At 38.8% G+C, this 72089-nt stretch overlaps 1 protein-coding gene across 1 annotated transcript; it reads right to left on the bottom strand.

Moving 5' to 3' along the window:
* Positions 1-18804: 18804 nt before the first annotated feature.
* On the bottom strand, positions 18805-68380 carry XRCC5 (X-ray repair cross complementing 5). Its single transcript, XM_057364786.1, has 21 exons — positions 68286-68380; positions 66559-66672; positions 65823-66006; positions 64103-64151; positions 62451-62573; positions 59543-59731; positions 56447-56561; positions 54656-54794; positions 52469-52581; positions 48979-49041; positions 48214-48351; positions 47474-47564; positions 46116-46243; positions 41883-42079; positions 37525-37615; positions 36061-36130; positions 28625-28734; positions 28021-28117; positions 25935-26002; positions 21175-21246; positions 18805-20395 (listed from the first exon to the last, which is right to left on the bottom strand). Exons 1-21 carry the CDS (start codon positions 68301-68303, stop codon positions 20381-20383), a joined length of 2184 nt encoding a protein of 727 aa, XP_057220769.1. The 5' UTR covers positions 68304-68380; the 3' UTR covers positions 18805-20380.
* Positions 68381-72089: the final 3709 nt, after the last annotated feature.

The raw sequence follows: 72089 nt of genomic DNA, 5'->3' as shown, positions 1-72089 counted from the left end.
AACTGGCATCAGCCAAAGGGGAAATAGAGTTAGACACCTGCATCTGCAGGGGAAAAGAGCCTGTTCACAGGCAGTTATGGTAGATAGCTGAAATGTTCTGAGYTCTTACCAAGATCAGTCACATTTTTAAACAAGGCCTCATCTCCTCAAAAAGAGCCAAAAGTATCCTCATGCTTCCAGGCAAGACACAGTSACAGAGTTCCACACTTACAGAGAATAATTAAAATATTCCACTCACTTTCATTTCAGGTTCAGCTGAGAGCAACAAGCACTGATGGCTTAATTAATGGTTAATGGTTATTTAATGCATTAAATGACAACAGACATCCACAAACTCACTTATTTTATATACTTCTTTTTAAATTCTCAAGCCTTCTCTAATTTGTGAATGCTGTGAACTTTATTGCGTCACTAAAGCCTTATCAAACTTTGGAGCAGTCTCAGGTCAGAGCATAATGGATCATTTTCAAGGCTGTAACTGTTGTRCAGGGAGGCAAAATCATTTCACTGGAGTGCCACTTTCACATACAATCCATGTGTTTGTCTTTCCCATTCAGATAAAGTTTCTTGGTGGTGAAAGATGCCAGATYTGGGGCTGTCTGTTCACAGCACATGGAGTGACCCTTGAAGCTCTCTCTGTCCTCACTCTCCAGTAACCACCTCTGAARCTGAGCAATGCTTAAGGCCATCTATTTCAACCTGCCTTTATATGTATTTAATGTAGTCATCTACAGCTACAGCTCACCCAAATTTATACATCTAAAGGCCACTTGTCAAATTCTAAGCTTCCTTAGTAATCATAAGAGAAAAATAGGTGCCTCCTAGGAATTATTCATCCCAATTGTACTCAGCACCAAACTGCCTACACAGTTGTCTTGWGTGATTTGAGATGCTTGACTGGCCTCCACTGTCTCAATTTTAAATTGACACCTCTCTCTAAAGTTAGGAAAAAATCACCCGCCCCTCTTTTGGATCTACTGGGTACCAGCAGTTACATCAGTCATCTTTCCAGTTACATCAGTCATCAACCAGACTTTATTAATCAGAGGGAGCAAGTTGGGCTGCCCTGGCTGAATAAAAGATGTGGTCCCCAAAGCATTTGTTTCTTCACTGAAAAAGGGAGAAGGAACCTAAGCAGCTCTGAGGTTCTCCTTCCATCCACAGTCAGAATGAGACTTCAACTACCAAACCTCTCAGCCCTGCAGTTAATTGTGTTTAGGGTCTGCAGCTCATTACATCTACAGCTTGCAACCTGCCTCCTAGTCTCAGCTTCTGTTCTGAATTTGCAAAAAGCAAAAAGTAAAATGCTGTTCAAGTTTTACTAAAAGAAAAAAAAAATCCCACTTTCTTGGCCAATTTAGGGCCTCAAATTACTGTTGCCTCCTGAAAATTTAGGCCTGAATTTCTAAACTCTCAGGGGAAACYCAGCATTTTTAAACAACAAATTCTTTAAGGCTGGGGATGAATCCTGGCAAAAAGTGGTCCTCTAAACAGCAAGGCAATTAGTCCTATGCCTGTCACCATTTGTGACTCTCATCATTACAGCACATCTTGTAACTGAAGCATCTTTTACAGCTTTGGGGAATTGTTTTTCTTGTTTAAAGCCTGCAGAAAATCCTGAGAAAAGGAAAGGTAGAAAGAGGCTGAGTACYCAGGCAAAATGAGGAGAGTACAGCCACCATGGCCAAAAAGCAGGCCTGATGGAAAGCACAGCCKCATGCTAAAGGATAGCCCTGGATTAGAAATYGTGCCTGAAAATGTTTAACTAAGGCATTTGCCTGACAGCCAAAGCAAACAAGAAGAAGCACATGGAGGTGTGTTAAGGCTTTAAAATACTATTTGCAAGGTTGAAAGAGATCAGAGGCTCAACAAGCCAAAGCTGCTGGTGCCCATTAAATTTTCCAAAGTAACAAATCTGTGAAAGGGAATCACTYATGATCTCACACACCAAGGAACTGATATTTTCAGGGAGAGCTCTGCACCCAGGAGAGATCCCTTGGACTGCTTTTCTCAGCTATCCAAACAGCAAAGCTCCTCTCCCATCGCAGACCTGCAGCCTGTCTCAGCCCCCATTCTGGAAAGCCACGAGGTGCTGTTCTCTTGCAGAGCAGGAGCAGATGGCACTGGCTTCCCATCCCCATGGGCTGAGCTCCCAGGCCCCGGCACTGGTGGGATCAGCCTTGCCCTGCCCATGCACATCATCAAAGGGTACCAGCAGTCCTGTTCCTTGCCATGGGCTTGATTTGAACACATTGTGTTCACTAAAACTACAGCCCAGGAGGCATTTGAAACATTCAGAGTACACTCTCAGAACTCTGTTTATGAACATGTGTAAAAAAATCCCATTACTTTATCTCTCCAGAAAAAAAAAATCCGCTGCTGCTTTGGCATCTGACTCCACACTTCTTCCACACTTTTCTCTGGCTTGTGGTGGTTGGTGGCATTTGCTGCTGTTACTGAGATGCACGAGATTATGCAACTGTCTAGTATTTTGATTTAATCAGCTATGGGAAAAAAACCTGCTCCAAATTCTATTAATAACTACCAGCCAGCTCCCTCCTTCCCTCCCTCCCCAAATTCCCATAGAAGGAGGATCACAGGCAGATCCCTGCAAGCACAAACGAGCAGCCTGACTGGATCAATAACATCCATGGTGCCAAAAACCTGCAATGAATTCTGGGTAATTAATCTGCCAGRGAAAGACAACCTTAATTAAGAACAGCCAAGCTGTTCTTTTCCCAAACCTTTTGCTTAATAAAGTCACAGTATTGGTTTGGCTGAGGATTCTGGTCTAAATTTTAATGGCTTTTTTGTTCCTTACAAATGTTTTGAAAGCAACCATGCAGGCAGCAGTAAAGTCTTCATGCAATAGTCAGAGATACAAATTCTTTACTTTGCCTTCTTGGCACCACATTCAAAGTAAATGATCTCATTATTTAGGAAGCCTCAGTGCTGGGGAGAAGYACTGGCTCCACAGCTGGGATGGACAGCACCATGGAGTGGGCCACAGCTGAGATAAAGCTGCAGCCTTCCCTCCATTTCTCAGGAAAAGTCTCTGCTTTCAAAWCCCTGTCAGGCAATCTGGGAAATAYCATTTGGATATGGGCACTKGCACAGGTCACTCCAAAGTTCTTAAAGCAGCTGCTGTCACAAGACCGCCAAAAATCCTCCCAGGTACCACGTGATGATTTAGRAGAAGCCCTGGTTATATTTCATATACACAGAATTTAAGTTCTTCATTCTTTTTCTTCCAGTTCTACTTCAAACTCTTCATTTCATACATGAGAAGTATATCTATGGCAACACCTATCCCAGTATGCTCAGGACCTTTTTCTGGTGCTGATGTGAATTGGTACAGACTAAACCAAGTCCAAACTCTTATTCCTCAGGGCACAATAGGCCAAAGGGTGGCCACATCCAAACTGTCCATTGCTCCTGACATATTAACTCCTGAACCYTGCTGGGTGCCCCCATGCAGACAGCCTGGGCCAAAAGCATGTCAAAAGCTATGTTAACAGCTTACCAAGATGAGCCTGGGAGTGTTTCTTGGTATCCATTCATGATGAGGATGTGTCTCAAATGACCTTTGTAGGGCATTTTCAGAAAGACCCAAGAAATTTCTCCAAAGTGGCACTATACCCCAGCAAGGACTCGGTCAGCTGCAAGCAAAACCCTCCTGAAGCAATTTGCACATCCAGTTTTGAGGGCCTAAAAAGGTATGGTCAGAGACTTTCAAAGGGATTCCTAATTTCACCAGCCCTGCTCAGCTTTGCAGGTCAAACTTGTCTGAAGCCAAGGAGAACCTCCATATTTATGGGCAATAATCAGCATTTTCCCTAATGGTATCCTGGACACAGGATAATTACAGTAAAGACTGATGAAAATCATTTAACTCCTACTACAGGGACAGCATTGTGACAGCTAGATTAAAGATATCCTTTATAAACCATCACAGAGCAAGAGAACATGATAATGAATGAGTTAATTACCCCAGCATCTGAGGCTGATACTACCCATCTGCCACTTTGATTAATTAAAACTCTGACGGACAACAATGAGSCCCTTCTCAGGTCTGAAAGCAATTAATTGCCAAAGTCCTCAATAAATCTAACAGCATCACTRACTGAACTGGCAGAAGAGTCCACTTTGAGCAGCCCCAGAACAGAGGCAGCAGAGCATATCATGAAGTCAGAAGCGTCCCCAACACGATGAATTTATCTTTTGGTGTCACTGGGAGCTGGGACCTAGTAATTTTAACTTTTTGTTTAATCACCTTCTCTCTCCCCTTTTCTTTCCTCTCAGCATCAGAAAGGGCAGTAAGGGACATGAACTGCTGAAGAAATTAAGGAGCTTTGACCCTTTYTGTCCTTTGTCCAGATTCCCCAAGCTGTAATGAATGGGTTACACTCTTGCCCTTGGGTGTCTGTTCTTTGAAGYCAGTGCAGCTCACACATGTGGTTTGGAGACTTTGCAAAAGATGCTGCTTTTTCAGAGAGAGGGGGACAAAAAGCCTTTCCTTCCATTTTTATCCTACTTACGCATTATTAAGTTCTTGCATTTCACCTTGAACAGTAATAATTGAGGAACTAAAGCTTCTTCATACTACAGATCCAGAACAATGATTAATAACAGTTATCAGCAGTGATTAGTTAATGTGGCCATAATACAACAATCCCACTGCCTGCCAGTCAGTCRGAGGCATCAATGCGTTGGATCATGACAGCTGCTCTCACTAAACACTGCCTTGCTCCTGAGGGCAAGAGGAGAGTCCTCTGCAGCACCAGCTCAGTATGATGCAGCTGCAACTTCCCATAGCTTCCCAGGCTGGAATGGGACAGGACACAGTGAGTTTAGATGTGCTGAAGTAAATGCAGAAACAATTGCTTTGTGATCATAGAATGGTTTGGGTTGGATCATCTTGTCCCTCCYTGCCATGGATAGGGACGCTTTCCAAGCCCCATCCAACCTGGCCTTGAACATTTCCAGTGATGGGACAGCCACAGTTTCTGTAGGCACCCTGTCCCCGTGCCTCACCATCCCCACGTTAGAGAGAGGGTGATCATATCCAGGGTGCACAGCTCTTGCTAATTGCTGGGTCTTTAGTTCAGTAATTGAARAGGAACCAAGAGGTATCAAGAGGTAAAACAGGAGCCAGCAAGCAGAGGACAACAAAAAGGGTTTACTCACAGGGCTCTTGTTTCAAATTATAGTACCTAGTTCTTCCAGTTTCAAGAGCCTTCACTACAGAAAGGAACTTCTAACACACAAAATAACAACAGGCCCCTTTTCCAGTTACAGAAAAAGAGGAAAATAGTCAAGGAAATCAATCTGAAAGGGGAAAGGCACTTTCCAACAGATGCAGTGGCCATTTGCAGATAGTAATAACTCTTTATCTCCATTTAAACAAAGGAGGGTGTGAGACAGCTGCCACATACATACCCTCTATTTCCCAGGAGAAGAATGGAAGAGAAATTAGGACAGACCAGATGTTCAAAGATTAAAATTTTTGAAGAGTAACTGAAACACACAAGGAGTTGTTATTGCTCAGGTGACCCCCAGCTGCCTCAAGGTGTCTGTATCATGCAAAAGAGAAGAATGCAGAAGTGCCCTAGGCATCTCAGAAAAGCCAGCTAGGTCAGAACCATGCAAGTATCTCTTCAGAACACTGCGCTCCCCTGAGCCCAAAGGGCAGGAGGAGGTTAATCTTCCACCGGTGCATTTTAAGCCATCTTCAGGAAGCAGATAATGTGGCATGTCTCTGCAGATCAGCTGATGTGACAGATAGGTACAGACATGTGCATCCACTGTGGAGTGAATCCATTACTCAACCGAAGATTTGGGTCAGATTTTCTRACTCCACCTGCAACTCAACTAAAGACCACTTAAAAAACTAGAGAACAAGGATGGGGTGGGGGTTTGTATTTTTCACATCYTTTTGCTTTCTACCCCTTCCAATTATCACATATTTAATTCATTCTCCAAAAGCCCTTCACTTGTTGTCCAGCTCAGAGTCTGCACATTCAGAAGAGGTACAAGAAACCATGTTCCAAGGGCATTTTAAATTTTTTTTTTTTTAGGCCGAGTTTTAGGTTTAAGTCCATTTCACATTTTGACTCTTAATGTTGAAGTCTTAGCTCCCTCCAAAATATCAGGTTAGAAGAAACACCTTTCATAATAACATTAAAACCTTACAGTGCACTGCAAACAGAAGCACCGTTCCAGGTTCCCTGCAGTATTTGGCCATTACAAGGTAAGATGGGGATAGGGTATAACATCAGCTTCAAATTTCTTTCTTACCACTGTCAGCTCAAGGTAAGCCCCAATGTTATTTTTATCCACTATAYAGACCAGGTGCTACAGAAGAACTTGGTGTAACCTGCCACATTGCAAAACAAGTGTCATATTGAATTAGTGATTCTCTACTACACTTCTGTCCTGTTCTTCTACAAGCAGGCATGTAGTAGAAATGCAATAAAAAATATTAAAAATCACTTTCTAACTCCTGTTCTATAAATCAGTTAATACCTCCAGTTACAAAGCATTGKCATGGACAGTCAAGAGAAGCGCTAATTAGACTGGCACAATAGACACTTGTTAATTACATTCTCAGTGTCAGGAGAATGTCTCATTTGTACCTTTAGAAGCTGTGTGAGAGGGAAGAGGGGAAAACAAAACCAACTCTTCTCTGATGAAGTATAGCTTTTGACAAACCAGTTACTGCGRTGTAGCTGCCTTATTTTTGTCACAGATCCGTGTATGCACCCGGATATGCAGAGGGACTTATTTTACCCACAAGAATATAGAAAATAAGCATTTCTCTGATGAAGTCAATGAAACTGTATTGGTATGCAAACCAGCAAAAATAAAAKCAAAATGCAACACATCACTTCCAGCATTTTAATCTTGATCTGARATCTACAGTCACAGATGATGTCTCACACCATTCACATATGGCTGGAGTTGAGCAGTTTGGTCTGGTGCAGCTGATAAGAACTCAGTTCAATAGATAAAAACACCATTTAAGTTTGAAGCAATTAGAGAGAATAATTTTTGATTCAAGCTCAACTCTAACTGATCTTCCCCTCACTCATGTATATATCTTTAGTACCTTCCTCTCCGACAAAATTGCACTTTTCTCATGGCTTTCTATCTCATGTACTTAACACTACATTTTCACAGTTCCTTCACAGGTGATCTCTGAGCCAGTTATTCCTTCTGAGGCACAGAAAGGAGAAGGAGAGCTGTCCAAGAAACTCTAAAAAATGTGTTGAATCTACCAAAGACTTCAAGAACTGCCCCATAAATTGSTCTCAAACAAAGGTGCACTGAAAGTGCATTTTCCCTCTAGCACAAAAACTGAGCAAAGCAAWGGGTATACCAGCAGTGAAGGACAGGTTTATGTGATGAAAACTGCTGTTAAAGTTCTGCTCAAAGCATTGACCTAAACTACCACCCCTGAGGGTAGAACTCACAACAAAATTAAAAGTAKATCCCATAAGACCTAATCGCAAGTATCACCAATCAGCTACCAGCACATAAAATATGTTTGCTAGCATGGAAGATTYCTGAAATGCCTTCCTGTGCTTTGTTTAGCCAAGCAGAGAGCAACACCAGCTCCAATGACACATTTCTGCATTGTCTGCTCCATCAGCCAAGACGCAGCAGACAGCAAAGAGTGCAAGAAGCAACTGTGTCTGGAGCCCTCTTGCAAGCTCATACGGRATTAAGCATAAACAGATTATTAGATTCCTTTGAGACTTTTAAAAATGTTCTTTAAAATATTTTAGAAAGCAATCAAGGGAGTGAAGGCCTAGTTGAAAGAGATTATGTTCCCTTTGGAGTGAGGATCCCAGGCAGCTGCATGAGACACCAAACACCTACACACTGGGCTACAGCAGCATCCTGGTTTTGGCTGGGAGAGAGTTAATTTTCTTCTTAGTAGCTGGTACATGGCTGTGTTTTGGATTTAATRTAAGAATAATGTTTATAACATACTGATGCCTTTGTTGTTGCTAAGTAGCACTTGCCCTAAATCAAGGACTTTTCAGTTTCCRATGCTCTGCCAGGGAGCAGGTGCACAGAAAGCCAGGAGAAAGCATGGCCAGAATAGCTGACCCAAACTGCCAGAAGGGATATGCCATACCATGGAAACCCATGCTCAYTATACAAACTGGAGGAATTGGCCARAAGGCRCTGATCACTGCTCAGGAACCACGGGGCACTGAGTAGTGCACAAGCCAACTTGGTGCCAATGAAGAAGAAARTCCTATAATGAGTTTTCTTAGGATCCCAGACCACTGCTAGATCAACCAAGTGCAGCTGCTCTCTTAGCTGCACTACACAAAATCAGACACAGCTCCTCCCAGGCAACAGTGACCCCAAACACTCCATGGCATGGACTCTGCTCAAGGCCATCTCGTTTACAGAGTAGCTGGAGCAGTATGATACAAGCTGGTTGAAGCTTTTGCTTTAGAATCAGCATTCTATGTCGACTTCTCTGCAGCCTGCACCAGCTTTTGGTCTTGAAAGYATATATGGGTGATGCTCTTTCCTTCCTCATGCCGATCTACAGATCAATATGAACYTCTTTATTCATTTAATTATAGCTGCGGGGGGCTCTTTGCAGCTCAAGTTCATTTGTCTCCCRGTGATGTTAATACAATCAGGCACAAAGATCACTTCATTAAAAGATCATCTATGCTTGATCTTATTTGAGCTATAAAAACCACTCCTTTGCATACAAACTGTACGGTGAAAATTGCCGAGCTGGATGACTCGCTGTAACCCAGGGAGCAGAGTTCAGCTCCAAAYAGCAGCTGGAAGAGGAGCTGTCACTAAGTAAACAGCACTTCCACCACGATTCAGATGGAGGATCTATCCACTGCATGGATAAATGGGCACTCTATATCAGGCACAGGGAGAAAATGAAGAGTACATTGAATGTAAGGTGCAGAGTTTCTGTGGCAGAACCTAGAGCAGAGCTCTGCTGTACTGTAAAATGATGTCCTGTTTTATTTAGTCCACCTCCCTCCACCTTTCTACTACATGTCCCTCCTGAAGTGCAAAACACAGGGTTTGTTTATTTATAGTGTGGTCAGGCAGACACTGTCTGACCATACCATAGGGGCTCTTTTCTAAGCAGCTGGTGGCCCAGAGGGGATGGGGCCTGCAAAGGAGGCTGAGAGTGTCCCAGAAAATGCAGCTTTAGATTGGTACTTCAGAGTCACCTGAMAGATGCAGCTTCCAGCTGGTCACCCTGTGAATACACTCTTACACAAGAGCACATCTTCAGTGGCAAAGACTGCGATTAGGGATTCACAGCCAAAAGGAAACAGGTAGAGGAAGAAATTTAATTTGAAACTCTGTTTTTGCTAGAAAATGCTTTAGCCTCTTGGGTAGGACAGACAATAAGAGGGTAAGGGAACAGCACAACCAGCTGGTCTCCACTGGATTTTTTTCAGGTCTAACCTATTTTTGCARACATCATCTGAGGACACCTACCCTCGAGGCCTGTGGGTAAAGAACAGTTTCTTTGTTAATTTTGCAAGGAAATCAATGCAGCCTTGGGACACCATAACATGAACACAGAACAGGCAGGCAGAGCACAGCCTTTGYCACTGACTGTGCCCCAGCCCAAAAGGGGCATCTCCAAGGAACAATCTTGCCCTGCCTACATCTACATTTCTACCAATACTGACCTATCTGGTGCATATTGCCTCTCTACATTATAAAACACTCAGCTGAAAAACAGGAGCAGCACTTAAATGTTCTTTTGAAAACCTCAGGATGAAACTAAGCAGTTACAGCACTCTCTGTGCCACTAAGTTATTAATAAACACACAAWGTCCTGAAATCTTTTTAGCAGATTCTCAGTGAAAAAACTCTACCACCTGAACATGCTAGAAATTCAGCAGCASGGAAACCTGAATCCTTGGTTCATTACTCATAGAAGTTTCTGGACATGAATTAAATACATGTGCTTAACACCATAACTGCTCATACAGCAGCACCATAAAGCAAATTCTCTCCTTATCATCCAGAATGACTTTCAGAACTAGTAATCACAGGAAAACTCAGGGAGAGATGACTATAGGYCACCAGGTTGACACTAGACTCAGAAGGCAGAGATTAGCAGGAACAAGGTGAAAAACTGTAATGCAKCAGACTAGGACAAATTGGCAAGAGGTCTACCATGCAGCATTGGAGAAATAGCTGTGTCCCCAAAGAATAGTGCCTTGAAGCCTCATTGGTACCCTTTTGGAGGGGTGAATTTTGAAAAGCTTTATTAAGACAGAAGGATTTGAGGGGTCTCATTCCAGTCCCCAAGAGTCAGAATCAGATGGCAATTTCCTGCAACCAGTGATTATGACTTCCAAACCTGGAAATGCAGYACACATTGTTGATTTTATCTGAAGGTAAGAGCTGGAGATGAAGCACAGCAGCAAAACAGGCTGGAGAGGGAATCATATGGCTGGAGCTGCACCTGACTGAGAGAGCAAAGCTGGACAGGCATTGTARCCAAATTCAGGAGTGCTTTGTGTGCAGTGCACATGGTATGTGAAAAGGGCAGGGGAAYACACTGAGGAGATGCCATGATTGGTCAGAGATAGAAAAAATTTACATGTGGGATTCCCTCCCCAGAAACCATCACATCTTCACTTTCTGCTGACCAGAGAGGTGATAATCTATGGCCTAAGTTTGTAAATCACTCCTTGCTTTTTGCCTGCTAACTGTAATTTGGGATCCCTGCATTCTCAAACACATATGCAGAAGCCATGGGATGGCAGGTGTACAAGGGATCTAATGTGCTGATGGTAGAGATCCACAGCAGAGCCATGGCAAGGCTAAGGGAGAACAGGGAAGACATTGGTGTATTAGAGAAATTCTGTAGCTCTGTTGTGACTTGTTTTTGCAAAATGCCCTCAGTAAGCAACATGAGTCCATGTAATCATTGGTAAAAGCATCCCATTAAGGGACTGTAGCTCAAGGACATGTGGGTGTTACAAACAGTTAATGTGCATTAATATAGACTGCTTTATACATTGTCAGTATGAGCAAGCTCCATGCACAGCAGCTACAAGAACTCTCTAACACCACATAGCATTTTGAGCTGATGACAMAAGGCTAAATCTCAAAAGTCATTCAAAGTCCATGAAAGAACTTTTTTTTCCCTTTCCACAGTAATGTGCTCCTTAGGACCTACATGTGTCCATTGAAAAGAATCCTAAGGGAATGTGCTTGTTGATATGACTTGCTCATTTCTCATAGGAAATGTATCTCAAGCTGTATATGTTTTTTGAGTTGCCTTTCCCTTCTCTTCCTCTCTCAGTTCCCTTTAATTCATGCAGGGAACAATTTGTGCTCACAGACATGACTGCCCTATTGGGTACCAAACAGATTCCCAGACGAGAGTAGAGGAAGAGCACTCCCAGCAGTCGTGCAAGCCTCCCTGCACCCTGCCACCAGAGCATTTAGAACCTGAGCAACCAGGCTGCCAGTTCTAGGCACCTGGGGATTYCTCCTCCTCTGTACAGTCACTGCTACCCAGAGGAAAACTGTAGTACAATGAAGACATAAACTTCTGCCCCATTGGCTGGCTTCATGCTGCCTCTGAGAGCACGTAAGAAACCCTCAGAGACTTTAGGAAATCTCTGTACAACAAAGACTACAGCCAAGWGTACATTATCTTCAGATGCATCTGCTCTTCTAGGATCTGGAAAGCAGGGTTGACTGTTTCTTTAAAAAARCATTGCARAGGGGCTGGACTAGATGACTTTTCAAGGCCCCTTCCAACCCAAACTATTCTATGACTTAAAGCCTAACAAAATCTAGAATTACATCCCAACAATTCTTGCCATTCTGCAGCTAGYGAGTGAATCATAGAACCATATTTTCTTCAGTTTCCATAGGATGAGTTTTTGTACCAGTCACAAATCACTTGCAGCCTCTCCTGGAGTAATTTTTCAAGACCAGATACTGGCAGCCTGAAGACCAGATTTCATCACAATGAAATTCCTGCACAAAAACTCCAGCAGTTAAGAGAAGGAAACAATTTGCTTTAGATACCTAACATATGTTTCATTATGGAGTTGCAACTTGGTGTTTCAATGCTCTTTACCCCACAGTAAATCTCTGAAACTGCCCACAGCTTTCACGTGAGGAACTATATTCTGAAGAAAAATCTTCCCTTCAGGAATATACAGCTGTCCTGAAGGTGAAGCTGCTCCTGCCTTCCAGCACACACTCAATCTGTAACATCAATCCATATTTTGGTTCCCTTGATTTCCAATGGTCCCCTTGGGTATGTGTCATTCTTGTACTTTAAGTTATAGTGACCTGTCAGTAGCAAAAGGTCATTCCTGCATGTTTTTCTCTCAACATGTTTGTTCTTTTTCACATGTCCTCTGTCTCATCACAGTTCTTACTTCTGAATCATCATGAGCTTTAGGTTAACAGGGATTATACACAATCTCATGTGTAAACCTTGAGCTGTGAGTCATTGGMATGCTAAAGCCTATATTGCTCCCATTTCCTGAGGACTGCAGAGGAATCTCTTGCAGACAAGCTACAGCCCAATTACGTATTGTCTTGCTGGACTARCCCTATTCCTTCTACATTGATTTTGTCACTGTTGCCCGAAGGGAACTTTGCGACCATTTGCATTTTTAAATAGGTCAATGTGTGTGTGTCTGGGAGAACTGTAAGTAAATGTTCATTATGTAAAACAGATCATTCTTTCTGCAATGTGAAAAGAGATATAGAAAGGCTGTTCTTTWCAATAATAAGCTTTGAAACCTCATCTGTTTCCTCTCCTTGCCTTTCGAAGTCATTAAGTGGAATAACTGCTTCTCCATTTCTCCAGAATACCTCTGTCTTTGTCTGTTTAATGTCGGCCTCTCACATATTCCTGGTGCCTGTGGGACACTTAATGGAATTCCCACTGTTCCATTTCTCCTCAAGACTAATGATCCTGTTCTCTTTATGCCCAGGGAACATCACAATAACTTGCTTTTTTCCTTCATTTATTCCCATCCTCCCAAGTCTTTGGTCATAAAACTTCTGTACTTTTGCACTTTTTTGACATACCTTCTGTATACAAAGCCTCATCCAACCAAAGTCCATCAAAAGTCAACTGCCTTCCCTGGGAGATGSCRTAAGTAAACAAYTTTMCCGAGTTGCACAGGGAGAATAATCAAGAGGRAGAGAGATTTTTGGTCAGAGCAYGGTGCTAATAACACCAAGYTTCTGGGTTCAATCCCTGTAWGGGCCATTCACTTAAAGGTTGGACTCAATCATCCTTGTGGGTCCCTTCCAACTCAGAATATTCTGTGAAACTGTCAATAAATGGCCCTTAAYGAGCCTTCAACAGAGCTAGGAATAAAACCCCACTGCTGCTGTCCTCTGCTAGCAAACTATATTAACTCTCTTACATTCTTAGGAAATAAGACAATGAAAAAATTTTAATATRGCTATGGAGGACACAGCCTGTTTGTCTGTTTAATTTACATGTTGATTTAGATGGAATCATTGAGGATTCAACTGTTACAGAACACACCTCATCTWGAGTACCTCCTTTATCTCCCAAGAGGCCTGACCACCAGATCTCACAGAGTTTTGAACCACCCCTTGTGACAAAGCCATAGACCCCTTACAAATAGCATGCAATGAATCCAACCAGCTTAGCTATGCATATGGTCCCTGTATGTGCAGGTGCTCTCAAGTTTTCTTCGTTTGTTAGCCAGCAAAAGTGCTAAAGACAGAAGCCTTCCCTATCTTAATCTCTTCAAGGCATTTCTGCAGTAAGTGCATTATCCAAAGATAATGGTTCTGTCTGCAAAGAACAACCCATACCAGATAAGCAATGGCTTAATAGAAACAAAACACACTGATAGTCCTGGTACTTTAAGTGATAGCACATAAAACAAAAGCAAGTTCATTAAACATATGCAATTTGCCTATCACTGAAACCAYTTCCCTTCCCAAAATCTTTATTCCTCTTACTCAGGGAGAAAAMGGATATACTTGCTGGCTGATGTTATCTTTGATAAATTCCCCACAGCCCACACAAAAAAATGAAGTGAATCAGCAAATTGAGCTGCTAGAAGATCAGATGTTAGCTAAAGGTGGGATTCAGATGATATGTACAGTCCCCAGCAGAGTTTTGTGAAAGGTGGATTTCTATCATTTATGCTATGTCCTTCTTGGAGAGCATTCAGCCTTCTAAACCTTGATGTCAAACTGAAATGTGGAGATCCTAYAGGTGGCAACTACTGAAAGTTCCCAAGGAGTAATAGGGAGGAATCTGTAACGTAATTACTAGACAAATATAGTATGATTTCTGAACTCACCTTTGCTGAGCCATTTTTTATCTTTTGCAGKCAGAGAAGTGACACTTCTTCAACATTCAGGACATCTGATTGAAGAATTGGACTAGGAGATCCAATTCACATGTGACCCACATGCACMATGTTGAGGCATCACAGGAAAATGCTCTTGGCTGGCTCACACCCGTTCAGATCAGGACTTTCAATGCTTGGCCTGCTGGCCAAGGAAAAAAATTCTCTCCTTCCCACTCCCTCCTTTTTCAGTAAGTAAAGCGTCCTTAAGCATTCTGATAAAGCTCCTGTAACTCTTTGAAAAGTCAGCATTGAACAGGGGGACATTTCTTCCCATTGAGGATGTACTCACTSCATGGGGAGAGAACCTTTGTCATCTGACTACTTGCATTAGCAGGCTGGAGAAGGCATTCTCATACATCCAAGTCATACAAAAMTCCAACAATCAGGTACTAACAGCTATTTTACCTTTCTTTACCTAGCATTATGTCTGATCCACATGCTTCAGGCAAAAATAYCTGCACCACAGTTGGTCTCCTCAGGGGCTTGTGCTCCCTTTATGCATTGTCTCAGACAGCAGATAGAAAATGTTTCTAGTTATACCCTACATTGGAGGTATTTCTGTTTTCTGTTAATATCTTGAAAGCTGAAAGATTCACTCCCTTCTGGAGAAAAAGAAAATGACAGTTAATACTGTCTATTATTGCACATTAAAATAGGAAGAAAGCATAAGATAGAGCTGGAACTCAGTAAGATCATGAAGAAAAACAATCCTTTGGTTTTATATATTTAAAGCAACAGTGAATATATTTCTATGGTCAACCTACTAATTCCATTATAGACTCGCCAAGCTTTCAGAGCAGTCCATACAGCTGACTTGGTGCATATAGRGAGGTCCTGAGAATTAATAYACCAGTAAATATATAGGTGACCAAATCTGAGAATTAATACACCAGTAAATATRTATGTGATCAAATATGAGTACTTTTTAGTACTGTGGAATAATTATTATTTGGTAACAGCAAAAAGTACTGTGAGTATTTCAGATAGCTGGCAAAAAAGGTGCTTTTGATGGTCACCTGTTGAGACTTGTAGTGAAGAGGCATTGGAAGGAACAGAATTAATTTCACTATGTCTTAGTCATGCTGTCTTCACAAAGTTTATTGGGAAGAAGCAGATTAATTTCTATCCAGCTTAAGTCACTAAAGTACAGTATGTGCAGAGTCAGATGAGTAAAGAACCTATTTTAAGGCACTCATCTCACACATGCACTCAAGTTAGGTCTGGTCTGTAAAAACTAGAATGGAGAGGTTTTCTAGTTCCTGTCCAGTTATTTTCATAAATGCAAGTACTATTCTAAAACAGTAAAAGGGGGAAGATAGAGAGACACTAATCTTTTCACTTAACAAAACTTGTGCATAGAAAAATATGATCAAACCTTTATGCTAAGCTTTATTCAAATGTTTTTCAAGTAATTTTCTTGTAAAGAGTATCACTGCCTCTATGCCAAATTTTTATGCAGAGTTCAATGTGGTTTTTGATCCTTTGGGAAAGGTAAGAGAGGCTAAAAATCACAGCCTTCCCTTTTTTAATATATCTATTTTAGTTCTTCATATCAGATTATGACAGTGTAACAAAAGAAAACTTCACCTATTCTGGTTTCTTTTATTTTCTTTAATACGTGGTATTCTATTCCTCTAAAATTTTCAGGCTCAGTAACCACAAGGAAAGTCCAAACTGGTGCAGAACTACTTCTACAGCTGCCTTCAAAACAGTGCACAGAAATGCTATGCACATAAACTCTACTTGCCAGAAAAGCAAGCCACCTTTTGAAGGAGTCAATGCTGCCTTCCTTCACTAGCACCTTTAAGTGGTGAGGACTTACTCAAAGAACTGCTTTTTCTATGTGGTAGTTCATTTCAAAGCATTTAGAAACACAGGCCTGGGTGGGCCTCCAGTCCCCTGCTAGTCCCCTGCTAGGGATTATTTTGGGTTTTAAAAAAAATTTTCCTAAGTCACATCTCAAGAGACATGAGAAAACTCAAGAGGTTTCCTACACCTRACATTCTTAAGAGCTGCACCCTCCATTATCAAGAGAACAATGAAGATGGAAGGAAGCAAAGCTGAAAGTKGAGTGGAAATGAGTTTTCCACTGTYACAAACCAASAGCTTAAATTAACTGTTTATTTCACACTGATGGTGGCGAGGTTGAACAAATCCAAACCCACCCTATTGCTCACAGGCACATCAACAACATCTACCAATGTATTTGCCAGCTTAGCAACATGCAAGTCAAAAACTCTTCCTTCCAGAACATCCCCAACCCCACTGAGATCCCAAGGGAATTCCTCCCTTGCTTTTTATTTTGTGCAAATGCAGAATATAAAAATGGCTCCTGTCTGTAGAATTCACAACTGAGATAACTGGTTTTCTGTCCTCATTTTTGAATTCCAAAGACCCTGCTCCAACATCAAACAGACAATTCTGTCAAAACCCAAATGCCAGGAAAGTCAGCAAGACGAAAATCCATCCTGGCAACTAAGGCACCACAGTACAGCAGAACAGGTCTCTTCCCATTAGCGGTGTTTTGATGGTATGTGTAATACTTCTGTGCCACATTCTCAGGACACAGATGAAGCTTTGCTTTCAGAACTCTCCAAATATGTTGACACAATACTGTTGACCTGACATTTATTTCAACCCAATTAGCACCACACGAATCATGAGTCTTCAACTATGTACTGTGGCATATTTACAACTGTCCACGAGGACAAATTTGGTTTCTGAGTACGAAAAGGGATGAGACTAAACTTGAGAACTGCCTAAGAGTTAGCAGACCCCACTGCCCAGTGACAAAAGAACCAACTTTGTGTGCAGAGGAGATACAGCCTAGACACCTTCAGATTCACAGTCTATTGTCACCAGAAGAGTCCTGCTCTTCCTCTATGACTCCCAAACTCAGTATTTCGTCATTTTCTGTGGAGTACACACCGTTCCATGCTGTGACCCCAGCTCCCTCACGTATTACTTACACTTCTTGGTATAACACCTTTGGATGCTCTCCACCTCCCAAAGTAGACACTGCAAAAAAAAAATTTTTTTTTACTCCACTCCCCTCTTCTAATTAAGGAAGAGAAGAAAGAAGAGGACCTGCAGACTAGGCTGAAGTGACACAATAATTGAGCTGTTGGCTGGAACTCTCAGCTGCTGGGCCAGACCAAGAGRGGAGAAACTCTCCTGAGGCTGAACTCATCATTCCTTTTCCTTTCACATCCTCCCACATCAACTTTCACAAAAAAACTTTTAAAACATAACGCAGAAATCACTGCCCCTTCCATCAAAGCTGATTCTGCCCAAGGAGCAGCAGATTAACAAAAACACACAGACAGCAATCATAAGATTTGAYCTCTTGGCAAACAAAGCTAACTGAGGTTACTGCCCCATATCATTAGCATTTAAAGAGCTTCCCACAGAGGCATTATTTCCAGTGGAAAAGAGAAAAAAACCCAGTAATATAGAACAAAATCACAGTCTTTTTTTTTGGAAGACATTTTGATTATTTTTCTCTGGCTATAAAGTACATGACAAGGGATGTTCTGCTGCTTACAAGAAAACAAATGCACATGGTGACTCTTCTATAGTTGTTTTTGAAGGGGACAGCTAACTGCTCTAGAGCTTCTAAAGACTGGTCASTGTTGCAACTGAAATCGAGAATTCTCAAAGTAAACAGTGAGTCAGCCCTACTAAACAAACAATAGGTCAGACTTGTAACTGAAAACGAGAGCTTGAACTAAATGCAAGATCTCCCTCAGTCATTGAGTAAGAACATGAAATCTGGCTGTTTTCCAAGGAACAAATGCAAAATCAGGCTGCTGATGTGACAGACCCTCACTAAGACAGATCAGAAGCTTCTAAAGACTGATACTCAGAAGGCTGGACAGAATGATAGATGCTTTTCTTGCATTCTAAGAATTCACTTTTCTTTGTTTTGAGTCATAAATTTTTATTGCTCTTTTAAGTATTACAATTCAGTACTGCTGCTCTTTTCAACAATACAATTACTACACTGAGCCTACCTGTACATCCTGTGCTGTGCAGGTAGCAAAAAGATCTGTGTAAAAATTCTCCATGAACTAAACGTCTGTTCCTTGACAGAGCAATACACTCTAGAAATATGGTCAACTAAATCAAAAGAAACACAGTAATTCTATATTCTGGTCACCAGGTTCTATATTCTGTGTGGTCTTGACCCAGATTCCCTCCTCATCTCTGCAATATAGTAAAAGCTACTTTCCTAGGGCGTTGTGAAGTTTAGAGTTTGTAAAGAATAGAATAAGTAATTACACCCTGCAGATGTAGAGGGATTTTGATATTCAATGTTTGCACTGTAGGCCTAGAAAATAGGTTTTCCATAGGTACTGCATAGGTAGTCACCTCATTTTGGCAAACATAGCTCTGAAGACAACCCAACTGTTCAAATACTTTTATTAAACAAAAAAAACCCCAAAAAAGAAAACAAAGCAAGAAAGTGTTAAAAAACACCCCATCCAGTATACTCCATAAATTTGCCTTAAAAGACATTGAAAACACTTATCAAGTAATTCTTATTTACAGCTGAGAAAAATATCTTCTGGTAACACAAAACTATAAAGATCTTCAAAGATCACATGCTCCCTGCCATCTGCACTTGAGAAATGCTTTCAACTCAGTCAGGATAGGATGCAAGAGAGAAGAGATTAGGTTGCTGTTAGGGAAGTAGGGGCARAAAGCAATTGCTGTTTCCCACAGTGGAGCTGTTGGCCAGTATAAAGTGCAAATATTCCATAACATTTTGCAACTACAGGTGATTTTTTCTTTTTTTTTTTGTGATCTTAATACCATTTTGCACAGTATGTKTATACATTTATAATAACGAAAGAACAGCGTTTAAAGGAATTAATCTGGTTGTAACAGACAGGCATGTATGAAGGTGTCAGTACTGTCTCTCCAGCCCTGCAGTCAGATTTGAATGTCTTTTTCTAAGCAGTATTTCACTGCTCTGGATTGCTCTGTGTAGACATTACTCCATGCTGGTTACCAGTATTAACTATTATCACTTATCTATCACAGCTGTCAGTGTACAGCTTTCAGGGATTCCTCTGCTCTGGGTCAGCACCTCTCAGCAGTGTATGAAATGGAGATAGAAGTGATTCATTCTTCCTTTTAGCACTAGGAATGTCTAYGGTAACTGTACTAGTTAAAAGCCTAAAAAAAAAATCAAAAATCTCAGCACATGAAACAGGAAAATGTGTAACAGAAGGGTACAGAGACCCTGAGGTACTGCTGAGCTGACAGGATAGAGAACCTACAGCACAGAAATGACCATTATTACTGATCTGGGGACAGTGTGGCAAAATCAGCACACTTGGCTCTGCTGCATGCTTTAGATTCTGTTGAGTATTTCACACTATTAACTTGTGAGTCCCTGGCCTAGAATTTTTTCCCACAAGCCTCTGTGGCAATTTTTGTGGTGTGTTGTTGGGTTTGGAGTTTTTTGCTCTATTTTGTTTTTTATTTGAATTGGCTGGCTGTTTTTTTAAAAGCATGATAATAGAGACATTTTCCTTTCTGTAACAATAAAGCTACAGGGTTACCTCCTCTAAAGATTCAGTATTACCTGGTAACCGCACTGTGACATTTCTGTCTTTGTTCCCAGTCAATRTAACAAGAATTTCAGGCACCAGAGCAGATTCTCATTAAATTTACTAATGTTTAGCTGAAAGCAATACAAAGGACAAGCTAAATCCAGTGTTCTAAAGAAAAAAAAATGCCTTAAAGATACCGTTACTTCCCAAATATTTCAGACCATTTCAATCTTCTATTCTATTTTTGGAAAGTCAGATGACATCTATACCAGCTGAAAATGTTTCTGGGATTTCTGTTSTCACTTGAGAAAATAAAGATGGATGTACTGTCTTCTCATCAGCATCTTTTTGTGCCCCATGAAGATCTCCCATGAAGATCTCTTCCAAAACTTTGCTTGTATAGTCACCATATATCACCAGTCACATCATGTCCAGCTGCAAACAGAACAAATCCATTTCAAAAAAGGAGAATTAAAGTTATTACTTAAATGTGTTTAGTGCTGAAAAAAAAATTAATTTGGAAATCCTTATCGTGTAACATAAATGGATTGCACAGAATATATTACTAATCTGCTACAAAGTACAAAAACAAACGTAAAAATTTCATCTTCACATAATCATATGTCTAATTTATAGACTTTAAAAAGTACAGTCCAAAAGTAGAAATATGTTATGAARCTTCTTTAAACCATCTACACCATCACCTTAAGCCTTGGAGACATTTTTRTAATGAGTCAGCCTGTAAAAGATGGGTAAAATATTTATTAAAAACCCAATATCCTTGAATTTCAGCAAACCCATAGAGAAAAGTTTAATTCAAAATATTAAAAAACCTTTTTTTTTAATGTTTTTCAGTTTTCAACCCACATAACTAGCTGTTTAAGATCTACAAACTTTGTAATRTGCTATTATAGTAAATTATACCAATCCACTATAAATGAGTAGTCTCACTRGCTCTTTTGAAACACACTAGAGGACACATTTCACCTATATAAACACCTACATTACTACATAACATAGTATTTGCCATCATGAAATAACACACCTGGCTACATTTTACAATAGTAAGTGATTTCACATGGCTCTTTTGATTCAATTCCTTAGGTGCTTTCTAAGCAATGCACTCAACTGCTTTAAGAGTCACTTGGCTCTCTTACTGCACCTTTCACTTACAGCTTAATTGTAAAGCCACACCATATCTTTATGGTACTCACCAGATCATCAACATCACCACCTTCATCTGTAGGAGGCAGAGTTTCATTTTTCGGTTCTTTTGGAGCCAAGAACTAAAAAAAGAAATGTATTTATGTGATACTGACAAAACTGAGAGACTTTAATGTTAAATTAACAGAATGTCTCCTCCGTGTATCAAAACAAACCCATCCATAATTAAAAATCATGAAGAAAGTTTTTTTCTGGTTTCCACCCTCCAAAACCATTGTAAACTATAAAAATTTCATGAGACTTGCTTTTACAGGATTTTATGGTGAAGTGTGTCACAAACCAGACAAAAGGATATGGTTCTTCAGACAACACATGGTTAGGCCGTAGTATACCCTGTGATAAGGACCCTGCAAATATTATTCCCTAGTCTCAGGGGGAGATAAGGAAGGTGCATAGCAGAGAAATCATGTGAAGTCCACTAAGTCAACAGAAACAACCTCAAGCACAAAAGGTTTTTGATATATCAAYGGCTGAGCCTGAGACTGTACATTTTTCTCTACCCATCCCTTTCTGTCCACTGTCAGATAAAGGATTCTGGRTTAGATGGAAATTTTATCCATTACAGTTTGACCATGTTTATGTTCTTAAAAAATATTGTGTRTAGCTACAAAATGCTCAAGGATAACAAACTGCCCCCCACTGATATGAATACATACATRAACTGACCAATGGCTTCTTCAAGACATTTCCTACACACAACATTCTAGTTCTGTGTTGAGCTTATAAGCTTCCCCATTTAATTCAATTAACATTTACCAAATGAACAAAGACATGAATTTTCAAAAAAAAAACCAAACCTCTAACATGTAAGATGGTTAGAATGCCAGTCTTAATAATAGAAAATTCATTATGTAAAATTACATTGTTATGGCTGCTGATACAATTCACCATATGCCCTTCACTTAAAGCATGACATTCATAAACAGAAGAGAAAGGTAAGTTGCTCAGATAGGATAACAACTGAAATCAAACACACAGACAACATCCAGAGTACAACCTCCTTGAAATTATTTCACAGATTTTTCTCTTAGTCTAAAAAAATTAACTAGAATGGTAGGGAAAATAAGCAATACTTGACTCTTACTTTAAAAAGCATGCAGTTGCCTCAAACTCTTAGTTATTACCTTTTTACCAATATCCTTAACAGAGAATCATATTCTTCTTTCTTATTAAAATACACCAAAACAAGTACACAGAGCCAGAAACAACCCTGACCCCCCAAAAAACACAGATATGAAGCTAAGGAGGAAAAGACATATTCCAAGACTTTAAGTATTGTCATCCTTAAGTCAGAAACAACTTCACCATAACTCCAGATGATAAAAGAGAACAGCTAAGTAGAGAATAGCCACATTACACAGGCTGTAAATACCTGCTTAGACAACTTTTGTGCTCCTGAAAGGGAGCTGCTGCTCAGCTGGGGACTTCAASTGTGTCAGCCAGAGAGGTTGTATAAGAGGCCATGGGATCCCTATCAACACCAGCAATCTCTGAGACAATACACTTGTAGTGTGAAAAACTTAAACATTCTTTTAAATAATAAAACATTCTGATCTTTCTCTAGAACCCTAGTGACAGCTTTAGACATGGGATAAAACTCTGTGATGTTTTCCTGTTGTATCCTCAGGGATGAAAAGCAAACACATTGTGTTTAGGTAACACAGAAGATAGAGGATATAGACAACCTCTGCTCTGTTGTCTCAGCACCCCAAGGTCAAACCCTTCCTACATCCTAAACAGCAACATCCAAGAGGAATGCAGAAATCTCATTCCACAGACTACACTCATGTTTTAACATGCTGAGTTTAACTTATCATAGAGATTTTGTAGCTAGGGGAAAAAAAAAAGGCAGGAAATGTGACAGGGCCAGAAGRAATTAGAATTTCAAGATGCCGTATGTCTGCATATCTTTTTTGTTGGAAGAGTTCTTAATCTAGTAGTAACATAAAGCACATACTATGAAACTAAAAGCTAATGACATTTGTCAGCTCTGAACGACTTTCTGTGCCAGATCAAATTTCATTTTTTCACATTTAATTAAGAATCAAATGGTATTTCTGAAAGTAGCACTTGTTCAAAATTTTTACAATCAGCTTTCTCATGCTAAATTACGCAAAGGAAGCGAAAAGCTAGRGAAATGTACAATGAGGATGTGCAGTAAATTGAAATCTGAAGTTTCCATCAAATGCTGAACATTGAAAGTTTTTTTTTTTTCTGAAAACTTGTTTTACATTTATGCAAAAGCAAATTACATATAATAGCTGTGCTGAAATCCATTATCTTCCCCAAAGCAACCAGAAAAAGCACTTGACATTCCTGCTCTTTTAACCTACCATCCTCATGCTCTAAAAAAAGTATCTTTACTATTATGGGAAAAAACCCAAYATTTTTATCAGTGATAGGAAAATATACATGGACAACTTACCTCAAGCAAAAACAAAAAGGAAATTTTTACATGTTATCTGTCTAATAAGAAGCCTGGTAAGTCTTCCTTTCTCCTGCAGACATCAACCCTATAAAACCTGAAATCTAACAGACAAAACAGCTCCTGGAACTACTGTCAGCTAGCAAACAGCACATAAGAGGTTTTTGTGTCACATAGGACCACACTGATAGACAACCCTGTGACCTACAGGTTTGCACATAACCTATTACAGAGGTGAAGAAAACTTMCATCTTAGTCTGCTGGGGAATATTTGAAAAAATCCAATATAACCCCTTAGTGAAGAGTATTGACTTCAGTACAGAAAACAAATGAACCATTTCTGCAATACRCTGTAGACCTAGGGAAATACTGGCTTTGTATCACACAGGAAACCTTGGCAGGGTTTAATTGCACCAAAGAGGACTAGATTTTATACCAACCACACAACATCAAGACAAAATATTCTACCCCTGCAGATCTTATTCCAAGCATATACAGTTTCTTCCAGTTTCTTAATGAAAAGRTCATATGAGCCCTTAACAGACCATRGCAAATTAGGGTTCTGGGTTTGGATTTCGACAGTGGGTGGGGAGATGGTTATCTAGTGAATAAATGGAATTGCCAACTGTTTAGTTAGCAAAGAGATACAACCCAATTACTCGGGAAGTTAAGGTAACTGCCATGTTAGAGAACTCTGCTGCAGAACTGATTTCACACAATCTCTCTAATTCCCCCAATTTAATGGGAAGACGTAACTATTTGTATGACTTTCAATCAATCACAAAATAGTCTCCTGTGTTGCAATATGTGGCTGATTGTAGGATGATGGTAAACAGAAATGTAAATTTGCAGTCAGTCTACAAATGCTTTGCTCCAGCTTCTCCTGGCAGCTGTGAATCCAGTCCTTGGTACTCTATAATTTCTGCTGCATTCCTATGCAGGCACAGTGGATTTTAGCCTCCAGAAGCTTACAGTGAAGACAACAGAATGCTCAAAAGTCTTTGTGGTTAGTAGAGATTTCCTCAAGGAACAGTGGCTATTTCAATTTTTTTGGGTATCGTGATAGTTTCAGACTAGAAAGTAAAATTCTCAAGAACAATATTGTGTTAGGAAGTTTCCAAGTAAATTCAAAGTGCTTGAAGTAGATAAAGACTGATACTCTTTAAAACCAYCACTGGGGGAAAAGTTGCCCTACATATATATGTGTAATGAGAAAYAGCCAGAAGGTTCATCATGTCTGGAAAAATCACCATACTCTTGTCAGTTATATCCTGCACATGTGCTCAGCTTTCTGGACTCCTAGCTTGTTAGCTTTTCATTTTCAGGACATTTCTGTGCCTTCTTCACCTTGAGGTAAATTGTTACAGATGAAAAATGCAGTTTCTAAAATACAACATTTTTCTGCTCATTAACTAACTCACAGAGAGCCTACTTCTACCCACTTCTGCCTATTGCTAATGGAAGGCCTGGAAGTTGCAAAAATCAATGTGGCATCTTTTATAAAAGCTATTTCTCTGCAAAATAGTGATTTCAGTCATGGGTTTATCTTCAGAGGTCTGTGACACAAGGACCTTTCTCTCAACTAGCAGCCTGATACAAAAACACCCATCTTACCCTCTCCACACAAACAATTTTTGAGAGCAGCTCTGGATCCTCAGAGAAGAACTCTGCTTCTCACAGAAGGCACCATTCTGCCAGTTAGAATTCAGTCCTTTTTAACTGRGACRTGCTTCATTCATCATTGTAGTTACYGAAGTGCTACATATCTKTAGAAATTATATCTGAAAACASTCCAAAACTTCTATTTCCAAAAGAATCTGCGATGGTTACCAATAATACCACCAGCACCACATATGATGTCCACCATCCCACAAGAGCTACATAAAGTGGAAAATATTGGTATCAGTGCATGTAATGTGAAAACTAGCCAGAACAACTTGAATTGCTAGAGTTCACAAAACCTTTTAAAAAAACTATCAGATTTTTGAATTCATTTCTTTGTATGAAGTTAAAATAGTGATCTTACATACGTAAATAGTATTCTGCTGTTCCACTACACTGAGTTGCTGAAGTTCCTATTCTTCGTAGAGGATATTTTCAGATAATTTCAATACATGCTACTTATTAAAGTAAAACATTGTAGTACATGCATGTGGTATTATCTTTGCTCTGACATGCAGAYACTTCAATCATGTGGCAAAAGAACATTCTTATTCCTTCATATGGATCTTATTTCATTCAGCTGAAGATTTATCCATGTAAGAAAGTCTTTTTGCTCCACAGCAAGGGCGCTATACAAAGAGATGCTCATTAAAAAAACGATACCTTTTCAGCCTCTTCACCAGTCACTGAACTTTCCTCTGMTTCATCTTTAGTGATCAAAGAAATTCTGTCTGAAAAAAAAGATATAAAAATATCATTAGAAGGTTTCCCAAAAACTCACCTCATGTTAGAAATGAAAAAAGTGTTGCACATTCCAACTTCTGGATGTGTCATCATCATCAGCAAAAAAAAAAGTATCGCTCAAGGGAAAATGTGACTTGCATAAATGAGTCAACTATGATATAAAATATGATRTAAAAATAAATTAATGAGCATATTCATAAGCTTGTGGAAGTATCCATTTAGGAAACTGCTAATATTATGACAATCAAACTAATGAGACACTGAAATCATAGCTCACAGATGAAACACTGAAAATCTACTAGAAATTACACTTTTAGTCATTCAYATCATGCTCTTAGGTCCTCAGAAAAAATTAACTCCAAGCATTCAGACAKTTGTGCTGTGATTACCAAGTCTGACTACCAAAGTGCTGGTCCTGTCCCACTTTGCTCCTTGGTTGTGCCAACAGCACCAATCCCTTCCCCACCCCCCAAATATTTTTTAAAATCTCCATTTCTTTTGACCCAAACAGTTTTTCCATCTAGCTCATCACTTGGCCACACAAATGCTTGTGCCTGAATAAGCAGCTGTGGGGTAAGAGCAAAGAAGAAATATCAATATTTTTATATAAATATTTATAAAAATTTCAGCAGCAGCATATCACCTTCACAGGCCCATAGAACTACATGGCATGATTTCATGAAACAAAGGAACAAAGATCTGCCTTTCTTCTGAGCCACTAACTCATTAGCTTACATCCACCTTCTTTTGGTGACTGCAGTCACTCATGACAAGGCCCAGTGCACACCACATTTGGTAGCAAAGAAGGGATGGGTCATGTGGCAAGGAGAGAAAACAGGACTTCTGCTCTTGGTAGCAGCAAGCAAAAAGCAATTTCAACTGCCTACTGAGAACAKCCAGATTATGCATAAAGCATCACGATTTCATTTCACCATGTTCTCAAAGGAAGATAATCTATGTTGTATGAAAATATCATCTTTCTTTGTATTTGTTTGGTTGGTTGATTTTTTCCTCAAAAATGTACTCTAGTTTGTCAAAAACTCTGATTTATACTAACTAAAAATTATTCATGGCTTYGAAAGGTCCAAGTTTGCTACTTTCAAAGTTTATTGTTTTCTTTTTCCAAATTTATACARAGAAGGTCCCCTACAGCACAATTGAATATAATAATCTTATCAGTGTTGCTCTGTGCTGTTTTTTTTTGGGTTGCTAAACTAATGCTAAATTCCCATCCTTTATTTCAAAGAAGTTGRACAAAGGATTCATTACAGCATGTCTGGAGTTCATCACTTTGAATGCTACACAAAAGCACATAATTGCATTTTATAGCATGCATCTTTAAAAGATACAGCTGAGAATTTAACAGATTTTCTTAGCATTGGTTCCAATTAAAAAACGAGAGTATGATATAAAAGGTTTTTTTTTTTTAGTCCACTACATTTTGTATTTGTGAAAATGTTCCTTTATTTATCACTTGCGTAGTCTCTGAATGTCTTTCAGAATGGCACTGCCTTGTATCTCCCAGTTTAATCATAGGTAGATGTCATATTAACACACATTCTGTCCTTCAGGTTACTTAAATACAAAATGATCAGTGACACATTTCAATGCTATCTATGACTTTTTGGAAGCTTAAACTGGAAGAATCTTTTTATAGCTTTACTGCATGAGTTTTTTCCATTTATTCTGAAATTCAGCTGAAATTGTGTCTTCTCCTTACCCCGTAACATTTAATTTGTCTCTTCTTCCACAACTAATTTACCATTTCGACGAGACTTGGCAAGGCATTATGAATAATGCTGATATGAAATTACTAGTGCAGAAAAGGAAGCTGCAACGTGAAAGTTGTTGGTTTTTTTTTTCCAGTAGGCTGCAGGAATGAAGCATATCAAAATGCTGCAGTGGTGTTAGCTTAAGTGCCCCATTGCTAATAGAGTTCTCTTACTTAATGGATAAATGCATAATACAACTAGAAATTGTCAATTTTCTTTAAATGGCATCCTACCTTGTATCATGATCTCCCAGAAATCAGCTAAGGCTTTATCTTCCAACTTTGATTTCAGGGCCTGCAGAAAGTCATTAAAGCACTGCACCTTGGACATCTGAAAAAGAAATAACTGTAAGCAAGAAATACTAAAACTACTAAAGAGCATTGCAAACTTAATTCTTCATGAAGTCACTTAACATGGTGAACACGAAGAGAATTTGGGTTTTTATTTCCATTAAAAACATGAGTTCTAAGGAAAGGTGAGCAACAAAAAGTGCCTTTCAGAAAGGCAGAAAGACTTTCYTGTAATTAGCTTTGTCGAAGAAAATTGCAGGATTGCATTTTTTACTTATACAAGCATCAGGTCACAATGCCTCCTGTTTTATGTTTAAAAGAAAAMAAAMCCAGTAAATAATATCAGAGGGGCTAGTCCCCATTCCAGCARGAATAAAAACCCTCATAAAATAAAACTCTATTTCTAAAATTTGAAACATTCTTAAATTTAAAATTAAATTCTTCTTGCTGCAGCAATAAATTTCCAAGTTTCCAATACAGCAAATAGGCCCATCATGCCTTTAATTTGAAAGAGATAAGAGTAATAATAGTCACACAATAACATTACCTTCATGGCTTCCTCTCTAAAAGCTCTGATACAATCGATCCCTTTCATGTAGTACTGTGAACCTTTATTTTCCAGGAACTGATCAATGCGGTTTATCAACTGCTGACTCACTGGAAGACAAGGAGAAACAAATAAATAAATCAGTTAAAGAATGCACACTTTCAAGGAAAAAAAAAAAACAAACCTTTTTCTTTTACATCTCTCTTTTTCTACTCCACAGACATCTAAACAGTTAATCATACCCACATTGCCTCAAGCTACACAAGTTGATAATTGTTAYCTAAGCTAAGTGACAATTATTTCAGCCTCTCTGGAAAAGCCAGATATACTARGAAGAACCTCAAGCATGTCCAAGGCATGCTTTTCCCTGAAAACCAAGGAAACAAGCAGTGGCCAAAATTGTTTGATAAAAATTTGGGATACCAAAGCTTAGGGAGGTTAATGTTCTACAACACAAGCATATCCCCTAAACATCCTTTGCAATAGATGCGTATTTCAATAAAAACATTAAATTTATGAGAAAGGTGCAATAATGTCAAAACAACATGTGTAGGGTAGGGTGATTGCAGTTGAAAGACCTTGCTGTTATTGACATCAGAGTATGACTTGYCTCTTGTACAGGTAGTTTGATAATTTTTCATCAGGGCAAGAATGTTTATGATTATAGATTATAAAATGTGCATGCYTGGCAGAAAGCGGCAGGGGTAAACAGTGAGACCTATACCAACAAGAAGGGGAACACCAGTTTTACCCTTACTGTTAAGCTCCTAAAAGGCAGCTGTAAAACCACTGCAAATAGACAAGAGAAAATGTCACCAATAAGCTCTGCACACCCAGCTAATTTCTGCAGCATTGTAGTCATTTACTTCCTCTTCATGTTAATTACAGATGAGGAACTACCCAGTTTTACTCTCTGGCAGACATCTCAGCCAGGGAAAAGACAAGTGTGGGGAGGAWACAACAGTGATCTATAAACTCAGAAGCATTGAGAAAAGAATGAATAGGGAGTTGATAGTCCCCCGCCTCTCTCAAAACAAGAGCCAAGAGCTGGGTTAAGAACAAACAACAACAAAAAAGCACCTCTTGAAACATAAACCAGTTAACCCCCYTACCACAGGCTGCTTTAAGTTTAACAGTTAAAAAAATGTTTGAACAAACTCTTAGAATTTTTAAAAGAGGATGTCTATCAAGGGAGATTAACAGTGTTGCCATTGAGGAAAAAATAAAACAGGAAAGCTTTCTGAACAAGTCACAGCATCTGCCTGTCCTGTTCTTGTACTGTTAAAGATCAGTTAGTGGATTAGCAGAACTTTCCCCTGACCTACAGCACTTCCCAGGTCTAGATATTATGGGCACAGATGTCACTTCAAGAATCTCACCTATGGAAGCATCAACAAAGAAAATCATCTGCCAGAGCCATGGAAGAAACAAGAAATAAACACACCAAGAAGGAGACATCGTTCAAGTACTGTGTTCCACTCTGCTCACTGTGAGTATGCACAGCACTGGCTGTTATAGTATTTTCTATAAAATGCCTAATTGAACTGAATSTGAAGGACAACATCTCTGAATAGAGTGAAACAAGGCATGTTTGATACTCTCCCACTAGCTTCTGACAGTTTCTAGAAAAGGAGGCAGATAATGGTTGTGCCCAACAGCAGCTACAGCCCAAGAAAGTGTGCTAAAGTGCCTACTGTGCCAGAGGTAATCAGCTTGCTCTGTATTTCACCAGTAGCTGACAAACTAAATTGAAGTCTCACTACTTAAACTTCCCAAGTTAAGTCAGTCAATTCTTTTCATGGTTAATGATTTTCTCATTAAATGTTGTAATTTCTTATGAATTGCACTAATAAAAGCAAGTCCTGCTGGTGTTTTCAGTGGTGGTGGTGTTTTTTTAAACATTGCCTTCTCATTGATGTGTTAAATTAAAACCCCAGGCACTATGAGGGTGCAGTAAAAGTCTTTATTGTCAGAATGATTCCAGCATACTGTTTGAAATTATCAGACACTCTACTACTTCTTTTGCATTTAATTTTTTTTTAAATCCCTTTCCATTTGATTGCCCTGGCATCCATTGGAAGAAAAGACTTCCTTGCTACTGACTGTGAGGTGCCTCCTTTTGAAATCTGTTGTAAGGARCCAAAGGAAACCTGCAATATTTTACCAGGCACTGAGAGTCCATAATACATGCAGCAAACAGGTTACATGGCAACAGTAAAAAAAGTCAGATTCCTCTAACATCCTCAAACAGCCTGGCTGAAAAGTTTGTACTGTCCACTGGGTTTCCCCAGTGGAAAAGTACATCACAGGCCAAGTATTGATGAATCTAAAATAGGCAAAAATTCCTATGTTCTGATCAGACTACCAAATTACTTTAGGGGGCCAAAGGTAATACTAAGGACAGTAGATAAGGACTATTAATGGAAATTCTGGAAATGATTGCTTTTTCCTTTACACTTCTAATCTGAGAACTTTGYTGATTTCCTGTTCCCTTTTCATTAGTCTGAATCTTTGGGTCTGGATGCTGCAAAAAATAGATGTCCCTGTTTTCAGAGCAAGGCATGTTCTRCATAAAGATGTCTTTTTAACTCAGCTGTGATAAGTATTAACTCTGATGTGTCCCAGACAACTCTCAGGCATTGAGGTTTTGAAGAGTACGCCCTTGAATTACAAACTGACAGCCTATTCAGGCCACTTCTGTGCAATAAACTTTTTTTTCTTCTCCCCCAACTTCCCTCATTCCACACACATTYAAGCAAGTGAACTAACAGAATTCCACATTTTGCATTAACTGGWATTTCCAGCACTCCTAATAATTACCACATTCTGCAGAACATCCCAAGAAATTTTAATCTCCTCTTTCCTTCTTCTACTGTACCTGACTGGTTAGATAACAAATATAGTTATTAAGGGTTGGAGAAATGCAGGGGAAAAGACGCATAGAATAGAAGATCTTTTAGTTCTAGCAGAATTTAATCTCTTCCCCTCCGGCATTCAGATACATTTGCTACTCTAAAATACATTCACCAGTGCTGTCATTTTTTGTGAAATATGCCATGAACAATTATATTCACTTGTTATCTCTGAACAGCTTCAGTACAAAAGTGCAGTTATATTTTCATGTTTGTTCAGTTCAGCCTTTAGTCTTGATTACTATACCAATCAGATTATGCAATAATAATAGACAAAACTGTCTATTATTAAAGTCCAAGTTCAGTTCCTTGGGGATTTTTTCCCCCCTTTAAAAAAATAAACGAGGTTAAGAAAATAATTCTTCCTTTCRCCAAATGCTCCTGTTGTCAATCTTCTGATTTACATGCTGGTGGTGGTAATGATYTGTATTCATGGACAGTGCTTAAAGTACAATTCACTGACAAATCAGGTAAACTCCTGATAATTAATTTTAAAATATTGCTCTGTATCATCTTTCTAGAACTGAAAAGAAGAAAGAAATTCTGAACTGAGAATTACTAATTTTTAAGAACCTCATTCATCTTTGAGCCAAGAAATAAGAATTTTATGATCAAGATCCGTTGAACTACTCCAGTATCCTGTGAGGKGCTGCTCAGTTTTGAAATGGTGTCTCTAAATGGCCTGTGGGTATGGATCCGAATTATTTAGGCTGGATGTCTRAAGGATGTATGACCCAAATCCCTGCTAAAGGCAGGGTTCACTGTGGCACAGATGGCTCAATGCTCCATAGACTTCAATGCCATGTAAGTCCAAAGATGGAGAGTCTCCAAGTTCTCTGGGCTCCTCTTTCTGTGTTTAAGTCTCATCATTGTGATCTTTATTAACTTTTCCTCCATAACATCTAATTAAAATTCCGTTTGTTGCAACTCAGAGCTTTRAGTCTCCCCCAATCACTATGCCCTTCAAAGACAAACCTGGCTTCATCTTCCCTGTGAAGCAGATATAGAGAAAACTTCAAAGTGATTCTAYATACTCAAGTATTTGGTTTGCAAATACTCTTGTAATGACTGAATCATTTTCATCAAACCAGTCACTGCRTTTAGTCTACCTAGCAGTAGAGCCTGAATAGTCTCTGAAATATACAAAAACATTCAGTAAAATAAAAATGCAGACAAACTGCAAAAACATGACAACAAAAAAATGAAATTAAGTATTGGCTTTCTTAAAAACTATTTTAGGTCCAGAAAGGTAACTAACTATACTTATTTCTCCAGAAAATTTTGCAATAAAATACCATGTTATTCACATGCACTTACTGACTCCTTTAACTATATTTTTCTAGAAATGCCTAGGAATAAAAATACTAACAAACTTCCTGTAAATATAACAATGAAAGCTTAGTGCAACTTGTCTCTGGACATTTTTTCTTATGTCCATAAACTGTTGAGTTGTCACTGCAGATTTCTCTCCCCGCTGACAATTAGTAAAATAAAAAAAGCTCTTTCAACTACAGGATTTTGGACATCATGTTCTCAGACAGGAGTCCTGTAAGATGCAATGAAATGTGGCCTATAAACTCACACAGAAAATTTGCACATCAAATACTATGCATATGTCAATATCTTTTTCTACCCCCCTGATTCTATCTTCTACAGAAGCCTATGAAAATACAGAACACAGACATGATCAGCTCTCCAGAGATGCAGACATGGATGGCAACCTCCAAATAGAAGGATGAACTGGTAGTCACGTTACCAAAGGCTACTCCTTTGGCATTACAAAGATGGCAAGCACTGACTGCATTTGAGAGTCTTCTCTGAAGCCACAGCTTGMTGAAGAAACTCATTGTACACCCTTGGGAGCAACGATTAGATTCTGCTCAGGTAAACTAATCTATTTTATGTGCAGTCATTGAAAAAACGTCAGAAGCTGTTATCAGAAGACATCTCTTTGTGATGACTGTGCACTTGTGACCGGCTCAAAACAAAACCTGCTTAAAATGACACCTCTCTGGCCATGAATGCAAACAAGAAAGTAAGGATGTCTAGAGGGGAACACAATTCTAGTTACACAAGCATCAACGTTAACCAGCAAGCTGTTACCATCAAACATAACTCACCAGYAACCCTAAAGCAGTTCCCTACTGTAATAAATAACACAGTTGACAGTTAAAACCAAAGTTGATTATTGTTTCACAAATTGAGCTGCCAGTCCAGAAAATCTAAGACCCTTTGCAATTTGAAAACCTTTGATTTTCTAGGAACATATATTTAGCCATTAGTAGTCCAGCTCTCACACAGAATCAAACATGGACTAGCTTATGCTTAAGASTTCTGCTGTGAAAGTTACAAACCCTGATTAACAAATCCCAGTGAGGGCACTGCAGGAAATGTAGAGGTCCCTGTTTTCAATGATAAATACAGCATCAGGACTTCCTACAAGCTGTTTAAGAAGAAAAAGAAAAATAATCCCCTTGACATTCTCTGCTAACTTTATAATTTTGGTGTGGGTGTACCATTAACCTGCAGCTTAATTAAAAAGGAACTGTAGTGTCATTATTTAAAATACAACTCTTCCTACTGCTACAACTTCTCTATCCACTAAAAAAACAGCCCACCTCCACTCAAACAGCTGAAAGGTCTTTCTCTTCCCTACGAAAGGACTGTTGTTATTTTAAAAGGTGAACGTAAGCTCTATTCAGTTTGGAAGACTMTACTACTTTTTTTTTTTTAATACAAGAAAGAAAAACAGAATGCAACTTGGCAGTTCTCCTGTCTGCATCCTGACACATAAAATGCTACCTTTTTTAGAATGAAGTATTTGAATGCCACAGATTATCCTTTTCTGCAAATAAATTTTACATTTCTTATGTTCCGAAAGAAAAAGTTTCATCATTAAATGACATAAAATTATACTAAAAAAAAMCCCTTAGAACCACTGAACAGTTTTAAGGCAGAATTTACTATTTACATAATGAGAGTGCAATACAGYAACTCATTAAAAACATGCCTGCAATGTTTAATGTATTAGCTACCTAAAAGGCTCAAAAGCACAAAAAGGATTATCCAGAAGAAAGAGATAATATGCAAAGCATGTTTTTATTTATAGTGCCTTCTATCTCTCCTTTAAATGGGTGACTGCACTACATTCTGTTTAACTACACCTTATCATTACAGAGCAGATCACATAGAATAAAAGCAAATTGCTCAGAATTTTAGAACCTTCCAAACATGGAACTGCAGTTATCTCCAGCACAGCTACCAAGTGGACATATTTAAGCACTGTTTCTAGTTAAACCATCTTCAAGGGTAATCACCATTCTTATTTCTGCCTTAAAGCTTTCCTACATGGTAAAATTAATCACTGTAACAAAGAAGTCAACTGTTTCACAGTTTCTGTATTCCAATATATTGTACAATGCTTTTTTACTGCATCTTAATATATCTGTGATTAATGAACACAACTCCAAATATTTTTTCAATACATAATTTCTTCTGGATMTAATGAAAAATCTGTGTAAATAGCTAGTTAGCTGGCTTAGAGGTCTGGAAATTCTGGAGAGAAATAGCTATGCAGGCTTTAACAGACCATATCACAACTCAATATACTGCTCAACACACTCCTCAAACTACATCCAAAATGGCCAAAGACCTTGTTGAAATACCCAGCAGCTCACTTAAAACACCTCTGCAAATCTTTCTTTGAAAAGGAATGTGACATTAGTGGCTATTTGGCAGATCAGGTTTACCCTGCCACAACCTTCAAATCRCCCTTTATGAGATTAAAGGCCCCATCCAACTTGTGCATTCTTTTTAAGACACCTTTGGATTACATATAGGTCTGTATAACTACTCCTCTAGGGAAGTACCATACAAACAAATGATAATTCCATTGCATTTTCACACTTAGGCCATGTAAGACAGTGCTTGACTTGTGCTTTGTGTTCTTCCTAATCTCTGAGAAGAGCCAGTGCACACAGCCTCCTCTCATCTTTCAGATGCACAAACTACATGCTTATTCCACTCTGAATTCACCTGTGCCTTCTTTTGCTCACAAGTAGTAAAAAATTATCTTTGCATGTAAACATTTAAGTCGCAGGCATGAGAGTCTCTATTTTGCTCATGGAACACAAGACAGGTTTTTCACACTGTGGTAGCAAACAGCCCTTCACCTCAGGCCACAAAGGTCACAAGAGTGAGAAGCTGAAATTCATTTTGAATGAGGCATTTGTGAATACTAAGGGATCCTCTGTTAGAAACACCTGAGGGCTTGCTCAGGTGCCTCAATGTAGCTGTCTGGTGCCTTCTTACCCAAACACAGTACCTGAGACTTGTAATTGGGGAACGCARGAATTGGCATGGGAATTACAAATGACACCTTCCTTGGCTGAGTGGCACTACAAACTAACCTGTAAATTTCAGAGCAACTCACATGGCACTAGAAATGTATGTTTAGGCAAACGGATTTGCATTTGCACCCTGAAGGTGCTACTAATATCATTAAGATAGACAAAAATCACTTACCATCTTTGAAGTCAGCATTTTTCTTCCGCACCAGAATTCGGAAATCTTCTGCTGGGTTAACACTGCCCACCTACAAAAGGTACAAAACTCAATTCAATTGTCTGTCGATATGCATCTCTTCATTCTTGTGAGGTAACAAGAATCTTTACATTTCTTTTTACTTTAATATGAAGACAGAAGCTCTACACATCTCTGCATTCAGACTCAAAAAATGCAATGTGTGTTAATACACAGTAYTCCTGGCAAAGGCTGGTTATGACATGAGCAAGATGAACTCACTCTGCTGCACTGTTACAAGYTGACCACATTCTCTGGTGCTGAGAGAACAGAAGCAAGAATTCAGGTTACCTGCTAGTTCAGACTTGAGACCTCCTGAAGCACAGACCTCTTAGACCTTCCTAATCTCATCACATGCTTAGGGAGGAGTGGGAGCTCCCAGGCACGTGGGTACAGTGGTTTGCCACTCCAATAGGAACTTCAAAATTAAGAGCTTGCACTTATGTCATCTACTCCTTTCTGGCACAGTCTGATATCTTAAAGCCAAAGCTTTAAATAGGTATACACGTGCAGCAACCTTTCAAAGGAACTAAACCCAGGTCAACTATAAACAAACACTGAAAAATGGATACATTAACTCTACGGCAAAAGCCCCACAACCCTACATTGTTTGAATTTTCCTGGAATCAAAATTCTCTTTTTTTTTTTTAATTTTTATGCTTTGCAGTCGAAATAATTTATGACCTTGCAATACGTTTGCTTAGTCTCATTGTGTTTCTTGTAAATCTGGCAATGCCACTTTTCAGGAAATACCAAAAATTTCTATTAGGTGTGCAGAACATTGAAATCTTTCTAGATGTTAAGACTTTTTATAAATATCTATAACCATGTTTCAAAACAAACCTTAAAGAATAGCATATCTGAAAACAAGTGAAGTCACCTCAACATTATTTTTTTTAATARGAAAACATTAAATAAAGAAAGGTGGAGTTTTGATACAGGTTTCATCTACCCATAAAATTAAGTTAGATCTAGTGGCAAGATGAAGCCAAATTTCTGATTTAGACACCAGTTAATGCATACAACTGTGTCTAAAATCACAGCAATACCTTTAATCAAATACACAGAGGCAACTTCTATGTTGCAGAAGATATGAAAGACAGCAAGAACAAAATTCACTGAAAAAACCACTGAACTCCAATTCTGTTTTCTTTAGATCCTCAGGCTTTCCATTTAGAGATCTAAACACTGGGAGAAAATTTTGTCCTAAAATATCCAAGACTGATAGAAACTTGTGTTAGCATATGCCTAGGGCAGAAAAAGTTGTGTCTACRATCTCTAGCAGAGTCTCAAATGTACAAGTAGACAGTATTTCAGTCATGTTTCAGGAATTCTGTAYAATCACTATAATAGACTCAGAGAATTAATCTTCCCCTTTAATAATAAGATTTGTAAAAATAYGCTTACAGAGGTGATATTGCCTTCAGCAAGTTTCAGGATGCTAAAGCTCCCTTCCTCRTCTTCAATTTTTGGTTTCTTAAGGCTGGGTTCATCTTCGCTGAAAATGAGAAGGACAAAAATGAATATAAACACTTGAAGTAAATTGCCCTGACTGCTAACTAGGGAGTCAGTAAATTAATGAAATATACACTGAACTAAACTTCATTACTGTTCCAAAGTCAACACTTAACCATGCCTCACCTCAATTTCCCCCAGGCTGCACAAACCAGACAACAGAAACAGAGATCAAACTTCATATTAGCACAAAGCAAAGGCATCAYTTGTTGAAGGTAGGAGATTATTCGTGCTTATTTCAGGTGTGGATTTACTCATACAGACCCTCTTCACYTTTCTAAATACAGAATATCTCCACTTCATCTGGAACCTCTATGTTGAATTAACCTTGATAATTTACAGTATGTAACATGACATTTGATATTCTCACCAGATTTTTTCTAAACATGAAATGTCAATGAAAATTTAACATTTAAGTGAGATATTAATTTACTCTTCAATCACTTCCTGCCAGTTCCTGGAATTTATAGCTAATACAAACCTGTTTACACAGTGGCTTTTGAGTCTAATGACCCCTTTTCTCCATCAGCACGTGAGAGCTCCGTAAACCTCCACTTACAGTCACTAAAACCTGCCAGACAAACCCCAATTAAGCAGATCAGAACTGTCTTCAGACATTATAAACTACACCTCAAAATTATTTCAAAATTCTACTTGTTATTTTTAAGAAGGTAATTGTGATTTCGGGCTACTTTCTCACTTTGTCCTTACTGGTAACAAATAGCAAGACCTACATTAAAACTAGGAACTTAATTCTAGCATGTAACATGCTACACTATACAGCACATCCCAGCAAGAGAAGAAAATCCAGATAATCACAAAAGGGGAAGAAAATCAGGTGCGGTCAGGCTACTGACACAKAAGAATTGATTTCAGTTTAAAAATGACTGAAAGTTACTCAGCAACCCAAAGGGCAGGATTTGTGTTCAAGCAATCCCAAAACAGAGTAACAAGYTTTTCTGAAAAATTCTGCTACTGCAGTGAAAAGAAGAAACTACTTGGTGATGTAGGAACAGAGCCAGAGATCCTGGACTAGGAGCCACTTTTCATTTTACAGGATTAGAACTGATTGCAAAAATTGCATTGCACGTTACAGAAGCAATCAACTTGTAGAAAGAACTTGTAGTCTTCTTCCTTTTTGCTTTCTACAGYACACTCCTCCCCAACTTTACAATCACTGTCTATCTCACTTTGTTTCCATAGTCTTCTCCATCCTTTACTTAATTTTGTCACTACTGAAATGAAATCCCTTCTCCTCAGCAACTCCTGTCATTCAGCATAACCTTACTTATCGCTCTAGGAGAAATGATGACTTTAGTTATGCCTAAGGACAAGGATACGATACCTTTGCTTCATTCCCAACTCTGSTGACTTTCTGACTAACCTTGAACAAGTTGCTTGATTGTTTTGAACAGCCAGTGTATTTCTCTGTGAAATGGAAAAACTGGKATTTATCAACACCAGAGAGTAGAACCTCTACTGGAACCAAAAATCTTGTATATTGAYGTGGTTTGATGAAAGGTGTAAAGAACAATGAAGATTCTCTTTTAGAATATTTTCCTCCAAAAGTATATGGAAATCAATTTTCATTTTTTTCTTCCTGMATTATTTTTACTGATTCAAAATGCTTTGGGATTGGAGGAAGGAGAAAATAAATGATGATGCTGCATTTAACAGCCTAGGACCAAATCTACAGTTGTCATTAATCAGTGCAGCACAGCAGAAACTAATGAATCCATAGCCATTTATACCAGCCAAGGATCTGACATTTAGAATATGCACTGATTAGCAGTATTTTTAAACTGCAAAACGTGCAATTACTATTTGAGAAAAATTAATAAAATACAAGATTAATTTAAAACACCCACTTCTACCTTAATATAGAAGCCTCTCTCATCCTACAAAGCTGGCTGAGGTAAAAGCCTCCCCACAGCCAACCTAAGAAGGAAARGGTAAAATGTTTTCTATTTTACTGGAWTTTTTTTTAAACTAAAAAGATCTTAGCAAAAGCWATACAAATAAATACTGGAATCTCTWTTAAAATAGCATGCCTACACAATTATGCTGCTTTAGTCCCATCAGACCTTCAAAATTAACGAGCAGAATCTGCTCAATATAATGACAGGAGACATAAATCGGTTTTAGAAAACAAAAATAATAGTTAAGACATCTTCTAAACAACTTTTTCCAAGTACTTCMGTACAAACTATATCTTAATTTTAATATGCTGAATGTYATAGAACCATAGMATTTAGAATCAYAGAATGGTTTGGGTTGGAAGTGAMCTTAAAGAAMACACCTACTTCCAATGGCCCTGCTGTGGGCAGAGACACCTTCCACTAAACCAGGCTGCTGAAAGCCCCRTMKAGCCTGGCCTTGAACSCTGCCAGGAATGGGGCATCCACAGCTTCCCTGGGCAATCTCTGCCAGTGCCTCTGTTGTTTAATATTTTCCTTAATCATTGTTGCAGATTGAYGTACTTTTCTTTATCTAGGGAACAAATTATATAATTCAGCTTTTCCCCAAACACAGAACAAAACCATACAGTCAAGACTGCTGTCGTAACAATGATAAACTAGTCCATTCATTACCACAGCAATACCATTTTTCTGCAATTTTTAAAAAATCTTACTATCATTCATTCTTTTTGCATAGTTGAATTTGTATACTTTCAGTTCCTTTACAGATTTTTTTTTAAAAATCATTTTTAAAATTCCTTACATCAATTTCTATCTAAATTACTTTTACAGCTGCTTTTATCACCCCTCTAAAGGAAACCAGTTTATAAACAAAATAGATTTTGTTCTTGCTTGTCAAATAGATGCTTTTGGGAAGATACATTTTAAAGCAACTACCAGTAATGGGTCACTGCTTTTTGTTAAAATTATTTTTCTAGCTTGTTTGAGGCCAAATTTTTTGCCTTTTATTTCTAAAGTGGTTCTATCACTTTTTAAAATATACATATAAATGTACGTATGAACACAAACCCAGAGAAACTGGGGCATASAGTAAGGAAAAGAGAATTTAATCAGTATGAATTCACAGACACACCAAGGCAACAGGAACACAGTGAAATCAACAACAGCAACAAAAAAGGCCAGGTGTTTCCCAGGCTGCAGAGAGAAATGTGGTCATTAGTCTTCAGCAGCAAAGCAAAGAGTCCTGTGTCAYGTCTTCCCAAAGACAACATGCTGAGGAGGCTCTACCCAACCCTAAGTAAAGGATATATGACAGCTAAGCAYGAGCTCAAAACACCTCAAAGACTTTATTCCTAGTGCTGAAAGGACTGAACCACAAATGACAAAACGAAGGGAGAAGGAGCCAACTGAGAACACTCCAGCATCCCAGCAACGCACTAGTTATATTATAGATTTCAATAAATTAATTTCTAAGAATCAGGTTTTGTTTGAGCAAATTGATTTGGCTGGGGTGAGAGTACAACTGCAGGAGCAATTTAGTATTTGATCTTCCTATTTGCAGCRAAAATAAACTAAACACAGTATATTCAATAACAACAAAAATACTGTTGTCYTAAAACTTGCTCAAACAATAGCTGTTCCAGAACAGTCTGTAACAGCTTGATTTTTTTGAGACAGTCACCTTAACTGTGCAGTAGATAATAAAAAAGCTGGTTTTCTTTTGATATTCAAAATGAAAGCTAGAGAATTACCTAAAATCGAGCACGCTGAGAARGAAGGCTCAACTTTATGGCTAACTTAAAGCTCCATGGTATTTATTCTACAYTAAATTAGACCCTCTGTTAGTGTTATTTGACCTGTTTTATAACCACCTCTAGGACAAACTGTTTGACCAGGAGGCAGCAAGCCATGCAACAGGTTGCCCAGAGAGGATGTACAGTCTGCATCCCTGAGGGTTTTCAAGGCCAGACTGAACAAAGCCCTGCTTAGACCTCACAGGTGACCCTGCTTTAGCAACAGGTTGACCAAGAAGCCTCCTGTGGCCCATTCCAGCCTGATGGATTYTGTGATTCTRCGAYRGCAAATACAGACATGAGGAATTTACACACTGRTTCCTAGTGCATCCTGTACTGCAACACTATGACCACCACTATTCACTAAATACTCCAGACATTCTGTGGCACCACAATATTCTCTATCCATCAGTATTTTTTCCAGTATGTAACTCATTGATTTTCTGTTCAAAAGACTCTGAGCCTGCTTCATYCAGCAAAAACAACTTGAAGTGTTAAAAAAGTTTCAAAAATAATCCATAATACATCTYCAACTTACTTGTCTTTGAAGATATCTTGTGCAGTCTTCTCTTCTTTTTTCTTGCCAACTTCCTTTAGGGGGAAAAGTGCTTTCACTCTTTCAAGAGGAGCCTGACACCTTTCTCTCACCACATGAGGCACATCCAGCATTTCTAAAAGGTGCTGCTCAATTGGTGGCAGTGGCTTATCAGGGTGAAAAGCCTTGTGCTGCAAACACTGTGAGAAACAAAACAGTTTGAGCAAATTAAAACTTTCAATTACATTAAAAACTTTTAATATAATGCCTGTACACCTGATACCACATGGTATGTGCAAAATATCTTCCATATTAAACATGCTACCTTTGTATTGCTGAAAAATATTCTGYCTCACAGTGGATTGAAAGTGTACGATCAACTGTTTAAGGAGATTATCAATGATATTAAACAAGAATACTGATATAGATGAGTGTTCCCACTCACCGGAATGAGTTCTAGGAAAATTATTAGAAAAATCCCTGGAATGAAATATTCATCTGCAACAGTTCTTATTTTTAGCTTCACTCCACCTTCAAAAAGCAGTTCTATTATAAAACAGTCACATGGGAGAGGTTTCTATACATTTCAAAATCAGGTAATGAGATCTATCCCAACCACATATTCCAGTTATTGTAACAGTTTAATGTCTCTCAAAGAAACTATTTCTTCTCGGTCAATAAAACTCAGTATGCAGACAGGAGGAATATTCATCAGTTTAAGAGCAAATGGAAAGAGAGAATTCTAAAAGTGCACAGGTGGCACACAGAATATAGGTATGTTTGGAACTCAGCTTTGAAAGGAGTAGGGAATGCAGGGGCCTGATAGATGCACAAAGTTGGAACATGTGGTGAAAGCTATGGAGAGGGATTTTTCATCCTGTGTGTAGAGTCAGTGCACTCAGTCAAGGAGCCAAACAGAGAGGGAGAGATGAGGTTAATGATGAAGGCTACAGAAATTCCATGGAGGGTTTTGATAACAAAGTAAATATCTTTACAATCTTGTGACGTGTGGGATAGCAGTAGAGAGGTATGTGCATTTACAAGTATACAGACAAGATACCAGTGCATGCACACAAACACATCAAAACATGTGATGTACATGGGAGACAAATTTTTTCCACGCCCTCTGTACTGGGTGCATTAGACACCAGTGAAGRTAACGACTCAGTAAACTAGGAATACAGCAGAGATTTGTTCCCCTGTTGGCTGTCAGACATGACATTAATTTTAAAAAGAAAATCARAGCAAATAAAAGCCCCTGTTCATGCTGGAAAGATGCCAATAAAGAAAATCCAGACAATATGTGACACATCAATACTGATGTGTTTTCAGGCTGCCATTAAGATTCCAGTCCATATCAGAACATACTGTCAAAAAGAGGAAGTTGTACAAGGCTAGTGATTTGGAAACACTTGTAATGATTTAAGGCACAATTATTTTGAAAGAGAGTAAAAACATTGCTGGAAGCTGCAGTAGTGGCTGCTATGATATAAAAAAAAAATAGGTAATTGAACACAACTCACAAAGCAAAAACCTGAGTCCCCCCTGTTATGCATGTTTCAGGCTGAATCTTCACATGTGCAGCTGCAGGAGCTGAGCAGACTGAGTGGTCACAGCCTCCACTTGCACCTGTTTTTAAAGTAGATGACTACCTCTGAAACCTGAGATGGCAGGAACTGTCAAAACTCAGGTGCTAAATGGAGACTAAGTTAAACAGACAACTTGGAGTTTCTAAACCAGCACARTTCCTCCTAACCTTACTTCCCCTTCCTTCTGCGTCCAGAAGAACCATTCCTACCTTCACACTCRGTAACCCACACTCGTCACATCTTTCCAGACTCACTGCTCTATTCATGMATGTTGTCACCCATGCACCAGCTCCTCACTGCTCTTCCTAATTTCCTTACTTTTCCACTTTTAGAGCCATAGACAACTTTCAGGAAAAGGGGTCATACCAAGATACTGGTTAAGGGACAYRATTAAKKKGRKWWMYCMMMTTAATTCTGTGATAAGCAATGACAAATATGCACCAACAGACCAACAAGTCCATCTCTGYAGAGAACCACCATCGCTGAACAATTTGATTATTTAGCTAGCAAATAAAATGCACTGCATTCTGCAAATGTCTTAGGTGTTTCAAATCTTTGTACTTAAGAGGGACAACTTAAAAAATAATGTTGGAARTCTGCCATTACAAAAGCTATGGAAGTTCACTTAGGCTTTTCTGGAAGCTAGGAATAAAAGTTGAAAGTCTGGATATAGGATATTACTCATTTTCCACTCCAGAAAGCATTAACAACTAGTTTTCATCCACTCTGTCATTTCCTGATGCATACCACTACTTCCAGAGATATAATTTAGYTTGATGTTTTTGTTTAAATTCTGGCTCTTGTCACTTATCATTCCAAATATCTTCATGAGGCAACAAAGCAAGGAAAYGAAGTAGGAGTTCATCCTTTTCTTCAGAGTTATTTTTCAAAACCATTTATAGGTTCTGTTCAGCCCAATCTACTTACTGGCTACAGTCAAAAAAATATGCAGAATTTTTCTTCAGAGTTCTCAAGGAACCAGCAGTGTCACTTGGCCTAAGAGTAAAAGACTCTCTTTTGCACATTTTTGCAGCAAAGAAGAGCTTACACAGAGTAATAGCAGTTTTGTAATAAGACAAACAAATGGGGCTGTGCRTGGCCAAAAGAAAGCACGAAGACGACCGGTAGGTCAGGGCTTTCTAAACAGCAAAGACAGAAACCGCCTCCTACATTCAAACAATCAATAAATACTTTTCCTACCACTAGCATTCACCCTTACAAAATCCTATTATCCACTAAGGAAAACTGGCAAGTTATTCAGTTATTCTCTCCCAGCAGCAATTGACTCAAGTGCTGGAACAATGCCATCACACTATTTCAGAAGACCAATAGCACACCTAAAAAAACCCCATCTTTCATGGATAGGTGACATCTACTAAACCAAAAGAATGCAAAACTGTATCTAGCAACATAACAGAGRAAATTGAAAATCCCTGTGTGTTTCATTTACAAGTGAAGCCAAACTTTTTTGCAATATCCAAGCTTAACAATCCTTCCTAAAATAAGCGTTGTGCAGAGGTCAGTTCATTTTAAGTTCTTGCCCTGCAATAGCCTCCAACTGATCCAATCCCGCATTCACACACTGTCTTGTCAATGTAACTGGCAGAACTTGAAGAGAACGYTGAGTTCTTCAGGTGTCAATCAGAGTAGGATTTGAAGACAGTGGGCTTACATGTGTTCCTGAAACATACACTGACCTTCAGATCCTTGGGATCTTCTGACAACACTGAGGAAGCAAGGCTTTGGGAAGCTAGGGTAAGTTTTCTTAATTTAAAAAAGCATCTTCTTCCTACTTGTAAACTGAAATAAATCCTGAGGAATTGCTGAGATATGATGAACATGATTGCTGTAATACCATTTTTGGTCAATTTTCAGAGCAGAGTTACATACTCAATATATATCCATGGTTCTGTATACATAACAATTCTGCAGTTGCTTAAATTGCAACATAATTTTTCTTATTTTTGAATTTGCTGTGTCATTTTTTGAACACTTGAATTCCAATGTATAATTAAGTCTCTCATCCTCACAGTTGCAATGAAAGTCTTCGTGATATGAAAGGAATGTAAATCAAAATGGAGACAGCTTGATATCATAACTGCGGGAAGTGTGAACTGTTCTGCTTCTTGTAAAATGCATCAGCTTAGACACCCCAACAGAACATTTCAAATGTCAACAATGTTAACCATTCATTACTGATCCCATTCACCTTAGACGGACCTGGCTTGGAACCTCTGCAAGATGCAACAATGCACAGAAAAATGTGAATGACACAGAATGAGAAGCTGAAGATGTTCCTGATTCAGCCAATTTTTCTCTTCGACCAAAAGACTGAATCTATGCTCACAATACACTGCTAAGATGCAAGTTTTTACTTGCCTAGAATATGTGCCTGTGAATATCACTGATGCTATTGCAGACACCTCTCCACAGGTATAATTATCCCTTGCTTCCTGGAAACTGGAAATTTTAAAAATAAATCTGTTAGGGACAACACAGAAATCACTGGTTACCCCATACTTTAATGCCAGACATTAATATCTGCATTTTCACTGGAAGGCATATCCTTCCAATGTCAGAGAAAGACAGAAAGGTGAAAAGTTTTAACAAAAGAAGTTTTTTAAAAATACCRTATAGTTCATCTCACCTGATATAATCTCTGAAAATGAGGGTTTGGGATTTTGCTGGGCTTAAATAGGTCTTCAAAASTTTCTCCATCTTCATGAACCAAATTCATAGAATCAATCAGTGAGTCAACAGCWGATAACTGATCCGCTAAGGCAGCAATTACATACAAAGAAAAATTAAATACACTTGAAGATGGATGCATTTCTTGAAACAATTTATAAATGAAGATTCGCTTCACAATGTGAGATTCTCACCAAGTCATTACGTGCCACAGAATACACTGCAGCTATAGATGTACCAATAAAGAATATGGATAATGGACACRTAATAAACCCCTGCTTTATTTAAGGACTACAGTGCAAAGTCGTAAAGCCTTTTKCTTTTCCCCAAGACCTCAATTATTGCTGTCTTTCTGCTTTTACTTTTCTTCCTTTTCAAGATGTTTTCATTTGCAACAGAAGGTTTATRGGCCACTTGGAAAATAAGGAGAACAGTTGGTTTGCAAAACTAAATGGCACAATATATAAATTTTTAAAGTTATGATTGCAAATTAACACAGTTCACAATAGCCAACTACTGCTTTGGTAGGACAGGTTTTAGATTTGTTATCAAACTGCTGTTACAGSCAAGAAAATAGAAACTGTTTTAGAAACAAACCAGCATGCTATATATACCCTGACGTGCAGGTGCCCATTCAGTGCATCTCAYAACTAATGAAAGAAGTGGGAGTGGATTTTGAGCTACATCCATTTAAGGCTCATTGCTGTGCAAAACTCTCAGAACAGCAAGTCAAGCTTTATGTGGCTGCATGCTCTCCAAAGATGGCATCCATCTCAATCTGGGCAAGTGCACAGTTTAGTAACACCCCACAGAAAATACTGTCTTTGCCTTTGTACATTATTAACAGGCCATACTGCAAATGGCCACAGGACCAGCTTTGCACCAACAGAGCAGCTGCCTCTGTTCTAATTCTAGCTAGCTAATCGTACACTGGGGATCCCACACAGTTTGGCCATTTACTCCCGCAAATGAGTTCAAAGAGCAAAGGATACAGAGGACTAATCTCAGCTCTTTATCACAGGATCCTATGAGATTAAAAATGCCATAATCTGAGCCAGCAGTCATTTAATAGGACAGTTGAAATACTGCCTGCAAACTTAGGTCTGCTCAGCCTGCAACTGAAGTGGCAAAGCTTTGATACACATTAACACTTCAAGAAGACATCATCATGGATGCCCAAATGTCTAGTTTTTTCCCTAAGCCAGAGTAACAACAAAACTTAAGTTTTCATTGGAGAGTCAAATATTCTAATTCTTTTAGAGCATCTTAGAAGACAACAATCAGGTTACTTTTCCAGTTGACCAGCAAATGTCTTACCTGTAGGAAGGCATTTTTTATTGTTTTTCAAGGATGAAAATACATATTGTCTTAGGTCTTCCATGTAGGGTAGTTGCACATAGATGAGACACTGTGCAAGAGGAAAGAGAAAAACAACTGACCTGAAGGAAAAAAAAATCCGTATCCCAAGAGTGCCATTTCAGGACAATATAAACATAAGAAAAATCTGAAGATCTAATGCCTCTATGCGTCAAAACATTTAAATATTTACAGAGCCACACAATTTTAATCAGAATAAAATACAGCATTGTATTTTATAATATAGTGATGGCTACATGCATTTTTCTGCTGGTAGGATAAAGACCTCCCTGACCATCTGATCCCTTTTCGTGTGCAGAGTTCCAATTATCCATGCTTTAAACATCCCATATATTGGTAAAACTTTGGGAAGTTTWAWCACATATCACTGTATTTCAAAGTCAAAAGTTGGGTTTGGTYTTTTTAACATTTCTCTGCCTCATTTTTTCTTTATTCAAATACCTCCTCCAGTTCATACCACCCTAAATAATTCCTTTCCATGCTTTATGTTTATACCCTTCAGAAGTCTGAAGATTGTTGTGTCCGCCCCCACCTCCGTCACTGCTCAGCCATGCTGTACATATTTAGCTCTTTCAATAGTCTCTCGTAAGAAAGATCAGGGGAAACATATGCTGCAAAAGTTCTGACATACTGTGTTGCTTCTGGGTCTCTCTGCTGAAGGGTAAGAGTGAAAAAATTACCTCATATGCATCCTTAATATATGGAAAAGCTACTCCAATTTGTGGGTTGCATCTTCTATCATAAGCATAGCGCACTATAGCCACCACTTTCAACTCATCCAGTGCACGAACAAGTGCAGAAAAAGCAACTGCTGCATTCTGGAGGGAAAAAAAGAAGTCTACAAAATCATGCAAATTCTTAATCATGAAATATATCTTTCACAGGGAATGCAACAGCATTGATTCAGCCAAGACTAGTTTCCATTTCAGCTGTAACTTTAACACAAGCATTTTTTTCATGTTCATAAATCAAAGACACAGAAAGGTCAAATCTCATCATGATACTGGATCCATACAAAGCTGAGCCAACTTTAGATTCAGCACGTTCCTCCTTTTTCACCACGTGGGAAGAATTCTCAGAAGTTTTGCAAGGGAGAAAGGAAGTCAGACTCTTAAAGGAACTTATCAGAGTACCACAGTGAGCTTTTTACCTCCAGTGCTTTGGAGGTCTGTTCTAAATAACACGGCAACAGGGCACATTGTTGCTGTGCATGAAAATGGACTTAAGCACCAATTTCAGGTTCCTCATGCCCTTGCACAAACATAGTATCTACCAGTTTTTCRTTTTTCATGAAATACTGTATTTATTTGGGGTTTAATATAACTTCTTTTTACCCTACTGGACAATGAAACAAGACAAAACTATTATCACAGAAAGGTGTCGCTACCATTTTTTTTTATTCCGCAGCAAAATACCTTCAGCATCAAAACTTTGGCTCATCTTACCTCATCATCTTTTGCTGCAAAGACCTTCAGAGCCTGGTTGCCCATGTAGTAATGCCTCTGGATCTACAGATTCAAAGAGACAAGAATTAGCCTGACCTAAAGAAAAGGTCACTGATGCAACTGAATCAATTAAATTAYAAAACAAATAACATTGCTCAAGTGAGAAGCCACCCAATTTAATGACAGTCCACAGAGGCTAAAGTCCTGTATATGTCTCATAGCTCCATTTATCACTTAATATGGCTATTCAGTCATATTAGGCAGGATATTCTCAYAGCTTCCTACTCACAAGCAGGAATGAATGACAGTGGTACTTGTATTGTTACCAATCTGAATTATACTTCAGCAATTCAAAAGTCAGTGCAAAAAACTACAGTAGTTAATAAAGGACCTAAATCTAACTGACATTACATCTACGCTATTAATTTTTTCTAGCAAAGATGCATCAAAAAGGAGCTGAAAAAAGTCACATCCTTTATAAGGCTCCTTCAACAGCAACCCAGCGTATATACAGCTGTGCTGGCAAAGAAGCACTTCTACTAACAGAGTTTATTCTGTTCATGAACATGGCTGAATCAAAACCAAACAAACAAAAAATTGTTTTATCAAGGGGCATCACTCAAATAGTTGGAGCTACAGAGGCTGACACACACACATAGCTGGCACAAAGATCACACACTACTATGGACACTGGTTAAAATAATCTCTCTTTGCTAAAGCAAAAACTCTTCAAATTACAGCCTCAAAACAAACTTCACTATATCTTTGATTTTTTAAAAAAATTAATTTCATATTTTTATTTTATCTTCTTKATTTAGCAAATTACCATAAGGCTGTTGAAGTCAGTGACAACCTGCACCAGAGCCTGCACTCATCTGCACCAGAGCAGATCTGTTTATTGTACTAGAGCACAATTCTTCGGCTCTGATTATTCCACCKGCAATCATTCTTTGCTGTTCTGTCTTTAAATGCTCAAGAAATTTTATGTTCAGTACAGTATAAATAACTAGATGCGCGTATCACTATACCTTCTTTTGTTTGGAAAAGAAATTGTCCCTTTGTAATGTTTTCAAGTATTATTTCTCRATTTACATCGCATGGCTTATAAATTAAAAATCAAAGTTTATGCAGCCTCTGATCTTCTTTCCTGAGGGATGTGAACAAGTCAGGAAAATAATATAAGGTGGTTCTATTCCTTATTTAATTATGTATTTGGAGCTGTTCCAGTTTTTCTAGTCAATAATGAATTATCTTTCCACCAAAGTTTTTAAAATAAATGACTTAATATAAAACATACGTTTGAATAGTGTCAGTTCAATTATTCCATACAATAAAATTTAGGAGGCAAAATTTAATATAATGCATGGGTTTGAAAATTCCAGCTGTAGTTAAAACCTTCCTGATATCATTATCTACACACTGCAATTTTAACCCTGCAAGCACACCTGAATAATTTTATTCCACTAAGGATATGTGCAGCTACTACTGGACATGACTACTCACACTCCTGGCCACAGAACAAGAGCACATTTTAAGATATAATTTCTACTTGTTATGAAATCCAAAAACAAGAGAAGTAATTCATAAAAATTAATCAAAAACAATCAATATTTAGTGAAAAATTTTAAAACCAATTTGTTATTTTTTATGCATATTTGTGACTCAAAAAATAYTCCTACCATTAACTGTAGGAATTACAGTTACAGTTATTAATTATATATTTGAAGRTATTACTACACTGCCTGATCAATGATGGGAAAATAAAAATTGATGTGAAATAACAGTTTGCTCACAGGAGCACAATACTCCTCATCTGTTTTCCTCTTAGTTTCTATTCTCAAATAGTCACACTTTAACTCAAAAGAGGAAGCAAACATCCTTCATAAGAAAAATCTGCACACAGTGAAATACATCCTACAGAACTACATGACAACAGTAAGATTCAGCTGGAGGCTAATAATGTATGAAGAGATCCAAGAAACTGTCTCATTGAAATATGGATTCAGACACATTTCACTTATTAGATCCGTTTCTGGTACAGGAGGTAGCACTCCCTAACACCTCTCTGGTCCTGGCCAATTCAGGGCACGTAAGCTCAAGCATGAGAAGTTTCCCTGATCAATCACTTGCAGTGCACAAGCTCCCATGTAACTCAACAACTAAGTACTGAAAGTCCTCAAGGAACAACCAAGTTACAGTTTCCAGCTAGACTGGCTTCTCATTTCAGTAAATCAACCTAACTTCTTGGCTCTTCAGTTTATACGTTGTGGAATACTGCAGCAGTAGTCTAATGACGTCTCTAGCAACATGCATGAGTTTCTATGCCACCTGTAATGTAAGAAGTTTAGTTACATTAATTCGGGAGTAAGCTCCCACAAATGCTTTCTACTTCATTARCATCTTTCCTTCATGGTAAAGGTAATGATTCCTTAGCCTGCATCAAGGGTTCTACTCAGTTCAGGAAGTGAGAGATTTCACAGAGCAGGAGGGCTGGAAGCTGTCAGAACAGAGTGTAGAACTGCTCCACGATTTCATTTCAGGTTTTACTGGTGAAGAGGACTGAGTGCGGGTAACTCCAAGATGAGCAAAGTTTCAGTCACCCTGTGCAATATCCTGGAGAAAACAAGATGGGGAGCACCCTAACATTCACACTGGGCACTCGCATCTCTGTACTCTCWCATGTATCCTGCTTCAAGAACAGTTTTGTTAAGCCTTTGCCTAAGGCTTTGCTAATGCTTAAGTCCTGGATTTCCTGCAGGAAACACCTTGTGCTGGGTAGCTTTTATTAAGGTACTTGCTTAAARTAAGTTTCCTACAACTGTCAGGGACAATGAATAGCTAAGTCAATACCACAAACAGAGATTAGTGCATTACAAAGATCAAGCATCTCATRGAAATACAGAGAGTTTTTGAATGATGCTACCTTTGTCTAAGTTCTAAGATGTCTTCACTACCTTTAGTTTTTGTCATAATAGAAACAAGAAGCCAATCATGGTTAACAAACTAATCCTTATGGAGAATGAATAGAGTCAGTTTTCAGGCTTGCTTTAACATCACCTCAGTGTTGAGAGAGAAGCTTCTATTAAGGAAGAGCCATACTCTTGGCTGGACAAAGCCCAGAAAGGCTGCTGTGTGAGCTGAACAAAAGACAGACATCTTCTGTTGCAGATCTAGCATCACTATCTAAATTTGTGAGATGAAATAAGACCACGATACCTCTCTTTTCACTTTGCAGAGACCTAAGTCCACTGGCTCTGGCTTCACTTGAGGGTCCAATGACCACATTTACAAGCTTTTCTCCTTCACAAGACTATATACAGCTTACACGTACTAGAATCAAGCAAGTAAGTCATCCCTGCATAACTGACTGCAGATGCTGCATTCCCAATTCTGAAACCCAATACAGCACCATGACTTTAGTGAATTCAAACAAAAATCAATTGTCTTGAGTAACCCAGGAAGTTGAATAGGAAGACATTTAGTATCGCACCTGAGAGGATCTAGTGAATCCCAAAACAGAAAAACACTTTCCTTCTGTTTTGTATTTCATATGCTCCTCATCTTCCTTGGAAAAAGGAATTATATCACTCCCATACCGAAAACCTGGAGAACAAGAGAAGAGCATCTGGTAAGCATATGGGCCTACAATTCTAACACCAAAATTAGCTCTCTGAATATTTTAACAATGCATTCGTGCCCCACAGCTACGTTCCACACATGCTCATCAAATTACTTTCCCTGTTAGCAAAAAAAATCACACACCCATAGACACATTTTGTACTTTGCGAACAGCAGTTGCATTCCTTGTACATCATTTTATGTAACATAAGTACCCTCAGAGAGCAGGAAAGAAAATAAGGGAACATCTTGCCCAACAAAGTTACGCTCACAGAATAGATTTAAGCAAATCAGAATAGATTTCAGCAAACAGATTGCAACATTCTCTGCAAACATAATACAAGCAACATCAAACATACCACAAATCATACCACAGGAGATGACACCAGACGAAATTCAGAGAATAAAATGTGCTAACAGTGGAAGCAAGGTACACAATGGAAAACCAAAACACTCTCGTATGCAGAACTGGTCTTTCTATATATTTCTGTGTTTTACTTCCTATGCCATACATTACAGGTGTATCTCCACAAAACAGGAAGCTGTAATTTCTCAGAGGTATCATCTGTTCCAACTGCTTATTCCCCTATCTCAGGCTCCAATATCCTCCCTGTAACATCATCACTTTATTATATTGCCACAGACTCAGGATGATATTCCTCAGGTGTGAAGAAAGCAGAAGGAACAGAGATAAATCCCTGGATGAAAAGCCTACAAGCAGATACATTTTCCCGAAAACTGAAAAGCAAACACACAGGCAGAAAGAATGAAAGAAAYTTCAGTATGGGTGCTGCAAACATAAAATATTGCCTAATTATGACATTTCTCAAAAGACTCACAAAAGTCCAGGAGGCATAATAGCTCTTCAAGCGTAAGAAATATCGCACAACTGACAGGGAAATCTTTTATCTCTTTTGTTCACGTTGAACAATGCTCACCACTTCTTTTCACTAGTATCCTACAACTACTTACTACCTTAAGCAGTCAGAAGATTAGCTGAGAATGGCCACAAATCCTTCAAAATGCATTCACTGTAAGAAGTGGTTTTTTYAACACATAGTTTTGAAGTTATAAAACATAACTAGACCATCTTTAAACCATCATTTCTGCTTAAAGAMGGTCMMATTGTTGTTAGGATTTTATATTATATTGCTATGAAACACCTTTGAATGCTAAAATTGAAACCAATTAAATAAAAAAATACAGTATCTTAATTTTCAATTTATGTTATTCATTTGACAGTACTCTATATACTGTTATCTGAATAGTTCCACTCTTTATGGTTAATATACTTGCCCTACTTTCGTGGGCTTGAAACAGCAAAGAAAAGGAAAAAAAAACTAGTAACAAAATATATCTATACAATCACAAAAAAATGAAAGAGATTTACTTAACTTCTATTAAATAACCCCTATTTCCTGCTGTTTCTGGGGCTTGAAGTCTTCCAAGGAAATTAATCTGCTCAGAAATAAGCTGGAGATCATAAAAGGTATTCTGCATTACCACTACTTCAGATTGATCCTGTTACAGTATAGCAAAGCTAGYATCTTGAACACTAAACCTTCCTTTGATGGCTTCATCTTTCCAGYTGCAGAATAACTAGAGCAGTTGCTCATCTACAAAAAAGCAGTGCTATGAAAGCATTCATGTTGTCAGTACAACTAAAGATCTAAGACCAGAATAGAGGTAGCAGCACTACTCATTACAGAACTGAGGTATGGCCCTCCAAAGAGTATAGTTCAGGAAGCTGCAGTGCCTTCCAAGTTCCATCTGGTATTATTATTATYGTTGTTGTCAGTCCTATTATTATTCCTATTTTCATTATTATYCCTATTATTATTATTCCTACTACAAAGGAAAGGGCAAAGTAAGATTTTTTTTTTAAGTATGTGAAGACAAAGAGTCTCGTGTAACAGTCTCTGTGTTCCATCAGCCTACAGCGCTTCCATTCTAAGAACAAAGGTAGGCTTCAAGGTAAAAAACTAAATGGCACTTAGGTCACGTWAGAATCCAAGCCATTATCTTCCCATTGTCTTCAGGGTGCACAGAAAGGACATACCTTGGATAGTATCATCTTTCTGAATCTCTGTTTCATCATCATCATTCAAGCAGTATACAGTTTCTTTTTGCACATCCTCTTTTTTGAGGGTTTTAGCATCCACAGTCATCCAAAGTTTTTTCACCCTCTCTTCTGTGACCTTGATATCAGAATTCAAAGAAAGGAATGTTTAACATTTCATGGGATCCAGAGTACTTACTAGAACACACAAAAAGTTCTTAGCCTGCTGCATTGTTTTGCCAATAAAGGACWAACAGTGACAAATAATGCATCTCTGGCTGCTACCACAGTGCTTTCAGCACACTGCTTCATCTGTAGGAGACCTAACATGAACTGCAGCATATTGACAGCATACTTATCTTGRGTATTCATTAAACCCGTAGGTTAAGTCATTTGTGCAAGTCTTTTAGTCACAGGACAYCATGTAACTTGCTGTTATGCAATTTACTACCTCCACCTATATAAATAATTTTGACAAAGCAATAAGAAATATGTTAAAGACATAGGAAGACTCAATGTCCATTCAGCTTGTTTGGCAGGTCTTCCATTGGGCCTACTATGCTACGGGATAAAAATATCTCGTTTTACTGCAACTTCCCCAAAAGGCAGAAAGATCCCAGTTGCATTATGGGACTGAGAAGGGAAAGAAGGAATAGGTAATTACAATGAAGGAATGTTTCCCAACTACAGGGAAATAAAACCACTTCCTTTTCTCTCTACTTAAGTGAAATAGATGGTATAGTTAGTACAGGAGAAGAAAAATGTAGAGCTGAGCAGAAAACACTAAAGACAGAATAGATTGTCAGTGGGACTGCTGTATGACCTCAGGCCAGTCATTCAGTTCATGCTGCTTACTCTCCCAAACTTAGTTTATTTTGTGTGTTAACACCTTCAGAAAGGGACTCTTTCTGCCTATTTGCACAGGTTTGGCACAACAGCATAATAAAAAAATTATTAATAACTATAAATAGAAATTTGAAGTTTTTCAAGGCTAATTTACCCATCTTTCAGAATTCAGATATATTTCAACTTCATAGTACCAGACTCAGTCTTGTGTTCAAATACCAATTAAAACCAATATATCAAACCAATTAATCTCCATTTCCCCAGATCCATCAATACTGCCACACTACATAGTTACTTATTAACTATTCTATAACTAGAAATTTGCATATTTTCTGTCTTTAAAWACACTTATTTCTTCCTAGCACTGATTAAAAGAACAATGTAAACCRTAAGGGAAACAGACTGGGTCCAAGCTCTGCCAAACAGTACAAACAAGCAGAAAAAATAGACCTTTCATTCCAAATTGAAATAACAACAGATGTGATTTGAAACAATGGCTGGTAAAACATTTACACCCATCATTTTACATACACATGTCCACAATTCCTCTCATGCCTAGGACTGAAGAAATACCTATCAGCATCTCATATATATTTGGTGTCACATCTCACTGACGCCAAATGTAAACCTTCAATCACAGCATTCTTTTATCAGGGTCATCAATCAACTTGAATACAATTAAATGCCAAAGAATAGATAGCAATTACTCCTATTTMTGTAAATTGTGAATTTTACTCATTTAACATGTGTACAATATGGTGAAGTTAAAGTTGCTGTGGGAWCCACAGTTTTAGATGTACTGGGTTCTAAGCAAATAAAAATCTCTATCTTAATTATTAGGATGTTGGTTTAYCTTTTAATTTCTTAGCTTTAAGGAGAAAAACCATACAGCAGCACCTATCTTGCTGCCACATTACACTAAAACATATGATTTTATGCACTTACTGATTTGTAGGCCACAATCCTTATGGACAAATCAGGACCAATAGTGAGCTGGCAGGGCCAAGGTATAGGTTTTCTTTCTATTTTCTTAAACATTGAAAGACGTTCCAGGCTCTCTCTAAATGAAAGAATCAGGAAACAGAAATGAACTCTGGTGAACTGTAATAAAGTATTATAGACAATACACTCTACTTAAGAAAATGCAGGAGCTTAGATTTCATAAAGCATTAGAAAACAAACTGTATCAATAATCTCATCATTAACTATTGTCAGAAAACAGAATGAAAAAAATGAGGTGGCACAGTAGATTTATCTCCATCTTGAGCCTTTATGATGGTGTGACATTAAGGCTTAAAGGCACTCTGTTAAGTCTTGTGACGAAACTACACAATTGTTTCTTAAGCATTTTACATTTATCTGTGCTCACCCAGTTAGGGCACGTAGCAAGCTGAACAACACAAATTAGAAAAGGCTCTCTAAGTAGTAAAATGTTTGCTACAGTAAAGCTGAAGAAATAAAGAATCCAGTTTCAATTAACAGGATTTTGTTTATGAAGAAATTAACTTTTGATACCTTTTTTATACAGTACTAATGAACTCATTATTTTAAGGGCATTATGTCAGAGTGAAAGAATTTATTTCAACTATTTCTAGCCTAAACAGCAGATATACAAGTTCAAAAAAAAACCACAAAAAAAGGAACTGTAATGAGTTTATACTAAAGAGTGTTAACTTAATTGCTCAGCATTAAGCAGTGGAGTCCAAAAATTAAAAAAATCACAGTAATTTATAATATATAGTTGTGAATTCGAATAGGCTTGYCCCCCAAACAGCTTTCAGCTAATAGAAACTCTTTTGGCTATTTGGCTGTAAAATTTCAACACAGAACAAGTTCTCCATTTTTTTTTTCTTTCACTGCATGATAAAGCAAAGATAAAACGATGCTGAACTCATCTTTTCCACATTATGATAAAACCTGGAATCTACTTCTCTCTTGATTAAAGCACTTGTCTGGTGCTTTTTTTTTCAGAMTTTCTGGTCTGAAATCAAGATCAACTCCTGAAAACATCAGCAGAGAATTCAACTTAGTGTTCTACTTTTCATATTTCTTTGTATAAGCAGGGTTGTTTTTTTAAAATCTAAAAGCACAATGAAAGGGGAAAATGCACTGGGATTTTTATATGAGATAAAAACTGGATTTCCTTTTTAATTTTTTTTCCTTAGGGAAAGAAAGGAAGGAATTTTTTTCCTAGCAATAATGACATCAATAGAGGATTTTTAAAAAGAATTTGCTACTACATCCTTGAAAATACTGCAACACATACATTCAAGGATGAGTATGAAAATCCAATGAATAAGTGCCAACTGTCTCACAATGTAATTTAAGCTCAATTTATCATCTCTATCTTTTAATATCTTGTATTTACAAAAGAAAAATGCAGCCTGTTCTCAAAGATGGCTCAGTCAATAAAATCATTGCAAATGTACATTTCAACTTGTATTTTAAGAACACATTATCTCTCTTCTGCTTTGCAACCCCTTCCCCCAAAACCCAGAGGTAGAAGTACCTCCCGTCTAATAATCTGAGCATCATAACTTTAAAAAACACGACGAAATCTACTCACTTTCCTGGCATGCCTAATTTGTTTTTACAAGAGTTGAAATATTTTTACCAGTAAGAATAATTAATCTAAGAAAACGGAGACTGTATCTGAGTTGGCCAATTATCATGACAGATTCGCAAAGCTGACTTCTTAAATCTTGATAAGCAACTTAACTGCATCCAAAACCTCACATATTCTTAAACAACTTTTCCAACTAAAGCTTTAGTCTGCTAGCCAAATGCCTATTTATCCAGAGATTTTGGATTTCCCCTGAAAGTATGGCACAAAGACAGCTTGTAGAGTAGCAAGAGTCTGTGATAAAAAAAGTGTGAAGAGGCCATGCCACATGGCAGGTTCATGCATATGGATTATCCTAAAGGATAAATGGGCCAGGAAAGATACTGCTTTTCTGTGCAGTCTTTTGATGCAGTGACAAAGCCTGCTTTTTTCCAGAGACTCAGACTGCTCTGTTGACTAGTACAGAACACAGACACACTGACACGTGTCTCTTCACTAATGCACCGTAATGCTCAAGGAGCAGCTTCACCAGCTGCAGAGGTGCAAAGCTGACCAGCTGAGCTGGGCAAGGGAAGGAAATTCCTCAAACAAATTGATGAATTACAGAATACCAACCTACAGGGACCACCCTCATCTAATTACAGAATACCAACCTACAGGGACCACCCTCATCTAAAAATTACATTTGATAACCACATTACAGCTATGGTCTACTAAGTTTCCTGAAAACCACATTGTCTAAAAGATCACACTTCATAATTGTAGAACAGAACAACTGAGACAGTAACATCAAACTTTCATAAGGCACACAGATGCATTTTGCCTGTTTCCCAACTGAGACACCACCTATGTGGAAAAGTCTTGGATACATCATTAGCTACAGTTTTTCAGAGATTCACATAAACTTTTATTCTTTCATTGAGGAAATAAGAAATGAAAAATCACCTTCCAATTCTTGCATTAGGAATGCTCCTGAAAAAGTATATTGTTTGTCACAGTGGCAGAGTAGACTGTGATTAAAGAGGAGGATTCAACAAACATCATTTACTCTAAACATTTGTGGGAGTTTTTCAAACCCGTGAGCTAAAAGAAGTCTGTGATCAAGGAACAAAGGCTACCATTAAATGCAAATGTTCAAGCAGCACTATGTCACAATTTCCATCTCCTCCCAAAACATATTTTTGACATGACACTTAGAGAAATGTTCCCTCCAAAATCCTCCAACACTAAAGATGGAAGAAAACTTATKTTTTCTTTAAATACAGATATAGAAGATTCATTTTCCCTTGAAATCTGTAAGCTCTTCTACTCATTCTAAAGCCACTGAAAAAGCTGTATGAAAGGGACTGAATTTACTGTAAGTTAAAAAATTCACTGACTTCAAAGAAAATGTGACATGACTGGTTACTTAACTTCAYCTTTTGGAGAAAAAATCAGATAGTAAATATAGTACAATAAACAGGATTCATCAGATTTACCTGAAGGTATAAATTTCTTCCAGCCCTCCTTCTTCATCCAAAGCATACATGACTTTCCTCACCACATCAATACCTCGCTTCTGTTGTTCAGTCAAACCCTTGCTTGGAGAAGAGTTTCTGTGCATATGAGCATGTACACTGGCACTTRTATCTCTACTTCCATCATCAACACCCACTGGAAATGGCAAACTAAAAACACAAGCAGAAGCAGTTAGTTTGACTTTCTTCCTTATTAAAATAACCAATCAAAACAAAAAATTGTTCTCAGGATCAACGATTTCTATCTAGCTGCAGTCAGCTTTCAGTTAGAAAGRGCCACAAGGCTTGCAAAACAAATTAAGCTGCATTTCAAGTCTACTTGGCATTGGTAATGTCTTGACCAGAGTGATGCACCAGTTCTGGGTATCATGCATCAATAAAGACATCCACGTACAGGAATAGATTAGTCAGCAAAGTCAATGCTGATTAGAAAGCAAGATCCATTAAAAAAGATTGAACAAAATAAAGCCCATACAGAAGGGAATTAAATGACAAGACAGCCTTAAATACAAAAAGCTGTTGCAGAGAGCAAGGAAACAATCAGTTCTTTGTATTCTGCCTGCACTCCAATCACATCATGGAGTCAGGTCAGATAGTCAAAAAGCTGATAAAGGCATCTCAAACCATAATCTCTAAAACCAACTGCCCGAGGAGAAAGAAGAGTCTCCATCACTGCAAATCTTTATTGGAAGATTAGACAAACATTGCTCAACAATGACTGACATACACCTGACCCAGTCTGAAGCAGAGGATTTCTCCAGATGATTATTAAAGGCCATTCCAGGCCTGTGACTCTGTATCAGCTCCAAATGCCAGCAAGCAGGACATTCTCTGCAGTGGGGCTTTTAGGTATTTCTGGAACAAATGTTATTCTTTGAGATTTTAATAGCTTACAACACTAGGTGAATTTTGACTGAAGATGACACATTTTTCTGCACTTCATGAATCAGATCGAAAAATTTAGCCAGGGGTTATAGAKGAAATGATTTTGCTGCTCTTCAAAATATAGGAGAGAGTTAACTAAGTATAATAAACACAGTAGAGAAAGTGTAAGATCCTCTTACCCAGTGCCACTCAAAACACCTGCAGATCTTTTATCTGATCCAATTTTGAATGAACCACATGATACCTTTTACCACATTTCAACAAAGTGAAATAACTTTAGCATTGTATTATGTTTTTTAAAAAGCAGCCTACAGATCTCTACCACACTTTCACCTCATTAGTCCTCAATAAATTTATCCATGAAGCAACACATAATAAGCAGAGTTAACATTATGCACGACAATGTCACATACAGCAAAATTAAAGATCAAGATTCAGCTAAGTGTTTGGTACCTTTTTAGAAAGCAGATTCCACTGACAAAATAAAATTTGTATTTTAAAGCTGATATGACAACAACAAAATGCTTCAAACCTCTGATAGACAAGTTAGGCTACTTTCACTATACAATGCCCAGAAATTGCTGTGATGAGAAGCACGTAACACCCAACACTACACAGTGCTCAGTGTATGCTTGGCACCTGGAAACAGGGAGGAAAACCAACTATCTGCTGTAAGTTACAACCTAGTCTATAAACAGGGCACAAGAGACAAAAGTATGGATTGTAACAAAAGGACAAGGTTTACCAAGAAAATATTTTTAAACAAGCATTTTACATTTGTACATGCAAAATTCAAATAATGCTTTGCTCATGTGGCTGGGAGACAGGGTGCAAACMTGCAGCCAATGCTGTAACAGCAACATTTCTTTTGTGCTTGGTAGACAAGGAAGCAGCAGATACTAAATACCAGAGCTCCAAAAGATGTACTCTGACTGGCAGAGATAGTCAGATTCATGGCRCTGCACCTCCACTGCCAACAACAGCTCAAATAAGCCAGGAGGGRCATGTCACATTGGAAGCATAACTGCTTTTGCTGTGTAGACAGAACCTGACATTTTTGCATTCAGCCTTCCCTATGCCAAAGCAAAGCGAAGATTTTTCTGTGGAGGATCAGTTCATGATTTTCAGTCACGTTTTCCTACCTAACCCCTCTGTTATCTTACAGATGGGTTGGCAAATGGCTTAAATGAATTTATTATTAAGMTCACAACATTGTTCCTTATAGAATGCTGTATCTAGATAAAAGAAAATGGTCAGATGTAAAACTAGAGCTTTAACTTTCTCCTGTGAAAGTATTTCTTGTAATCAGCAACGTACAAAGTTTTGCTTTTCAAAAAACTCCTCTAGAAGGCTCACAGCTTCCAGTCGCCATCCCACGCAACAGCTAATACAGACATTACCACCAGCATTGATTCTTCAGATCAATGCCTGTATCTACAGCATGACAATCAAGGGATTCCTTTTCTAACACTTAAGACATTGTTTCCATTTTCCAAGCCCATCAYTGTGAATACAACTCTTCTCTTCAGACCTGCTCTTCTATTGACACCAGAATCAAGCTATTAATACCTGCAACACTACTTCATTATTTCCTCCCAGTAACCTCCTTATCTAAAAGGATCTAGGCTGTTGCTGTGACAAACCCACTGTTACTGAGGCTATTTTTGGCTTACTGTTCCCTAATTCCCTGCTTATATTGTTCTTTCATCTCCCGTTTCAGATTTTGGCTCTAAGCTTAAGTGCAGAAGAAGCCATCACTTTAACATTTTTTTGCACATCACTTAATCAAGGGGACTTGGTTCATAACTGGAATTTGTGGTATGCATAACTGATAGAAGTACTWAAAATAATCGTATTACTTACTGGCACATCTCTAAAGAAACCATAGACCAACAGAGCACCAGCTATTTCAAGGTAATTATTAAGAAAGAATAATTTCTCATTAAAAAATGGCATAGTGTATAACAGCCATTTTCATACTTACAAAAACTGAAGTGAAATTCCTGTTTTCTTCAACTTAGCAATGATAATTTCCAGCTGATCATCACTGAAAGGACTACTAAGGTCTGTAAACAGTTCAATGTGTCTCTTCTCATATTTCTTTCCTCTTAAAAGCGAAAAAAACATTCATATATATTGAAAACGTTTTAAGGCCATTTTTAATTAATTCCTTACAAAACAATAACAAAAGTCATATATTTGTATTTACTTTTATCAAAGAAATACACCTGTAAAATGAAAGAAAACAAATAAACCTACCTGGTAGAAGTAGAATCATAGGTTATACTATTTATTCTAAGTGTTTAWATGAATACCCCTACTCCCTCTTACCCTAAAATTGAGGACTGAAGCCCTCTGACTTTATAAATCACTACATCTACATGAATGGAATTCTGACAATTTTCACCAATGTGGATAAAATGCTAATAAAATATGTTAGGCTGTTTATGGATTACACTGGTTATTTCCTTTGCAGCTCTAAGTCTGTTCTTGTGAAAATGTATTTTAAATTACTGTTGCTGGTGGGGGTTCTATTTCAGTAATTTAATTCAGTAGATTCATTGAATAAGATGGACTTTCAAGACTACTTAATATGCTAAGAAACAGTAACAATACAGATCGGGAAAGCTGGCCAATCACAGAACAAAATTCAGTTGAATTGGTACAGTTTTGATCTGGATAATCAAGCATAACAGTGACTTCCTTGAATTTTTACCCTACAGTATTTTCTCAAAYGAAGGCAAACTCCATATCAAAGGGGTTGGTGTATACAGGCAACAACAAAAYCAGTTGCTCCATAGCTATTCAATGCCATAAATACAGTAATTTTTATTCAAAACTCAGTCTTAACCACTGAGACAGATTTGCACACTGATTAGACCTCATTCATAAAAATACAAATTTCATCACCGTGTCTAGTCTTCTGAACTCACAATTAGATCATACAACCTTTTTAGAAACATGTTCAAGCTTTGGTTTGAGAGGAAGTGCCATTACCTTTCCCTGCATCATKAGTTCACTGAGCGTTAGAAACTCCTTGCCAGCCTAAGGACATYCACTGTCAACATTGTAACACGGATGTCAGTAATTTTTTTCAGCTTAAACAGTGTTTTCTTCCTACTGCACCTCTATTTCCCACAGTCTGCATATTTACGAACAGCAAACTCATTGCCAACAGTCTTTAAATCTCTAGGCTGAACAAATTCACCTYTTTAGTTTTGTTTTCTTTTCTTCTTTCTAAAATATATCATCACATTTAAATTTAGTAGCCCTTTTCTGAGCGTTTTTACATCCAGATTAACACTTTTTGAAAACAGATCACAAGGAATGTGACAAAGTAAAGCCTTTGTGCCTTCTATAATGGCTTTAATACCCTCATGGCTCTCCTACAAAGTTGCCAGTTGCCTCRGAAAGCTCTCCCGTTGTCTGGACAAGTCAGATGTCTCATGAGGATTCTTCAGAGACAAACTTGTGTAGTGTGCTGTTTATCTTTTGATATTTATTTACTTATCTTTTTGTTTGTTTTTTTTAAGAAAGCACTTTCCATGTTTAAACATACTGGAAATAGAAGACTGACAAGAAATAATATCCCTTCAAAGTCTGAATTCTGTAAAAGTCTTAGGGTTACATACTCACATTGTTTCCCTTTGAAGCAAGTCCATACACACAATAATTGCATCCAAAACTAAGCAAAATTAAGAAAAATCTCAGAAYATGATTCATGAAACAATCTTAAGATTTCACTCCCTCTCAAAGACTGAAAAACACACATTTTAGTTAGGAAACACTCTTTTGAAATAAACATTTTCAAGTAACTACTGTGCAAGAGGCTCCTATATCACTTGTCKGTACTGTGATCTTGTCTCTGCCCCACTTACCCACCAGAACACTAAAAAGACCACTTCAGATCCCAGTCTCTTAATGCCAATGAGAGGCTCAAGTCCAGTGAAGGGACAATCTAACCTTTCAAATGTTTCTTTGAATTCATCAATAAAATTTACTTGTACTTGCAATACATGGCATCATTTTCTCATGCAAGTTTTTCTTCTAAACACCTGCATCTGACAACCTCTTTGTTTCCTCCTCATCACAATGCCCACTGGGAATGTGTGATTCAGGTGACTGGCTGCACATGTCTCTGAAACAGCTCTGACTGCCTRGACAGAGCTCACAGCAATCATTTTATGGCCCGAGAGAGACAACACAGGAAACTGAACTGTAGGTAAGTGAAACACATGAAGAAATACTACAGAGATCACTTTCTCTTAAAACTCTTTAACCTTATACACAACTAAGAGCAGAATATATTCAAACAAGGATGTCAGTCTGACAAGGAAGTGATACTTGGCAATGTCAGAAATACTTTGTATGTAAATCAAKCTGATAAACCTCTATTCTGCTTTGTCTGGGGTAGAGCTAGTTGTCTTCACAGTAGCTGGCATGGGGCTGTGTCTTGGATTTGTGATGGTAGCAGGGATGATAACTAGGGATGACATAGCTGTTGGTGAACAGTGCTTGCATAGARTCAAGGCCTTTTCTGGTTCCTGTACCACCCTGTCASTAAGGAGGGTGGAGCACAGGAAGCTGGGAGSAGACACAGCAGGGACAGCTGACCCCAACTGACCAAAAGGATATCCCACACCACCTAGCACCACACTCAACACGTAAAGCTGGGAGAAAGAAGGAGGAAGGGGGATATTCAGAGTTCTGGTATTTGTCTCCCCAGGTAACTGTTAAGGCTGATGGAGCCCTGCTTTCCTGGAGATGAACAAACACCTGCCTGCCTATGGGAAGCAGTGAATTAATTCCTTGTTTTGGCTTGCTTGTGTGCATGGCTTTTAACTTCCCTATTAACCTGTCTTTATCTCAACCCACAAGTTTTCTTTCTTTTACCCTTTCAGTTGTCTACCCATCCCACTGGTGGGCGAATGAGCAAGTGGCAGTATGGGGCTGAGTAACCAGCTGGGTTTAAACCATGACAGTCTGGTTTTTGGTATTTCTGCTGACTTATTTCCTAAACAGTACTTTTATTTTATTAAAAAGCCTAAAGCAAGTTCTGTGCTTTTTTTAAAAACACATGCCTTATTTGAGACCTAAAATTACATTATTATTTTTGTTCTCTTTAATTAACAGAACACTTCATAAAAGCAATAATTCTCTAAGGTCAAGACTACATCTGCTAGCCTAAAAGAAACTCAAAAAGCAGCTAAATATGCTTTTGGACAAACTTGCAAMCACAAATTAGTTCAACTCTAATGTAGTTAAAACTTGGGAGGCTAAGCCCATTTCACACACTGACTTCCTGTCTCCTACATAGCTGAATCAGTTCAAGAAGCACTCTGCAGCAAAAGGATACAGTCTGCTTGTTCAGAGCCTGCTTTAATCCTATCTTGAATGTCTTCCAGCAGCTCAAAATCTGGCAGCATTAGTGACCTATGTACAGTAATGTTTTGGTATTGATCCCCACTGGCAAGGCCGTTCCTAGTGCCATTAGTGCCAAACAAAACTACAGCAACTTCATCTTTACTCTCAGCAAAAACCTGCAGACACAGAGAACACAAAACAGGTATAAAAACACAGGTAGATTCATAAACAACTGTGGTAGGCAAATTCCAKCAAGCTGAGCTCATTCTGAAACATCAATTACAATGGATTTCCATWTTTTATTTATTCAGTGCTATCCTCTCAAAGTGTACTCTTACAGAGAATTCACTAAGTTAGACATAATTAAACAAACAAATTAACATGAGGATATGGGATAAAACAAACAAAATTGGTTGATTCAGTCCTCAAAATTAATCTTCTGTGTGGTAATTATAAGAATGTTGAAACATTTTAGAGAAAAAGTACTTATTTTCCCTAAAATTTTCTTCTGCTCTGAAGAAAAAGTGACCAACCCAAGTGTCACATCTCATGCCCAAAAAACACCTGAAACAAAGAGCACTGTCACTCCTGCATAGCCAGACTAATTCTCACTCATTTCCCATTTATTTAAATTATTTCTAAATGAAGAAAATATTTCACAGATGTTATTGTTTCATCYCTCTCTCTCTTTTTAACAGKTTTTTTAACACCTATGGAATTACAMATACCTGTCGCTGCACAAACTTTGTCATAATCTTCTTAGCTTGGTCAAGTGAAGACTCTTCACCAGGGAAAGAACTGCTCATTGTAAAGCCCACATCCAGGCACAGCACTGTTGCCACCTAGAAGGGAAAGGATTAAGAATTAAAAATAAAATATAAACATCATGACTTAAAAGGGAAAAAGGGTACATACAAAACCTAAAAAACAAACTACACTACAATTTGTTTCTTTTGCAGTAATTGTCAGTAAGAGACAATGGTGGATGACAGAACTGGTGGTATAACTGCAATGAATGGAAAACCATTTAACCCTSTACATGTTCCAGACATTTCAGTGGAGATCCAAAAAAATCCTTTCACATATAATCATTAAAGGGGGAGCAATTTCTATACAATCCCATGAATGTATTAGGGATCTAAGGGCTGTTCTGCACTAGGAAATTAAACAGATATTTTAGGTGACAATTGCAAGGATGAATTCCAATTTCAATTTAGGGGCTTAAATCCCACAAGGTAGCCTATGTTTTTGCATTTTTGATCATCACTTTAACTGATCTATACAAAATACTGCCCAAATCTGTATATATTGATACACTAGAATTAAATCARATTGCTTCTTGCAAATTCTCATTTGACTCTAAAGTTCTTCACAGACTCTGTTCGTCACTCTGCCTTCATCAGTGGCTTTCCTGGGAGCTGGGAATGAATGCCTCTAAGTTAGCTAGGTCTGCAGAAGCTTAGAGTGGAACAGAGGCAGTTACTGAGGCTGCACTGCATTCTCTCATGAGCCTTGTCAGTGCTCACCTCCAGCCAGAGGAATTACTTCACCTGCAGACCCTTCTCGCCTTGGTGCTGTCCTGCCTCAAAACACACAATGGCTGGCAGCMAAATCCATCCTGTTTTCCAAAACAGGTAAAATTCTCTTCACAGCTGGCAGGGTGACAGCAGAGAAACCAAAGAAGGGCAGGAGTGAAGAGGTGCTGTTTTGCTTATGAAACACACGATGAAGCGTCAAACGCCAACACACTCTTCTGAACGGCAGCAAACACAAGCTCGGTGCCCGTTCAGGGATGTGGAACCCTCCTTCAGGAAGAGGGCAGGTTCCTCTTTTGATAACCCTCCTCTGTGTGTCGCTTCATCCGTTGTTACRCTCTGGGCTCCCCAGCCGAGCACCCAGCGCTGCTCTGTCAGTGCAGGGCCCGAAGCGACRCTTTCCCGATGCTCTGCACAGGGACCGCAGGACAGCACTGTCACACCTGAGCTAAACCAACCTGCTCTGCTTAATGCTGATAAGGCCGATATGGAACAGGCCTGCCTTTATCTSTGACCTCTCGGTGCTGAAGTAGCTATAATAAAGCAGAGGCAGAGAAAGCTACAGCTGCACAAAGCTATGTTTAACAGATACTAAACCGCGCTGTACCACAAGAGACCTTAACGCAGCTTTAACCAACAAGATTCCTTATGCACCACACACACAAACCGCATTTTCAACAGAGTAAAACCAGTTCTACCATTGTYTTAGCAAGAGCAATAGCAATTACTRCTGCAGGAGCTGCACTGTGCTCCAAAGCAGGAAACTGACTCCCTTTGAGCTAGTCAGCTCTGTACGGACAGCGGCTCGGCGGCTAGCATGGGGAGGAGTTACCCGGTGTCAGGGATGGGTGCAGGGGGTGCCCGGAAGCGGCGGGACCCCGACAGGACCCCGAGAGCACCCCGGGACCCCCCGCCCTCACCTTGCCGCCGGGCGCCATCGCGCTCGTGCCGGGACGCGGTGCGCCGCGCTCAGCGCTCCGGCCCGCGCCGGGCCCCGCGTCCCCCCGGGAACACAGCGGCGGCGCCTCGCGTTCCGCGGCGGGGGCAGCGCCACCTAGCGGCGGGCTCGGGCTCGGGCGGGGCTCGGTGCCGGGGCGGGCTCAGACGAGGGCGCAGGCGGGGCTCGGGCGCGGCCGTTCCCGGCTCTGCTCCGGTCCGGGCCCTGACCCAGCCCCGTCACRGCCTCCGGTTGGGCCGGAGCTGATTCGGGACGGGCTGCAGGGGGAAACTGGGCTGGGTGCGGCCGGGCTATGGGAGAGGCAGGGTAGATGCGGATGCCCCCGGCATCTTTCTCCTCAGGTCTCCCCTCAGCCTCCCCTCAAAGCGCCACATCTCGCAGGAGTGGCTGTGGTTGTCATTTTGACCATAGTGTGAGCCGAGCGTAGCCAAAGACAAGSCCGGGGTGGGTGGACTGGGGTCTCTGAGGAGAGGGGGTGGCAGGGCGAGTGTCAGAGGCTCTGCCCTGTCCTGTCCTAGGGCACCTCCCGGTCCTCCCATCGTGATGGAACCGCAGCCATCAGCCCAGCCCCACACAGCTGCTCACCTGTCCYCCACCWGCGGGACTGGGGAGAGAATCTGAAGGGTAARAGCTGGAAAACCCGKGGGTTGAGATAAAGGTAGTTTAATAAGAAAAGCAAGAGTCAYGCACACAAGCAAAGCAAASCAAGGCATTCATTCACTGCTGCCTCAGGGCAGGCAGGCGTTCAGCCATCTCCAGGAGRGCAGGGCTTCATCACAACTAATGGTGACTTGGGAAGACAAACTCCATCACTGCAAATATCCCTCCTTCTTCTCTCCACTTTACATACTGGGATGTTATGTGGTTTGGAATATCCCTTTGGTCAGCTGGGATCACCTATCCCAGCTGTGTCACCCCCAACTCCCTTGCCAACACATGGCCATATGAAAAGCAGAAAAGGCCTTGCCCCTGTAAGCCTTGCTCAGCAATAACAAAAACATCTCCATATTGYTGTGTGTTCAGCACAAACCCAAAACACAGCCCCATACCAACTGCTATCAAGAAAATTACCTACCCCAGCCAAACCCAGCACASCCCCCCAGAGGGCCTGTCCTCTTCATGGCACCGCAGAGTCCCACCGGACACAGCCTGCTGGGCAGCAGCCATTCCCCTTCACCACTAGGACAGGGATTTGGGCTGTCTGGAGCATCTCCTAAGTTGCATTCTGCCTGTGMATCACCAGTGGGTCAGGATTGTTTCATTAAACACTGGCAACACCCCTAACTGTCCCCACCATTAACAGCAGAGAGAATTTCTGAACCACACTACATCCAAGCTGTTGGATCAAACTGGAACCTGCTGCTTTTAAAAAGTCCCAAGTATAATAGATGCTGTATCCCATATATCTTGATGCCTATTTAATATTAAATCATCAGAGCTTTATGAGAATTGAAAGTATTTCATCACATGTATAGAGTACATCTTGTTCTGCATTACCTTCCATGTATCTTTTGAGGATATCATTACCAGTGTTCTTTCACTTTTAGGCATATCTCAAAACCCACATATTATCTATAATTATTCTCAAAACAGAGCTYGAAGTGGTGATACTAGTATAATACAAAAGAGTAAATCTCACATGAACACTTCAAAAATCTTGTACCAGAAGACCAACCCTACAAACACAAGTGTTTCATTTTTTTATTGAGTGATGTCTGAAGAAAAAAAACCCTTTCCCTCCTTACTACATTGCCATGCTTTGGGAGTACTGATAGTTGAGGGATTCTCTCTTCAAAGCACTTTGCATATAAAAGGAACAGAGCATCTTGGCAATGCGACAAACATTTTAGGAGAAACCGGTAGACAAAAAACCCCAGTCAGCTACTGCCAGAGAAAATCTTGCATTGTCTTCCTGAATGTCTCTAAGGAGATTTCAGWTTAATCAGACAAGGAAATCAGGCTGCTTATGATTATTATTATTATTCCTGATGTTATCTTAGTCCGAAAGTACTCCCTCTGGCTCACAACCAGGCAAGCCCCACTCCAGCTGATTTCCAACATAGCTTGCATTCTAGGCACAAGACAGGAGATGCGCACACACACGTGGGAAGAACAGAGAAACCAGAACTCATAAAATTCCTCARCAATAGCCTTTCACAGACCAGCAGAAAAGCATTTTCCAAGGCATCATGGTCAATGAACATTTTATTTTTGTGCTGGGGCTGGAAAGTAAAACCCCAGCACTGATTGCTGGAACAGAATATTGACATAAACTACTTCTCTCTGAATGCTAGATTTGACATGAAAGTTGAATCCCAGGCTTTAGTCCAAGCTCTTGCAGCTAGAGCCACAATTGCAAACATAACTCAGGGAAACCCAATTTGGGCCAGAACTGGGAACCTCTGATTGCAGGAGATTTGTATGCCCAGCCCAGGCACCAGCACCCCCTTTCCTTACATAGTCTGAGTAAAACTAAAGACACCTATAACCATGAAACTCCATCTGTRATAGTCCTATCCTTTAGCTCTCAATCTGACATAAACGAGTGCTTTTARCTCCCTGGCAAAATGTACAAACAATAAATCCAAACATTTCCCCTTCTTACCTTCATGGTGCCAGATTTCCTCAGAGCTGTTTCCACCATTAAAAGGAAAACTAGCTAATCATTCCTGAAACAAACSTTAATCCACATTTCCTTTTTCCTTTACAAATCTGAACAGAGCTCCCTTATAAGCAATTATCTAATCTGACTAATCAGCTCCATCTGGGGGCACTGGGGCTTTGTTAGCCTGGATGAAGATTTGAGGAGCTTTGCTTGTAAAAGCTTGCCAAAAATGTCTGTGATTAACTATCCATTTCTATTTTATAGAATGTCAGTCTCTGGGTATAAATAATAAACATGTGACATCTTGAAGGACTGAGGATCCAGGGTGATCAGCTGTTATCTCATTCACAAAAAAAAAGTGAGTCCCACCTTAGTGTCAGTGAGGTTCTCACTCGTTGCTCTGCTCATTCCTTTTTTTCGGTAATCCTCAATCTCCCCCAAACCATGCCTGGATAAAGTAACACACTCTTGGGAAGTAGCAATGAAGGGCYTGCCTTGTGCTTAACTTCACTCAATGCCTTTACAAGGCAGCAAGGCAAATGGCTTCCCTGGGTGTTTTTTTCACAAGAAGGAATGCATTATCCAGAGAGTTATAGCTGAGACCCAGCTGCTTATGGCATCTCTGAGCAAATGTAAATGGCTTCAATGTAAAAGAAGCAAGATGACTTGGCCTTTCTCCCTCTTTTTACCCACAGGGTAAAACTTTGGATAAATGCCTGGTGGARAGATGAATACCATAGCCATCTGGGATCTAGCCCAATAGTTTTATTGAAATAGATACATGAAGAAGAACTTTCTACAGAAGAATAGCATTAACTTTGCAATCATTACCTATTCTTTGCCTGGGTTGATACATAAAAGTGGGCACTAACTGTGAAGTGATGAATTATGAACTGAATTTTCTACAGACATAAACAAAGCAAGGCAAAGACACTGTGACACCAATCAGCTTTGTATTTCCACCAGTACAAGCTTGGCAACAAGCTGGAAGACAAAGTAGATGGGAAATTGGCACCCAAAACAAAGCAGAACTTGGAAGCAACATCTGTTAGCATCCTCCTACGTTGGGCTTTGTGAGGTACGTAGATGTTTTATTCCAARAGGTCTTTCCAAACACCTGCTTGAAAGCACATGCCAAAACTGTGGTGCAGACTAACACTA

Source organism: Malurus melanocephalus, unplaced genomic scaffold (assembly GCF_030028575.1).
Source record: "Malurus melanocephalus ecotype Western Australia unplaced genomic scaffold, MMel_1.1 scaffold_42, whole genome shotgun sequence".
Lineage (NCBI taxonomy): Eukaryota > Metazoa > Chordata > Aves > Passeriformes > Maluridae > Malurus > Malurus melanocephalus.
Note: the sequence above shows the minus strand (reverse complement) of the source record. Positions and strands in the feature narration are given on the sequence as shown.